Source organism: Fringilla coelebs, assembly GCF_963513975.1.
Source record: "Fringilla coelebs genome assembly, chromosome: 8".
Lineage (NCBI taxonomy): Eukaryota > Metazoa > Chordata > Aves > Passeriformes > Fringillidae > Fringilla > Fringilla coelebs.
Window position 1 is genome coordinate 7411979 of NC_140066.1, and position 72089 is coordinate 7484067.

At 38.3% G+C, this 72089-nt stretch overlaps 1 protein-coding gene across 2 annotated transcripts; it reads right to left on the minus strand.

Moving 5' to 3' along the window:
* Positions 1-724: 724 nt before the first annotated feature.
* CABCOCO1 (ciliary associated calcium binding coiled-coil 1) lies at positions 725-51822 on the minus strand (the record flags this gene model as incomplete). Of its 2 annotated transcripts, none has more annotated exons than XM_084209942.1 (8): positions 725-1554; positions 4235-4375; positions 4760-4819; positions 34418-34490; positions 38602-38746; positions 41796-41965; positions 44858-44988; positions 51805-51822. In XM_084209942.1, 8 exons carry the CDS (start codon positions 51820-51822, stop codon positions 1513-1515), a joined length of 780 nt encoding a protein of 259 aa, XP_084066068.1. In that variant the 3' UTR covers positions 725-1512. The 2 variants fall into 2 exon arrangements, with proteins under 2 accessions (XP_084066068.1, XP_084066069.1); XM_084209943.1 differs by having other exon boundaries at positions 51736-51813.
* Between the last annotated feature and the right edge of the window lie 20267 nt (positions 51823-72089).

Below are 72089 nucleotides of genomic sequence, written 5' to 3' on the forward strand. Positions count from 1 at the left end.
TAATGCCTTCATTGCTCAAAGCAGAACAGTCAGCTTTTAATAGCTGAAAGGAAGCTCTCACTAGTTTTCTGGCCAGCACTGCAAACAGCAATCAAGAGAACTTGCAAGTGCATAATTACAGGTCTTACTTCTCCTTATCACATACCAGGGGAAGAACTTTTCTCAGTGCATGAGACCAAGTAAAATGCTCTGTCCCTTCAACCAGTGAACCATCGGTTTGCAGGAGCTCTGTGCCCACACTGGACATGCACTCTGCAGAGCACACCCAGGCTCCTGGTGCCCAGGCACAGCTACTGGGTGTTGTCTTCAGCTGTGGGACCACATCCTGTGGGGCACAGGGGAATGACCCTTCCAGCTGCACACTCAACACTGTGCCCACCACCCTTGAAAGACAGGCAGCATCAAATCAGACCTTTTAGGAGAACTGCTACAAGCTGTTTTCTTCTTTGGACTGGCTGAGTCAGGCTTGCAAATTTTTTTCATTTACCACCACCAAAAAATGAGGATGAAATTAAACAAAACCTAAGTTTCTACTTAGTGGTAAATAAATATGAAAATGCAATGAATAAAATACTCTGTTTCTCATGTATTCCACTAAACATAACATCCAATCCAGCCTTTATGCTCCAAAGCATGACTTGTATTTCACATGCTTTCTAGGGCACAGAGTTCTGTGACACAACAAATACAGGCTGCAAGTTTGAAACATAGATGTTCAACTGGTTCTTCTGAGGTCATTTATTTGGTTGGATTCCTTTTGAGCATGAAACATTTCTATGATGTCTGACAAAATATGGAAACATTCTCAGATGAAAGGATACATGCATTCCAGAAAAGAATCCACTGAAATCTAAAGAAACTCTTCTTAGAATACTTAAGTGCAAACTCTTCAGTTACGCAATTTTAATATGTGGAAAGAAAGAAGTGTAAACTATAAAATTTTTTTAAAGCTTAGGAAGCAAATTAAAACAAAATAACATACATATTAATAATGAATAGCTACAGTGCAAGGTGTGTAATTACATGTTAATTAAATTCTCTCCTTATTATATCAACAGTGCCTCAAAATAATATTTTCCCTCTATGTATTTTCCTTGTGGCAACATAACCTGAAAAAAACCATAGGTGTAAAGCAGAAACTGTTAAGTATTTCACAACTGGGAGAATGAAACAGCAGCTTTTTTTTGTTTTTTAAAGTTAGAATTTAGAACTGTACTCGGAAATAAACTGAACTTCAACGTGTTTTAATTATGTGTCCTTCTGTTTATAATCTTCAACTTAAGTCTAAACTAAACAACAACGCTGGAAGAACACTGTAAAATTGAGAAACTGGGATGAAATACTTCCAGGTAAGTGTTAACAGAACCATTTTCCTCTCTACAAAAATAATTTGGTTCAGATAGTGAGCCAGCATCTGTATGTGCCATCCCCTACTGCACAATTCCTGCAAAACCCAGCATCACCTTTCTTATATGGTTGTTTAGGACTTTTCAATTTTTCTCTTCTCCAAGTCTAAGCTTCTTCCTGTAGTTGCAGCTTTTCATTTAAGTCTGCCTGTAAAGAAAATCAGAAGAAAGAAGAGGTTATGATGGAGCTATCTTATGCTGCAATTGTCTTTGTGGTTTTGACACAGTGTGGAGCAGCAAGGCAGACATCATCCTCCACATCTTCCTGTTTTGCAGACAGAACACTGTTCCCGCCTGTCCCTTCATGATAGCGCATTATCACATTGCTGTGCACAATTCCAATGGATGGCACGGCTGCTGTGAGCAGGAAGTGATCTGGGACAGCCATTCCTCACCTAACTTTGTCTTGGCAGATAGGCTAATTTTTCTCTATTCTCATACAGCCTTTACCAATAGACACCAAATCGGAAAAATTGCTTTGGGACCTGGTTGTTCCTACTGTTTGCCTTTACTGCAGATGTTTGTTCTCTAGTGTAACGTGTTTTATTGAAACAGTGCTGGAATTAAAAAGCATTACTGAAAATGAACAATAAACCGTATTTCTGTGATGCTGCTTGTCTGTCTTAATTACAAACACAATTATGAATATGCATCTCATTCTGGAAATCCAAACTGCTGTAGACATTGAGTGTTTAATTTGCAATGTAACATTTGTGGGGAAGGTACAGGAGTTGTGATGTATTCTAATGAAATCTTTGGCAGTGATAATGCATAGCAATCTCTGATTGTATAGCACTTGGAAATGTGGGATCACTGGAAAAAGGGCCACAAATACTGGTGTTTTATGGGTAATTTGTATATTTTTCAGTATGAACATTGATCACTGCAAAAATACAAGAGAAATGGAAAGAGTCCAATGACAGTATTTCTAAGAGTCAAAGTTTTGTTCAAACAACTGGGACAGGCTAACAGGTCTTTTAAAGACTCTACATAAACTGTTCCAAAACTCAGGAGTTACATTCTTAATGGAATTCAGGTAATTTTGATAAAGCAAATGGATTTGTACTACAAGTACTTGCAGTAACTTGACATTTTAGGAACTTTGTGGCTTGCCAGTCCTAGAAATCCCTATTAGTGCTATTCTGCAATATATCAATGGGTAACCACAGCTGAAATGTTTTCAAAGTTCTCAGTAGCTCAGATTAGAACTAAAAGGTTGGAATTTCTCTCTCAACTTTTAATCTTTGGAAATGGCCTTCACCATATTAAATTCAAGAATCAACAAATATGTCTTCACCCCTTTATGTGATGTGTATACTTGGTTGCTGGAACAGTGATCCTCTAGGCTAATAAACTCCCAGCCACTCCAGATGGCTTTTCTTCTCCAGTTTTTACACATCCCTGTCTCTGGTCCTACCTCCACTGAAAATCATCTGCCACCACACTTTGCTATGGCTGCTGCTGAGACCACTGAGTGTCAGCACTGTGATACCTGACTAAAAGTTATTTTCTAGACTCAATTAAAGCAACAGTTGCCTTGTTAATGCATATGCTGAGACATAACGCAGATTGTGAAACCATATTTCACACGTAACAAAAAACGGTATGAGTTTGATCATGAATCAGGTAAAAATCTAATTATAAGACTTCTTCAGAGGTCAAGAAATTGAGAAAACAGGTGAAAATGATACACTGGTGAAAGAATTAAAACCCGAGGGGAAATTATTTTCTTTGCATACAACCAGAGTTGCAAAAAAAAAAAAAAAAAAAAGAAAAAGAAAAAGACAAAAAGTAAGCATTTTTCTCATCCGTGCAGTCTTGTAAAGAAAAAAACTCTTAGCACTGATGTTAATGGCATGAAGGCCAAATGAAAACCAGGTATTTACTCTTTTCTATTGATAGGGACAGGAATGAGATAACACGGGCCAGAGATTCCCTCCCATTTCTAAAGACATGTTGAAATGGAACATGAACTCAAATAGGTTGATCTAATAATCTAATCTAGTCTAATTAATATAATAATTAATATAATAATTCTAATTCATATTCCCCACTGATGCATAGTTCAAATAAAGCCATTTACCGATACCACAGTATTTTCAGATAATATTAGGTATTTATTAAACTGCTGCTTAGTCAATAGTGTCTGATGTGCTGTATCCGAAGTTCAAAGTGCCTAATGCCACCTGGTTGTTGCCAGTAGGACCAAATTCCAGCAGCTCCTTGGTGCAAATCTATCCTAGCAAATCTGTTCTTTGGCTTTCAATCATTTCCTGTTAATTCTAGTGACAGTAGCTTCCTTCCCCCTCCATGAACCTCACAGAAAGAAATCATGGACCCCTCAGAGTCTGAAGACCACATACTGACAGCTGATCTGCTTCATTAAGGCAGCTCTTGTGAAGTCACACACCTACCAGATAAAGCCTAAAATTGGCGTGAGTCATTTCTTACACAAATTGAAGGATGTGTGACATAGATGCATCTAACAATTTATATTAAGCACACATTGCATATACTCCAGCACAGCAGCTGGTCCTGAACCCCTAAGAAGGAATTTTATCACTGACATCACTGAGAGCAGGATGTGGCCTGTGTTTTTGACACATAGTAAGGCTGAAGATATATGTTGTCATATTACTGAGTATTTTTTATCTTATCATATGTAAGCTGACTAAACTAGGAGTTATTTATAGAGCCTAATTCGCATTTTTACAGCATATGGATGTGCTTTTTGCCAGCTTTAGCACAAACACAGTTTATATTCATTAAGACTGAGCTAGCTAATTAACCATAGACAGAATTAGTGAATAGCTTTCTAGTAATAGTACCTCAAGGTTGCCAATAATTTCATTTGGGATTTCACAGACAGCAGACTTCTTATCTTCAGCAGTGACTCCAGCTACAGCATCCACCTCAGAAGACACTGCCTCTGGACAGGACTCTTGCAGGTAATCCCCCTGGTCAGGCCCCTAGCAGCAACCAGCCAGAGGAAACACTGAGTTAGAACATCCCCTGCCCTCTCTGAGACCCAGCAACACCTGCACAAAGAGAGGCAACAACACACAAAGCTGCTTTTGGGAAGAGTTGCCTTGACAGAGACCATCGTGGCTGTCTCACACTGCCCAGGCCAGGCAGAAATCCTCCCACAGGGCAAGAGCCCAGATGGGCTCACTCAAATAAATGTCCTCTGCTGACTCATTATTGCATTAAAAGTCTTTTCATTCAATCTTAGAAGAGAATGCATGCTATGTTCTAGAGAATAAATGCCATCAGTGACTGGGATCCAATGGAAATTCTTAGAAAAAACAGCTTAAACCCCGCCCCTCAATAAACTAAAAGGAACAAAACTGTACCTGAGATTCTGTCGCTGAAGCTGAGGGGGAAACTGGAGGTTGGTCAAGTTCCATCTCATTCTGGTAGTATTAAATAGGAAAAAAAAAAAAAAGAAGAAAGTAATTTATGTTTAATTATTGCTCAGAGGTTTCTTGCAGTTTTTTTAAATGGAAATGAAATGGCTGGCATGCAGCAAAAAACAATACCTTTTCTGTTACTATCCAGGTGCTCAGAACTGGAAAGCATTCTGAAAATGATTATAGATCAGCTTTAATTTCTAGTTGCATCTCAAAGGGCCCTCTTTATAATGCTTGGAGAAGAACAGATGATTTTCATAATTTCATAACACTACAGCTTCTTACTCATGTGGATAATTACGTTTAGAAAACACAGTGCTTAGGTAACATTCTGTCTTCCCACTGCAAATTTGTCACTTCTGAACGGGGACACTCTTGCAGTTTGGTGCAGAGGAGTATCAAAGGAGTCAGTTGGAGTGAAGTTGCAGTGACACTAAATCAAATAAGGCCCTAAGGAAACTATTTTAATATGTAACTATAATTTAAGAGTTGCTAATGATCCAAGTTTTGCTGCTTGTTCCTTTGCTGTGACCATGGGAACCTCACTGCAGAGAGGGGGACCATGGGACCTGCAGCTCCAGGAATGCTCTGACAAGGGCATGGCTTTTCTCAGCTGGAGCAGCTGGATGAAGCACCCAGTCCATGCTCGGGTTCTCAGGAGTGAGGCAGAAGGCAGCCCCGTGTCCTCTAAAGAACAAGGTTTTGTGTCCTACTTTAAAAAAATGGATGACAGAAAACATATGTGCCAAATAGGGCGAAAAAAGGCATTTGAGACCAAGCAAGGAGCAGGGTACAGCACTGAAATGGTGTGTCTGGGGCCTCTGCAGGGGAAGTGCCCATCGAGAATATGAGGCAGATGTTCCAGTTCTGAGTCAGCGATTACAAACAGGATTTTGCTTGGATGGTGTAAGTAAACGACATTAATTCACATCAGGGTAATTGCAATTCCCATAAATTAATTTCCTCATACTTCTGAAATTCTAGCTAGGTTGATATTTGGGTCATTTAGTTACTTGCTAGAGCTAACATGCTGAAAATATTAAAGCTTCCACATAGCTGCAGAAATTATAGCAACAACTGAAAATACAAAGTTAGACCTGGCCACTTCATTACAATAAAAATCTCTTTTGTAGTCCTAAAACCTTTTCAGAACTTCTGTTTGGACTCTGTCACTACCTCCAAGGTTCCCTGTTATGTGTGAGCTCAGTAAAGTAGGTAGATAGCATTAGCCCATGTTTGTAAGAACCTAACAGGCTGACAGAAAGATTTGCAGATTATAACTGAGGAGAAAAACAGAGTTATAGAAGCACTTTCTTTTATCACTTGTAATTTAAATTTTCAGCACTTTGTCAATGTCTACATACTCACAAAAGAAATAATCAGAAAGTTTGCATTTGGAATCAAAATGAAAAAACTGACTCAAATTATATTTCTTTCAAAAACAAAGACACTTTGTTTTCAAATTCTATTTTTTAAAAAATTAGAGTTTTTTTAATTTAGCAACTATCTCAATTTTCTTACCTTATATTTTCTTATTAAAAATATTAGCTGAAGTGGATGACAATTCAAAATTACTTTCTGCTTCCTTAAAATAATATTTTTTGCTTAGTAACCTATTCACTAAAAATATATTTTTAAATTTAGATTAAATTATCATTCAATTTATTTTCTCCAGTTCAAATTAAAAAAAAAAAGTCCAATTATGTAATAAAAATAGACCATGTTTTTAGAATCAATTCCAAACCAATCTAATACACTTTTTTTGCATGGGTAAGATTTTTCAGAGGTTCTGTTTTTCTGAATAATATTTTTACTTCACTGCGTCTTTTTACAGAGAGCCATTCTTTACTCATCTGTTCCATGTCTAATAATAACCCTTGGATCATTAAGAAATAACTAAATTACAGCAGAACTAGTCTCTTTAATGAGACATAATAGTCCCAACATTCAGCCAAAAGTTTTTTTTAAAGACTGTGAAACTTCAATGTAGAATATGAAGCTTTTTGTTTAGTAATAACAAGTTTATGAGCAGGACTACAGTTTACAGCCAAAATATAGTGACCTAAAAATGCCATTCTGCATTGCTCCTTTCTATACATTGTGTCCTTAACAAGTCCGGGGGAAAATTAGAACGAATGAATTGTGGTGAGAGCCCGAAGCCAACAAACGTATTTAAATGAATCCTTCTGATGCAATACTTTCCTTCAAAAAATACAATTAAGTCTTTGTGTTTCCTTTGAACAAAACCTCATGTTTAATAGCACCAATGGCTCTGTAGTAAAACCTATTTAAAAACAGAGAAGGAGACACAGTAAGTTTTATACAGTTACAGAGGCTTTAAAAGAATGTTGCTAGTTTCTGAAGACTGAGTAAATTTATGGTGAATTACTTCCACTGACCTACATTAAAAACTTCACTCTCCTTTTTTTAATTCCTGAAGATTTGTCATTATGTGAGCATTATTCACTATGACAAAGATGTATTACTCAAAGTGTCCTCTTGAATCAATATAACTATCGAAATGTGAGAAACAGTTTGGCAAGATGATAATGCCTTAAAAATTAATTGGCAATATTTTCCTGCACACTGCGGCCCAGCGGGTCCACGGGAATTCAAACATAAAGACATTGTGAGGCAGTTGCACAAATGTAGCTGGCATATCAGTGTCAGCTGCTCTGAAAGAGACTGAAGTGACAATTAGGTGCACTATCCTTACCAGTTCTGAGGTGAGGTGAGGTGCCAGGAGGCCGCTTGGCCGGGGAAGTCAGCACAGCTTGACATGGGACTGATGGGCGAGCACCACCTCCCCAGCCCAGTGGCAACAGCCCGGCTGAGAACTGCGGCTGGAGCTGACACTGCTCTCAGAGCACAGCCCTGCTCTGGAATTCTTACTGGTATGAGTCTGCATAAAGTCAGGTTTGTATAAAAAGCCCTATGTTGTTCTGTACATAAATTCATACACCTTTCTTGTTGTTGAGAGGTAGCAAATTGCCTTTTTACAAATGTAGGCAGAGAAAAGACAGTAAAATGGTACAGAGGAACATTTCTAAAACAGAATAATAACAGGAAAGAAGATCAGTAAAGCATTCTAATAAATGAGTTCCACAGATGTGGTAGTTATTATAGAATTAGCTTTGCATAACTTACCAATATACTATTGCATTTTCTCCCAGATGCTATCTGTTACTTAAATTAATTTTGCTTAAGTTACTATTATTGCAGATTTTATCCATGCTGTATTTTATTATTTAAAGTTTCTGTGGCATATAACAAGCCCTGGCTGATAGTATTACTTTTAATAATAGATATAAGAGGTTTCAGTATTATAGAAATGGCTGCTGGGAATATCTTAATAGTCATAGCACAGAACGTCTGCTCTCAAAATATTATGTAGATTAAAACTAGCTATTTACTTACATTCTAATTCAAGGCACTGGAAAGGTTTGCAGTATTAATGTATGTGGTATGATGGGGAACAATCTACTCCAGGAATAAATATCAGAGTTTGGGAATTAGCAAAGCTAAGGTCAAGGTCAGTTTGGCTTTACTAACATACTTACTGAAAATGAGAATTCAGCGTTTACGTTTACTTATTTCATAAATGAGAAAAAACACTGAGGGGGTGATGCATTTGCCTCTTTGATAGAAGACTTTTGTATCACAGAAATATTTTAAAACCACCTTCTCAGCTTGATATTACCTGAAATTCTGTACTCCTTTCTACAGTCTTAACATAAATTCTCTGCAGCTAAACTTACAAAACACAGGAAAATAATTATTTATAAGGATTGGAAAAAAGATCCCATGTTCAACATGGACCATTTCTAAAGCCTTGTAACATCTTTCTGAGCCTTTCAATGGATATAGGTTTGATTTATACAAAAGGTAGCTGAGCTTCAAAAAGGGAGTTCTTTGTGCATTATTCTCTGTATTCATATCACCTGTGCAGTTTTTACTTGTATGCCATGGGACCTTATCCTACCAGAGGCCTGCACAGATTTCTCTCATATATATGTGAGCTTTGCTATCAAACAAACTCTGTAATACAGGATTTACATTAGTTTGCTATTCATGCTAAGCATGGCAGGCCACACACCTACAAATGTGCTGAATTTCAGCTGCTGCAATAAAAGGCACTTACAAGAGGTGGTTTCTTGGATGCCTGTATTTCATGTGGTTGGATTTGAATGAATACTTAATGGACAGAGATGCACTGACTCAAACCAGCCTGCTTTTTTTAATCCCTCCCCTTTTACCTGCCGGCATATGCAAACACAACAAATCCACCCCACCTGCCTGCAGAGGCATCGCCCACGAGAGTTCCCACAGGAGCTTCCTGGGAGCTGCTGATAGCTCTACAAACACATCTGCCATCCTCTTAAGCAGCAATTGAATACATGAGGTCCAAAGGACCAAAGCACTCAAAAACCAAATCCAGATACCTGATCTCTGTGGTGTGACTGAGGTGGCAAGAGCTTCCTCCTGCACACCCTCGCTACACGCATTTGTATTAATATTAAAAGTAGAATTAAGATCAATGAGGGCCAAAAACTCTGCCTCTGAAGGATGCGCCCTGGTTGCTAATGATGCCTATGGAAATTCTGTGCACATGTTCCTGGGCAGGAGTTTTCAAACCACTATTCCTAAAAGAGACAGAAGTTCAGTCAAAGGTAAGCTTTATGCTCCTTTTCCTGCATTTCAAAATCCAAGTCAATATGTGGTAAAAGAGTTTTCCATGTTTCTGATCTGTGATGTGGATCGACTTTGCTGACAATATGTTAGTAAGGAATCTAGTCTAAAACAGCTATTTGAAGCAATTTGGTGCCTACATTGACAAAACAGGATCTCCTCCTCCCCCCAGGAAGCTGTAAATCAGTCAGTGACATCTGGCCTCAAGGACATCAGAGTCATCTGAAATGTGGTAATTTATATTAATGAACATCAATATTAATTTTTAAATAAAAAGAATTTGCTACTGCCATTATGTTTACATAAGAAATATTATTTATAGCTTGTGTTCCTCCTTTCCTACATTTTGTCCATAAATTACTGTAAGGAAACATAATGTCACAGTTATAAATATTTTTCCTCGGAGTTAAAGCTTTTACATATCCTCTTACTGTTTTCAGTAACTACATGAGGACAACCAGGATTTTCTTGCTACTCCAGGAGCTGCTGCCAATTTTAATGCTTGACTGAGTAGAAAAGGGTGCTTCTACAAAAACAACCAAAGCCTTCCTCTCTGGAGATATCTTAATGCAGAGTGCCCTTAATACCTAGATTCTATAAGAATCTATCTTAACATACCAGGAAAAAAACCCAACAATAAAACCCCCTGATTTTACTAGGCTGCAGTTGTCTTCTACTGCTTTCACCAAGCTTCCAATTATTCCTGCCAATTTGCAGATTACTTAGAAAGACAAAAAAAAAAGACATTAAAAAAAAAATCCCCAGTTGGCTTTAATGCTGAGGACACATCACTAAATGATTCACCTTGGAATGATCACTCTAAATTCACATTACATTTAGCACTGCTAAATCTCCTAGAGTTATGGGATTACAAGAGAATCTCAGCTTTCATTTTAAAATAAAGTTAGCTCTTATGGTTGCAGAGGAAAGATTGAAAACATGAATCTTGAAAGCTCAAAATCTAGACTGCAAGGAAAAAGAACCAAACAATTCTTTTTAAGCAATTCATTATTTTTTGGGATATGTCTCATCATTTTAAATACTCAAGGCTAACATAACCCTTCAAAAAATACATACAGATTCTCAGGAGGGGTGAACAACTTTGGTTCTTTTGTTCTTTAAAATGCAACTCGTGCATGTCTGGACTCTTCAAACTATCAACTGCCCCCTTTCCACTTCAAGGGGCTATGGAACAAGCCATGGAACAAGCCAAGAACAGCCAGCTCCTATATTGGCCATACAATCATAATCAACAGGGATCTAAAGTAATTTTAAAAAATAAACAAAAAAAAAAAAAACACCACAAGCACCTTTCTCACAGTAACCACCTATCTAGAGCTACAAATGTTTTTTAAAAATGAAGGCCCTTTTATTACTCATATGATCACATCTGAAAACCATACAAGTTCTGTTGAACCCAATGAATTACAGGCAGTGGCATCCACCTTTATCAGGTTGGATCTTTACACCTGTTGTGCATCTCTTCTACCACATTATTTTATCAGTAAAGAACCAATATGAATGCTGAAAACATTATGATAAAAATGTGAAACAAAACTTGGCCAGGTGCATCTTTGTACCTCCTTCTGGGACCAGGCTTCAAACATTTTACAAATACTTACTGCAATTCCATACTCTCAGAAAACCAATTTGCATGAGAGCATGTGCCTTTGGCAACAAAGTGGCCCATAAGAATGAAATTGCTTCGGGGGCTGGTATTCATCACACCTGCTTTAGGGGCTCTGTCAACCCCCTAAACCCCTGCCTGCAGGAAGTGCAAAGACAATTGCCTCTCCTGAGAGACAGTCAACGAAGATAAATCAAGAACCTGAAAACTCCTTAATGTACCTGCCCTGGACTGCAGCAAGCACAGCCTGCTCTCTGGCCTTTTCCCAAGTGGAACCTAGGAAAGCTGGCTTCCTCACTCAGGGTCCCTGGCTTTCCTGGGGCTGAGAAGTATGAAATATTCCCTATTTTATTCAAATGGTCACTGTAGGAACTTAGAGATGATTACCAGCATCACATGTTCCTGCTGCACCCCTGAGGGTCTAGGGGAAGAGTCAGACAGCTGTTGGCACTATCCTGGACTGTTTTTTCCAGGTGTTACATCCGAGATGCAGCAATATCTCACCAACTCCTACTGTTTCACAGGGCTTTAGGTTAGCTCTAAGACTTGCAAAAAAAGCCTGCTAATGTAGACATGGCTGTTTCCATCATGTGTGAATCTCCAGTGTGTCTCGTGCTCTGCACACACCAGTTCAGAGCCTCTGTGCCCCTGGAGCTGAACCCCACCAAACTTCTCTTAGTTCAGCAAGCACAGACTTCAGGCTTTACCTAAACAGAAAAGGCACCAAGATTGCAAAAAACAAGGAAAACTTAATCCCTCCACCTTTTAGAACAAAAGGGGCTTGAGAAGAGCCGGGGGCGCCTGCAGAGAAAGTCTGACAGCAGAAAAATAGCATTTTTGCTGTTGGTACAGTAAAGGGCAGTCACAGCCTGATGCTGGAAAGAGGTCCCACCTCCTGCCTTTGTCTGCCACTGCTCTTGGGACAGCCTTCCCTTCCTACCCACTTCCTCTGATATCAGCGTTTTCTCCACACAAGACTGGTCACGGACAAGCCCCTCACACAAGTGCCCTGTGCTCTGCAAGCTCTCTCAGCACCAAATGCCAGATGAACAAGCTCTCTCCAAACTCCTCTCAGTCATTAGGTGCATTAGATGCGGATAGGCTTGTCTGTATTGATTCACCCCCAGCTGATGCTACAGAAAATAGCTGCACTAACATTTAAAAGGTTCCTTTAAAAAAACCCCAAACCAACACAACCTAAGGAATATTGATCCAGAGCTAAAAGGGGGAAAAAACTGCTCACATAATTTAAAAAATACAATATAGATTTTTTTTTAAGGAAAAAATGCCACATTAGAAAACTGCAGAATATATGGCCACATAAAAATGGGGAGCTTGTGTTCTTTGTTATTAGACCTAAAACACAAGGTCTTTGCCTGAGTGTGTAAGTTTCTGTTAAAACAACAATTTGTCCTGTGGACTGTAAATTCAATTACTGTTTTTATTGGAATCACATTTTGCTTTGGAAACAATCATGCAGAAAAACAACCAGTAACTTAGACATCTTAAAAACATCTCAGAACAGGCATGGCTCTGCGAACAGATCAGTTATGGTAATTCTTCCACTGTGAACTGCAAGGTTTTTAAAATCCATTTCCATATTTTTAATTAACACCTAGTTTGGAAAAAAAAAAATCTTACTGTAGGTCATTTTAATCACAAATGGGAAAACAAATTTGTTTTATCAGAAAATGGATTCAACACTATTTTAGGAACTTATTTTTCATGGTTTTATCATAAAAATTAAGCCATTAGCATACATTTCCCAATGTGGGAATGCAGAAGCAAGCCAGCTCTCTGAAATTTCAGAGTTACAGTTTTCAGTCACCTCTTTATGTGAAACTAGTCTATTTTAACACCCTATTTTAACACCAGAATATTTGATCAGCACACACAAACCCTCCACATAAGTCTAAGGTATCGGTGCTTCTTTACAACTCCATTTCTATGGAATCTGAATCTGCAGAGTTATAACCATGGCCTGTTAGTCTAAAGAAACCCCCCCTTCCTTATGTGACACTTGGATTTCGTGCCCCAATGTAAAGAGGCTCTCTCATTACGTACGTGTTCATATATCTGTTTATGCTGCATCTCAGCGTGAGTGCCTGTGTTTGTTTTAACTCTCCCTCATAATCCTGTCATTCACGTCAGATAAAAACGCAGCTGTGGGTAGGGGCAGGGTTGGTCTGGTGAATGCAGGAGTTAAACAAAGCCTTGCCTCAGCACAGCTTGGCTAGGTGGGTGATTTGAAATCTAGTAAAGCTTCCCCTTGGTAAACTGCCAAAGCCAACCACACCTTGGATGATGTGAGGTTGTTTTTGAGAAGGTAACATCTCCTTGCAGATTATCTCCTCCCACTTCATCTTGGAAGGTTTCTGAGAACAGTCATTTCCATTTCTGTTGGGGCATGAAATGGTTTCTGCTGAAAAATAGCATAAATCTCATTCTGCTTTGACTTGTTAGGAAGCTCATGACAAATCACATAATCCAATGTGGATTTTTAGAATTTGTTTCAACAATGCATGGGAAGAAACAAACATTTCTACTGAATAATTTCTCTTCAATTAAAAAAAACTAAAAACAGTCTCGTAACTCCTTATCCCTTATAAACTTTGTTAACTACATCGTATAGAAAATTACCATACTCACAAGTAACAGAACCAACAAAAATCTAACATTTGCCCAAAGATTTCCACAATGATACAGAATTGAATCACAACTCAGAATACAGAGCGAACACTTCCAACTCCGGAGCGAAAATCATGAGCTAGCAATAGAATAAGTGAAGCTAAAGGGTACTGCATTGAGTTGTATACTGCAGCCTTTCCTCTCCTCCCCTTGTGCTTTGTCTCTCTGAGAAACTCTGTTCTACAAAAATAGGCAAAGAACACGTGATCACTAAGTTTGCACGGAGTTTGCCTGATGAGATAAAGACAATGTGTCAGCTTTTGATGGGAAAAAATGAAGCAATGATGCCAAAGGGTTTTATTTATTCCTTTCAGCAGCACCTTTTCCTTGGCAGCTTTCCTAAATAGCAATGTCATAAATACCTAGAGGGAGCAAGCACCCAATGGCAGCATCTTCTCTTGAGAATGCAGAGCCATACCCAGAAACACGACATCGCCTACTCTGAAGTTGCTGTCTTTTGATCTAACCCTTAGAAGAAAGCACTCAGCAGGAAAATCCAATGTGTCCGGATTGCCAAGGAGAGAAGTGGAGGAGAAGATAGGAAAATCATTAATCGCTGGGAAGCTTGGCTGGCAGCACAGAGAAAGGCAGGCTGGATGAGGACACAGGACTTCATTTGGTGCCATGGAAGAAAAGACCAAGAGTGATGGGAAGCAGCAACCACATCTCTTGGGTGGAGGAGAGGCAGTAAGGCTGAGCATAACCCAGAGATCAGATCAAAGGTCTCACTCTGAAGACTCCTGGAGGTGTACCCTATGCACTTCCTTATCTACATTAAGCTTCTTCCCTCCAATAGTCCCTTGCTCCATTGAGACAAAATGTCACATATCCCAGGTCCTTCTATGATGTCATTTTCCATTTTGGTTTTAAAAACTGGCAGAATGTGAAGCAATTCTCACCACGGTCACTGGGTTTGTGCTTTTATGTTGGCTAGAAATATTTACCCCTGCATGGAAACACAGTCCATACACACACACACACACACATACATATATATATATATATGCAACTGCTAATTGTTTTTTAAGCCTGAAAGGACTGAAAAAAAAAATTACAAAAAGGCTTTTAAAGAAGTCGATACCAAGAGGTGAAAACAAAAATGACTTAACTAGAGACCCTAAAGAGAAAAGACCTTATCAAGTATAACAGACAAATTTTCACTAAAGTCCCTCTATACAAAGTATCTTCACATTCATAGGACTGACTGGTTTAAGAGCTCTTTACATGTGTCCATTGTATCACATATACACCCTTATAAATCATACTGGATGCACAGCTCCATATGGAAGAAACAGAGTTGATAGGAGTTACCTTTGAAAAACTTGGCCCCAGAAACAGAGACAGGTTATTTTTCCATGACAACAAGTAATAGATATATTTCTCTCTCCGTGGTAAATTAGTCTCAAAGCAACACCCTCCATCAGAGACAGACCTTGAGGTGCTCTTATAATACAAGTGAATGACAAATGGAGCACTTTAACTGGATTTTTTAACAGCCCTAAAATTATTAAAATTGTGAACTTTAAATAATTATATTTCAACCAGTGTTTTACTAGTTCTCTCCCTACCTTCTCTGATTTTAATTTTCTCACTTGTCAGCGTGCCTTGGCAGTGAGAACAAGAAAGACCTCAAACCTTTGCTGATTGCTTTCCATGCAATCTGATTTCTATAAATTAGAAGTTGCTGATGGGAAAGCAGACAGCAGTACCCTTTGATCAAGATACACATCTTGATCTCTTTTATCATTTTTAAAAAAAACAATAATATTACAACAAAAAAAAAATCATCATACAAGCTTTTCGATCAAAGTGTGTCACTGTCTGCTTCCCAGTCGACATACTGCCAGTAAATTGGCGCGGTGCCCAGAATGCGAAGGCAGCAGCTGGTGGGTTTGATTACCATCTGTATAGCCACTAGTGTAGAAAATGTTATGTCTCCATCTAGTGGGCATCTGCAGTTTATAGGAAATTTCAAAATGGGTTGGAGCAGATTTCCATGGGTGGCAGGAGCTTCACTCGACTCCCCACCAGCAGATCTGGGCTATCTGAAACAAGGAGGGCTTTGGAGACAGGCCCCGCCCCAGTTCCATCCCTGTGCTGGCACTTGTCCTTGAAATAATGTTTTCTGCAGAAGCATTCATAGAACAACTATTTCTGCTCTCACAACAAATCACCCTTCCAGTGCTCTGCAGCACCCTGGAAGCCTTTTGGCCAAAATCTGAAATGTAAAAGAGGTAACAGGAAAAGGAAGGTGAGAGGAAGGATGCCATTAATGACCAGAACTCCTGAAATAAACGAATGAGAGGAATATGCCAAGACAATGTTTCCCCTTATATTAATATATTACAAACTGCCCCCTCTACTTAATGGCAGGACATGCAAAATGTCTGTTAACTCTCTCATATAGTTTCTGGTAATATCCTTGACTGAAGAGCAACAGGTGTAACACAAGATACACAAACCTGTTTATCAGGAGAGTGCTAAGGAACCAGTCCTTAGAACACTGATTTTAGAATCCATGTGGCCACCCAAAGGAAAAACTGAAACATGAGCCAGAACTATGACAGCTCTCTCACAACAGTCACAGGACTAGAACAAATAGTTAATAAAGATGAATTCTACTCCATTCATTACACCTCACTTCTTTTCATCGATTTCCATCCTTTCTGACAACTACTCCACCAGCAATGTACTGACTGGGCATATTTTATGCACAGCCATCTACTGTGAAAACTGCATCCTAATGAAGAATATCAGTACAGCAAAATGAAATAAAAACCAACAAGATCATACTATTGATTTTCTCGATCCACACAGACCAGACCTAAATTCCCTTAGCTTGAGAAATCTGTTGAGATAATTCTCCAACATAGCATGATTACATTTCATTTAATGACTTTTCTGAATGCACGATAGGTCCTGAAACAACTCCTCCTGTTTTTCTGAGTATCTTTTTATAAAGTTGTTCTAAATAGGTTTTGATTTGACACCTAAACTGGTTACAGTAAGGCATTTTTTATTTTTATCATACATTTTGTTACATTAGAGGTAAGTGTATTACTCTATAAATAATTCATTCAAAGGAGCTTCAGTTTAACAGCACCTAATAGACACAGTCACTTAAGGCAGCACGCTGGCAAATTCCAGCTTAAAATCAGAAGCTGATCTTTCTTCCCATAAAAAAAATGGAAACTTCTCAGAAGAAAGCATCAGTTTTAAGAAACTCAGGAATGAGCACTTAAAAATGAAGTCAGTATGTGCCAACCACTGACTTTTGTACTCATTTATTATATTGCTTGTTTGTGCAGGAAGGGGATGAGATTTGTTTCAACAGAAACTAGAAGAATTAGAAATGACTGTTGCTCCCTCAACAATTTGCTGTGATAGAAGCTTTATTTTTCAGGTCAGCGCTCACCATTTTTGATTGCTCAATGGGAGTGCCACAATGGCTAAAAAAAGAAAGCTCTGAAACTTCAGGAAATAGAAACTGCTGACTACCTGGCGAAGGAATAATGATTTATAATATATGAATAGGGGCAATAATTGGATAGCAGGCTGTACTCAAAAAAGCCTTAATTCACAGATCTGACATCAGAAAGTCATAATCCATCGATCTAGCATCAGAATGATGGATTATGACTTTTTGAGAACATGTAGATATGTCAGCTTCCTGAGTATTCCGGGAACCATAGTCCAAATTGTTTTACTGAGATCATTTGAACTATTTCAGCTTTTTCCAATAAAGCTGATGCACTAATATTTTGAAATATAAAACTTCTGTTGTCTTTCTTCGAAATTCTAAAAATCCTCCAATTAAATATCACAGGTTGCCATGACTTGAGATTGAAGATTTTTTTTTAATTACATAGAAGTTGTGTAATTTTCTAACAGAGGTGACAAGAAGTTTAAAAACTAACTGCTTTTTCGTTAAAAAAGTTTTCCACTTGAGTTTGGAGGCAAAATAAACAATGTGTTCTCTTTCAGGAGAGAAATGACATATCCTATGCATACTTCCCCCAGCTGATTTAAAAAAAAAAAAAAGTTATGTGGATTTAGGTAGAATACTTTATGAAAATAAATAATACTCTAGCAATGCTTGAATATGTAGAGGTTGAAATATATTTTTCATACAGAAGCTTTTGACATTTTAAATTTAAAAAAAGACACTTGGAACTTCACTTTCCTCATTAAAAAAAAGGGCTAAGGTTATTGAATAAAATATTGACGAAAGTTCCAGAGATCATTTCATTGAGCACTGCATATTACTCAAAAGTAAACCAGAATTTCATTCATAAAATTCCAATGCAAAATCTTCCACTGGCTTTTCCCCATTACAATTAAGTGAAACCACCTCTCAATTAACAACTGCAACATTAGACTAATTCAGGGGCTCAGATGGGTAAGAGCTCTTCCAAAAATGCTTTCTGCTTCAGTGAAGTGTTGAGAATAAAAACAAAGTCCCATATTAAATGTAAAATATTAATAAGTATTTTCAATGTATACTCATATCAAAACTATAAAAAACGTGTGACTAAAACATCTTCCAAAGGTATAGGAACTTTATGTTATACAAGTAACTAGTGCTAAAGGGCAAAAGAAACAAACCAAACCAAGCCAGGGTTGCATATGCCCATATTTTTTTCTAGAAATTGATTTGTCTAGGAGGCTGAGTTTCTCCTTCTCTGGTTTTTCTCAGCTTATTTTCCTTCTTACTCACAAAATGTTCTAAAGGGGGCTTATTAATAAAGGAACTACTTAGGTGAAGTTTTTTTGTTTGACCCCCTGCCACCCAACCCCCCCACCCCCGCCCCCTTTCCCCACCCTTTGGTCTGTTCCTGAATAAAGGTACCACAGAGGAAATGTCACAGGGCTCTTTTATAATGGATGAAATAATTTCTTTCACTAAGTCCTATGTATACTTTAAGTAAAGACATCCTGGGTCCAGTGTCAACCCAGATTTCAAAGCAAACAATAACATCAACAAGACCAAAGGAAGGGAAAAAGCTGCAGGAAAAAGAATGCACTTTTTAGAGCAGACAGAAGCTATTTACTTCATTTTGACAACTAAATATTAAAAGGCTAATAAAAAAATCACTGCCATGTTCCACAAACTCCTTCCTCTAAACTCACATAATGTTCATAAAGGTCTCACATAAAGGAATCACATCACTGAAAAGCAACTACTTCTTTAAAAGAGCCTTAAGCAACAATCACACTGCACAACTGATCAAAAGAGAGAGCACCTCATGCCATAAACTTTTCCTGGGGAACTACCACTGGCAGGCTGTAATTACTCACTTGAAGTCAATCATGAGGACACCATGCCCAACTGTTCTCTGCCTGTGATTTATATGCCTGAGGTAATGACCAGTGGCCAGAGTATCAGTGTGGCAGCTCCCTTCAAAGAGCCTGTTGTGCAGCACCAAACCAGGTTCACTATTACTTCATCACCAAACCATCTTCTACCTGCATTTTCCTTGGATCCTTTTCCACCCAAGTATTTACTCAGCTCAACTCAATTAAGCTCATGCCATCAAATGAGAACAAGCAGGGTGGCTACAACCTTTCTAGACTGAAGAAAGTCTAAAGGCCTTGGGACCGCATGCAGGGGAACACAGGAGCACACTGGGCATCTCCTTATTCCTCCCCCTTTTTAGAGGTGCGCATTAATCCTACCATTTTCTTGTAACTGAACTGGTTGTTTCCTTCTGTGTCTCCACTGACACCACTAACTCATTTAATGTATGTTAGGAAGCACCAGTCAGATGTTAAGTTTCTGCCTTTAATGATGTGCGCTTGAACCAATGACCTTGAAGTGCAAGGCACAATAGATCTTTCCCATTCACACAACAGCCAGGCCTTTATTCATCAAGTTTATAAGGAAAACCTGTGCGCAAAAGGAACACTTACTCACAATTACTGTTATGGTTGTTCTGCTGGGGCTGTACATTGCACTGAAAGAATATGAGTTATAAAGTGCATGGGTTAATAAAATTTAAATCAAGCAAATGTTTAATACTGAGCCATTTCATCTTTTTCCAAAGTTCAGCAAATTTAATACAAAGCACTGAAATTGCACTTCAAGCCCTAAGGCTTGCAATGTTGGAGCCTGTCTGATTAACATAATTAAAAGAATAGCATAACTCAAAATTTAGTAAATAATTAAATATATGCAGACCTATTGTTTACTTCCAACTGATAGCATGATTCTAGCTAAAAATTTGCACTGCTTCATAGCTGACAAGTTGCTAGAGGACATCCCCTTTTTCTTGCTGTGCATATGATTAAAAAAGCAGAGGTTAAACACAGAATTTAAAAAATAAAATTGGGGAATTCTATTTTTGGTCACAGTGGTGCTTAGTTCTTTCCTCTCTTTTTTACAATAAGCAGGTGTTGCTGAAGAGGTGAAAAGACTCATGGTAGGTGGACACTGAGCTTGAAAAGGGTAGGAAAATACTTCCTTGGAAAGAATTGTCCTCCCCTTCCACAGTCACTACATAGCTTGTATTGCATTTTCCTACCTTAGCCAAGATCCAGCTTGCAGGAGAAGCCAAGCTATAGCCATTAGATTACTGGACATACATAGCTTGTGAGACCTGAACCAGAGGATTGCTCAACAAGGGCAAAGCTGACAGTTTTATGTGGCATAAAAATCCTGCCTTACACAGTGCTTGTGTGCCACTCACACTTGCATGGCCACAGAGGGGTCATAGAGGTCACAGAGACAGGTTTTATAGGATAGAAATCTTATTTTCTTGACCCTGAAGCTACAGAAAAAGTGGCTACTTTTTCTGCAAATGTTGCCTGCATATCTTCATTCTCTCCTGCAACAATTCTGCCTTCTTCAGCCACTGCACTGATCAGCAGCCCCTCCCAACATATGAGGTGGAAAGCTAACGACAGAATTAAAACAAGTTGGCAAATGTACCTATATATACATATTTCATGTTAGCACAGTTATGCTTCAGAAATTATGGCAACAGCAATAGAATTCTGCTGCTGTGATCATGGATAATCAAAGCAAGTGAAAAAAAAAGCCAGCGCTGAAATATTTTCAAAGGTATGAAAGTCTTTACTGTTGTGTAATTTAAATTTACTTGCCATCACTTGAAATTTCCTTTCGTCTGCGTGATTAGAATTTAAATGCTCCCAAAGTACATTAACAAATATAATTCCCGTTATATTGCAGATATACTGCAGCAACCTCCTCTTAATGCTGGAAACTAACTAGGTTCCTTAATTCACTACAAAAAACACAAAGCACAATTAGTTAAAATGTCTTCAAATGAAGTCTCTTTTGGAAATGACCCACAAGATGAACCAACACAGCACTTTCTACTCTACTTACACATACACCCACACATCACAAAGTTGTAGCAGTATTTTCTACAGCTGTAAATATAGGATGTTTGCATTGTAGAGAGAGTGTTTTTAATGTAATAGTTCTCAGTTTGAGGCCAAATTTTGCACATTACACACCACAGTAATATACTGTTTATTTTCTAGACAATCCTAGCAGTTCTCTTGAAATTACTTGGGGAGCAGTTGATTGAGGAAACTTGAATTGAATGGTAAATCTTAGCAGCTCACTCAAAATTTATACCTGACAACAGTAACAGAAGGACAGACATCACAAGCCTTCTCATACACTACTGGATGAAAAATTTGTCTAGAAGTCACCACCCCAAAATCTTTAATTTTCAAATTCAAGATGTTTTTGATGAATAAAAATTACTGTTCCCTGAAGAGAGAGTTCTGGAGCACATTAGTGTCACATCAAAGATTTTATGCAGCCTGAGTAAATTGGATCTTACCTGGGAAATAGTTGACAGAGTCAACCTGAAAGCCAGGTAAATATGAAGCTGCAACACCCTGCGGAAACACAACTATTTATTGTAGCATTGGTCAAGTTTAGTGTACTCTTCATGAGCTGCTTTAATTTTTCCCCACCATACTGATCTTATCAGATTTGACAGGCAGAATCCTCTAAGTAGCACAAATCTATAAAAATGACCTTTTATGTAACTGAATTCCACAGAGCAGGGTTTAGTTTGTTAAGTCGTGCTACCTTTTCTTTACACTTCATCCATTTTTCTCCAATTGATTTGGTTGAAGGAGAAAATGAAAACCTAAAATCAAATTCTGTATGTCTGTATAGGTTAGAGTTATTGGTACCTATCTGATTAAGCAATTTATTTTGCTACTAGAATTGCTAGTATGTTAACAGATAAATGTTAAGGAAGAAAACAGATTTGTCTTCTTAATTGTATTGGTCCACTACAAAATGAAACAAAACCAACTCACGTTATGGTTTGCAAAGCCATAAATGTATTAAAATGGCAATCAAGCTCTGAAAAACTTTAGGGCTTAATTCCCAATTCCCAGAGCAACTCAGTCCCCTGTGTAACACACAATGCTCTGTTGATAATTTAATGTATAACCTTTAAACTTTGCCATTGCCCAAATAAGCTTCCTTAACACAGACTTCCACATTTTACTTTAATGCATATGGTTTGCTGCTTATTAGTTTTTGTAATGTTTCCACTACTATGAAAGAAAGAAAAAACCCCAGCAATGCAGGAGACAAAGTTTCATTTTACTTACACTTGTCAAATATTAAGATTCTCCTAGTCTGTCAGATTTCTAAGCTTGTCTAATGTCTTTCATTTGTATCCAAAATTAATAAAGTCTATCCATGCTGTATGATTTTCCAGTTGCTCTGGTTCTGATTATGCACAATAATTTGTAATTTAAATTCACAAAGATGTGCCAATGTAGCAATATATTTATGTTGTCAGTTTAAAAGGCTTGGCCTTTTTGACTCTGATACCAAAGCCCTGTTCTTTCCGCCCACTATAAAGTTCCAGTAATGCTTGGACTGACCAATTACTGCTGGTAATTTGATTATGTACCTTCTTTCTTTTATTATTTACACATTTAACTGAGGATTGATCAGAACAAAGAGACAAATATACTGTAATAAAACCAGTATGAATAACAAGAGTAGGAAGTGCAGACAAACCAGCAGTAGTTCAGAAACACAGAGATAAGACTGAAATCCTGTCTTTAACTACTCCTATTGTGTTTGGCCATGTTAGGGTTGCAAAGCAAAGGATATTAATTTTACATACCGTAATTCAGAGAGCTCTACTTGCAAGCAAGGAGGAAGGAGAAAAGATAAAATCTGTCATGGCAAAATAAGTAACATTTGGCTCCTTACTTCCACCTTGACAATTTCTTGATTTCTCAAACAAAACATGATTATTAAACAGAAATTAATGGTTCAGTGCACAGTTCTATGCGTGCAGTATCATAGACTCAAGGGGTCATTCTCAAAATCGACAGCAACATAATGACATTTTTAGAAATTCCACTGCAGGGCACCACAGTGGACCAACGGTAGGATTATTAAAAAGAAAAAAAAAAGTAAAAAAAAAAAAGCTACACAAAAACCACCATCCTCTCCTGCCCCCTCCCACCACAAAGTCAGCTACCTAGGCTCTAGCCCTCACTTTCTTTTAATCTAGACCTATCAGGACAACAGTATGCTAAAAACTGAAAACAGTCTATTGTGAGAGTAAAATTTTTCAATACTTGATTGAAAAACTGACCATTACAGGTAATTTAACAATTCTCCAAATAGTCTTCAACTACATCCTAATTCCTGAGGAATACAAAAAGCTGGAACAGTATCTTTCTTAGAACAAAAGAAAATCATTAAGATCCTAAATGTATAACAGATAGAGACAAAAATGATAAATGGGTACCATGAATACAAAATGAATGCTAAGAAAAACACTGAGAGAATGTAAAGCAGATATTCTAAGTAGAATTATCTCTAAGGAACGTCCCCAGCACTCTTTCGTTTTATTATATAAGAGTACTATATACGTTGGTTGCAATGTATTGCAATTTTTTCACAACACATAATGTCCAGTAAATCTAGAAATAAACCTGAATTCCAACCTGTTAATGCCTGAAACTTGTCCACAGACTTGATCAATGCAAAATTCAAGACATGTCAAGCACAAGATGTTCTCACAACTCTGAGACCATATTTGGATGGCCTTCCTATAAATGAAGCATGCAACATTCATCTTTATCACTTACAATCTATGCCATTTCCTTAGATTGTGTTCACAAGCCAAATTTGATATGCAGAGTCAAAATAAATGACAGTGCAAGTGCACAGGAGATATTTTTCCTTACCTAGCATTATTTCCTTACCTAGCATTATTATAGAACAGAAACAACACATCAAGCACAGGAATCCAAATACTAAAAAAAATAGTCATATGTGTATCAGCATGTAATTAATGAAGAAAAACCTGTTCTGTGGGAGTAGTAATAATATTATCTGCAATATGTATTTATAATATTGTGGGATTCTTGTAGAACCAACCAAAAAGTCAAAAGGACCACTTGTCATAACAGCAGAAAGCAGAATGTTGAGGCATTTCAGCCAAAAAGAGCAGCATTTGTTTAGGTATTATCCTGGACACACCACCATTTTCAATGTAACCCTGCAGAACCAACATGGGCTCTGACATAGGCTTATCAGTCAGCCTAAAAAAAAAAAAAAAAGCTGAACACTCACCATGTAAGCATCTTAAGGTCAGCCAAACAGTCTGCCCACTCTAACAAGTGGGGAAAAGCAAACATTAACAATTAAGTATTTCTTCTCTTTGCTTTAAGTTAGCCAAGAGGAGATTCAGGATGAGTTCACTACGAAATTTTTAACAGCGCACATAGAAAGGCAAACAAAAAAATATTTTAGATAATAATCTTAACTGTGAAGAAAACCAAACAGGCTGTGTTTTCAAGCCTGCCCTGAGGAGATACTCTACCTATTGGATGTTTCTGAGTTCTCGAAACACATAATGAAGCTCAACTTCCACAGAAACACAGGAGATTTGTGGGAGACTCAGGCAGCACATGGTTAGCTGAGGCTGATGGAAGAGGCAGATGGGAGCCTATTTCCCAAATCAGAAGAGGAGAGAATGAGGCTCAGTGGGCTGGAGCTGGTGGGAGGTGGCCATCAGCCCACACTGAAGAAGGGATTGGAAAGACAGAATTTCCACCTTGCTCTGTCACTAGCAGCCTGCAAATGACTCCAGCCTCAGGATCAAATGGTGAATGAAACTGTGCAGACAAGAGAGATAGGGGCCAGAACTCGGCACTGCCACATCTGGGCTACCTCAGCCTGATCTCTTTGCTCACCAGGTGCAAGGGAAGGAGGGCATGGAGAGCACACTACACCCAAGATACTGGGTATGTATTTGGCTCTCCTTCCAGTACCATTTGGCAGCTTACTCCCATATTTCTGGTGCCTTACAATAACGTTGCAGTGTAGTCAGACTCTTGTGAAAGAATCAAACATTATGCTTTGGATAAACTCCATCCCTTTGCCAAATGTTTTCCTCATTTAAGCCCTAATAAAAACATTTTGAATGATTACAGTGAACCTAACTGGTCCTGAAGTCTTCCAAAAGTCTAGCAAGCTTCAAAGAACAAATAATACAAATGCTGAAGAAAACAGTTATTTTGTTAATATTCTATTTACACAGCTGGATCCCTAGGAATTTTATCCATGTGTATATTTAGTAAGCAAGGCAAATTAATGCTTAGAATTGCCATTTCCTCAGTGAAAAACAAACCAGTAAAATGAAAAGGCTCCCCCACAATCTGTCTCTCTCTGCCCTATTCCAGATAGACATGCACACCTCCCCCGTAGCCATGAACCACGAAGTAACTGGAGAGGATTCTTCACAGACAGATGTAATTTATAACAAAGGCAGGAAAAGGCAACCCTAACACAGAGCTTGCTGCCCTTCCTATAAAGTTCACCTCCTTACCAAGAAAAAGCAGAGAATAATTTGTTTGGTTTCTGTACTCAACTCCTTTTTCTTTTATTGTGAAAAGTTTCCATTGTCCTTTTATGTTTTGATTATTGAGTAAGTTTAGAGACTTGCCAAATAGCCTTAGATTGTTAACAGACCACCACTATTTAACTTTGAATGCTTTAACAAAATAAAGGCACAGTTCACATTAATATTCGATGCCCTCATTTTATTTATTATCTTTCCTTTGAAATTTAAACAATTTTCTTAGCTAAGGTTTATTAAATGTAAACCTAAGTAGCAATATAAGTTACCTCAAATACCAACCAGACATCCTATAAAATCTAGCTTTCTAATGAGTAACACTACATTTTGCTGAGCTTAGCATATTTATAGGAAATCAAAATAATGTTTTATGAATTAATATTCAAATGCATCAGATTCAATGTTCAGTAAAAATACTTTATGTTCTATCTTATGACAAGCTGTAAAATTCAAGGTGGAATTAGAAGACACAAACTTTCTGGTGCATTTTAAAAAGGAAGTTTAAAGGATTGTAAAACTTGTCTGTTATTTAGACTTGGATTACATTTGTCCTCATAACATCAACTAAATGGATGAAAATTTATTAAAATGTATATTGATTATAAATCATCATGGTAAAGAAATGTCGTGCTTTTTATTTATATGAATAAGGTCAACATGTTATTCATAACATAAGGTCACAAGATGTATGAATTTGATACTTAAATATTCACCCGTGGGGATACATTCCCATGAAATATTACATCACTTGCCAATTCCACCAATACTTTTATGAAAACAATTTAATTTTCAAGATGACGAAAAGCTGCATATAAAAGGTAATGGGTACAAAACAGTTGTTAATCGTACTTTAAGGTCATGGATCACTGTCTGCCAATTACCAAAAATTATGCAGGAAATCTTGGAAATAGGGCAACTGAAACCAGTCTCTAGTAAGTCAAAATGTACAGGCATGAAAATGGTACCTTCTGGCAAACAACTTAAAAAAAGGGCAGCTAAATTTGAACCACCAAAATATGAACAAATGTGGCACATTCTTGAATAGCCCTTGATAATCCTTGATCCCTGCTACATTATATGGAAGAGTTTAACACTGAAAATAGCACTGTACTGCAGCAGACATAATGCATTGGGCTCAAAATAAAACATGTCTCTATTTTTTTTCAGCAGATTCCTTTCAAGTTACGTTCTTTGAACTTCCTAAAGTTGAGTTATTGTGCGAATAACTTTCTGCCAATGTGCCAGCAGTGACCTACCTGGCTCTCACCTTCATATGTACAAAGTCCTTCCAATGCTTTCCCACACTGGCTGATAAAGAATCCTGTTTTCTAGATTCCTGTCTCCCCAGCAACATGCCCTATGGCAAGCTGAGGACCCCTAGATTGTGTGGGTCTTGCTCCAGCAGAGCCAACTACGCTGTATGGCACCATGATAGAGCTGGGGCTTTGAAATGATCTTCAAAAGCACTGCTTTTGTGTCAGGGAGTTTAAACACAGACATGTAAGAATAGGAATTCTCTTAAATGTTTGGGATTTTTTTTTTTTTTGTTTTAAACTGGAATTAAATCAAACTGCAAAATTCTCAGATTCTCCTATGAAACAACACTACTGATCTTTGCTCAGCTCCAAGTACTTTCTGTCATGCTGGTCAAGTTAACCAAGTAGAATTTGCAAAGGGCATCAACAGAGTGAGCTATTCTGGAATACTAGAAAAGTAAAACAAAGTTAATACCCTGATAGTCTGTCTTCAGCTACTTTGTTTAACCACTTAAAAATTTCACCAAGTCAATACATTTCTGCCAATCTCAATGTCTTCTATTAAAATTTACATTTTGATTGATAACCATTTTAAAATGTGCTGTAGTCTTCTGATAGAGCATTTCATCTTTTGGGTGATAGAACATTCTGATGAATAGCAGAAACAGACTGTCCTTACTCTACTGACTATCCTTCCATCAAAGCCTACAATTCCTAGCTGACCTGCATTCCAGCAAATAAACAAGTCATTACTGCTCTTATCACAACTATGTATGCTTACATACATTCAAACACATACACACAAACAACACACACATGATTCCATACATATGGAAATCAAGTCACTTTCTAAATAAATAATTTAAAAATTCATAGAGCACATCTGTGTATATATTAATTCCTGCATAGTTTCAGAATTGTTTTCCTGCCAAGAATTCAAGTTTTTTTTCCCCTCTCTTTCTAACATCATACAGTCAAAAAATGTGATGCTTTGTCAGTTGAAAACTGAACTAAAAAGTGATCATGAACCTTAATTTTTTTTTTTCTCTAGTATCTTTAGTTTTTCATCCTCCAGGGTGCTGAACAGTGTGACCCCAGTCACTTCTCAGTTTAATTCTGTGTATATGAATAGGTCCATTGAAATTAAAGCTCCCCATTTGTTAAGAAGAGGAGCTTGTTGAAATGCTGGCTGGGTCAGAAACATGGTGCTCAGCACACTGAAGGCACAGCCCATGTCAGCTATTTGGCACTTGTCCTGCCTGAATTCTTTTCTTTCGTGACTTCATGCATGTTACTGAGTTAAGAAGCAGGCTTGTTTTGTATTTGATGTTTCCTAAAAAATAACTTAAAAAACGTTTTGTTAATCAGTCTCTAAAGCCTTGTAAAAGTACTCAGCACTGGCTTATGAATTTCACCAGCTCTTCGGGCAGAGCAGTTCAGCTACCAAAACTGGATGTCAAAAGTTCATTAGAAGACCATCAGCATGTGAACTATATGGAAATGTAACTGCTAGTCAGGAATGTTAAAAGTTCATTAAAAGACCATCAGCATGTGACAGACATGGAAATGTAACTGCTAAGCATCAGTGTAGCTCCCCTACTGACTAACAAGTATACCAACACAATCTTTGGAAAACAAAGGCTGTTTCTACCACACAACAGATGCTTAAATATTTGAAGTAGCACTGCATACAATTCCAACAGATTCCACTTTTCATTCAGACTAATCACAAGTCCTTCAAGATCTCTGGTTACAGCCAAAGCAAGCCTCAAGATCAAAGGGCTGGATATCTGTGAATTTTGTCAAAAACCCACTGGCTCTCCAGCTGCTTACTTTAGTAATCTGGACTTGGGTATGGCACAATTCTGTAACGGACATCAAAATTTCCCCTCAGACATCAAAAGACCGAGTACCAGTTTTAAACATCCACAATCAGAAAATAATGAACCTACTCCTGAAGCTGTAGTTTTGATCTTCACAGCAGCAAAGACTTGAGGAACATGTTTTGAAGGAAAACTAAATAAGAGCATGGAAATTAAGAGAAATGGAATGTAATACAACATCAATTTATCAAAGACACATGATGCCAGACTAATTTCATAGTAAATTAAATAAATAATTTTCTAGACAAAAGCAATGTGAGAGACACGATCAATTTATGAGTAGGCAGGAATACCACACAGATGGGACTGAATGCCTTTGAAGTCTATTCACTCTTGTATTCAATGACAAACTGGGAGGTGACATTGTAGGGACATCTTTTTTTTTAAAGCCTATAGTGCACTGGGAGTACCTCAGTTAGAAAATACAGTAACAAAGGAGAACTAGAATAGCAGATGTACAATGAGATAGGCACATGATACAGGTATAAAATGCTTCTAGGACCTATCATGTAGGCTATTCCCAGCAGAGGAAAAGAAAGCACTACTGATATTTTACAAGGCCTTGCTTTTATCTCAGCAACAATATTATGTCAGTTTGGTCACTTATGTTCTAACAAAACTGATTTAAAGTGAAACAATTATAGAAGAAGGCCAACAAGATGACAAGAAGCTGGTATGGATGTAAGCACATGTGTATCAAAGTCTACCTTTAAAGCAAAGATTAGAGAAGGTTGGTTTTTCTAGTCTAGCTGAATGAAGGCTGACAATAAGACTGCTGTCTCTTTATGCATTAGAAAAATAAACACTGGGGATGGAGCTAGAGCTAAAGGTCAATAGCAGCACAAATTGTCACAAGGACAAATGCACATAAACCTCTCATGAATACACCCAGACCAGAAAATGAAGTTCTATAACAATAACAGAAACCAGGCATCAGGGCACTTCCTAACTGAAGGAGCAAAGACAAAAAAAAAGTTAACTTTTTAAACTGGAGTTTGACAAGTTTCTGAAGAGGATTATGAATGATTCTCTAAGAGAAAGCAGCATGAGAGTTGACAATTGAAGACATCCCTTCCAATCCCATGTTCTTCTTGATCATGGTCTTTACCATGGTGATATTTAGAAAACAAAGCGCAAAACATCAACTCACTGGTTTTTAGGCACTAAAAATATCTGAAACCTCCAAAAAATATCTGAAAGCCCTCCATTAGCTGGGGAATGAGTTTCTGTAGTGTGAACTGATATGCTTATGGAAATGTTCTGGTTTCACACATCTCTAAAATGCTGTTCTCAAGAGGTCATGGAGCAAATTCATTTAAACAATGATTGATTAACCAATCTAAATATGCAACACCTAATGAGGATTACGTATCAAAGTAAAGTCCCAGACTTTAGGGCTTTTGCCATCAGAAGAAAAAAAGCTTTATTAGCTTTCAAAAAGCATATTCTTCCTATCCCTCTCCTTAAATTCAAACAAAGAAGGGATTTTGTTCAAACTTAAAAAAACCCAACCCATAACTGGACAAGGACCAGACACAGCCCAAATGCTACAGAAAGTAGGGAGTACATAGAACGAAAGCGCTAATGGAAACTAGTTTGGAACTCTAAGCACAGAGGATGATACCTAGTGACTGCTGTAATACTGAATCTGCACTGCCATTAAATTTCATCTTTGATATTTTTATTGCAACCTGACCCACTATGACGTCTCTAAAGAAAATTACATTGTACACTACTATTTCAAGAAGTCAAACTTAGCTAGTCATCTGGGCCATAAAATAGCAGGTTACTCCATCAGGCTGGCTAAAGCAACTAGGAATAAAACTAGATTTACCAACCACATTATTTTTATTAGGAAATGTTTCAAAGCAGACATAATTCCAAAAGGCCTTAGCCTCATACCATCCAAAAATAGACAACAGAGAGCAGCAAAAACCATGTACTGCAGTATAAGGTACAATTTGTAAATGAGAGAGAAAAATTTGTAAGACATTGTGTAATATATACTCCTACCAAAGCAAAATAAATTAACTAAATATAGAAATGGGAAAGAATAAGAACTTCTACACAAATCATATATTAACAATTTAAACCTTTGTTCTAAGATCTGACGTGTTAATAGGAATTGCTCCATTGACTCCCTGAACATCAATATTTAGTCTGTACTCCTTTTGCTTTCCTTGAAATTGCGAGCTAATATAGGTGTACTAAATCACAGCTAGAGAGCAAAATGTCCAGAACAGGCAGAAGGGAAAAAAACAGTATCTTTAACAGCAATATTGCTGAAGAACTCCGGTGTGGTAGCACTGCTTGCATTTTATTTTGGATCACAGCCACAGAACAGCTAAAGCACAGCTTCTTCTGTAATCATTCTAAATGGGAGAAACTGCTCATAATAGTAACAGGGAAAAAAAGCAATGAATTTACTTGGCAATCTTAACACTTCTCAGCAATTCCTTGTACCGTCATGTTTTCTAACAGGTATTCATGCATACATAATATATAGGTCTTTGTAGATCTGGAATGAAGGAGAAGTAAGGGATGTGATAGCTAGAAAGGCAAGTTTTAAATTTTAAATACTGTCAAAGTAGGTTAGAAGTGTGATGTGTGTTTTATCATCTAACCGAGCATTCATGTCTTTCTGTTTAACCTTTTTTTTCCTAGGCAATATGATCACCTTAGGCAGTTTGAGGTTTAAAGGCTTTAGCCCATGTAAAATTTTATATATATATATATATATATATATATATATATATATATATATATATATATATATATATATATATATTTAAATTAGCCTGGCATTTGTTATCTTTTTTTTAAGACCCAAACACCGTCTGTGTTTTACAGAGGTGGCTTTATTATGCTAGCTGCATCAAATGCAGAATATTAATCAGACTGTGAAGCTCCACTAATTATGTGCTACATTTAAATAACTTACATTTTGTTAAGTGGCACGACCACAGATATTGTATGCATAATCTGAGTTTTGAGTCATTTCCCTTTTCTTGTCTGATTTTATTCTACACAGGAAATGACAGGGTCATTTGAAAATAACTGCAGTGAAAGATCAAAAAGGAAACTTGATTGAGAACACTGTATAATTGCCTGTGCTAGAGAAAAAAAAATTCCAATGACTTTACAACGCATCGCTATAAGATTTCTCTGGAAAACACACAGTGGTTTCCCTAAAAGGATATCCATTGCAACACTGAGTACAGCTTTCATTTGTTGTAGCTGTATCGCTTTTAAAGAAGCAGATCTTTTCCTGAGGGTGCTGTGCTTTTATTCTGTAGGTAATTTTTTCGGCACACATACTCACTGAGCTAAAGCCATTTCAGTGGAAGCAAATCAATTCTGTTGAAGCAAGTCATTTCACTGACTCGTCTCAAAGTGTTCATTTGCAAAAGGAGATAATGCTGTAATTAAGCTCTTGGAACACTGTGGTTCTTGTTATTTGGGCAAATCTGGCCGTTACAATTTAGAGTGTCCTGTTCCAAAAGAACAGGCTTTTATTGCTGGAGCCATAGAAAAACTTCTTAGACATTAGCTGTACTCAGCTTAGAGTCAGGATCCAGCTTTGAGCTGTGGTGTGTCTGCAATGGCCTTTTTTTTTTTTTTAGTAAGACACTGCTCTACATAACAGGACAGCAGCCAAACTTGAAGCACAAATTTACTATCTACTTTTAGCACATGGATTTCAGTTGATCTCCCGTTCCCTGAGCAGATACACTGCAGAGCAAGTGACCCCAGGCGTGTCCCTGCCACAGCCCCACACACCAAACCATGGCAGCCCAAAAAACTGTTCATCTAAGGGACTGCAAAATAGAACTAATAATCTCTTTTATGCATAAGAATTACTAAATAAAACAAAGTTACAGCAAAAGAACTTGAAGTCTATGCTGAGTTCACCTCTCCTCACATTTTAACACATAAAGCAAGTGCAAATAATGCCATAAATTTGTATGTGCAGCTTCAATACCTTAAACTTTTACTTATCGAAGAACAATGCATCACCCTATCAAAATGAACTCTAACAGAATATAAGTATTGATTTTCTTGGGTGTTGGAGTGTAGTTGGACAAATTAAAAGCTCTCTGCCATGTAGCTCAGAATACAAAACAGATGGATTGAAGTGGCACCATAGGTAAGAAAAGGCCATAAAGGAGTTACAGCTAAGGATTGTCATGGAAGGTTTTGTGACAGCTGTAGCTGCAGATAGCACTTGTTGCTTGGATGGATCATCACCAAAGTCCTTTCCTGAAATCCATTCCTACCATTGCCCAGAGATGCTGGTACACTCAGCAGAGGTGCTGCTCCTCCCAGAGCCTGCCTATGGCTGGGACAGTGCATGATGGTCTCACCCACCCAGAAAGGAGACTTCAGGATACACAAACAAATTTCCTTTAAGCTAGTCTGAAACCTTCTAAGATTCATGTTTCAAGTTTACACAATATTTACTTAATCAAAGCCTCATTAAAATCGATTTTACCAATTAAGAAGTGCTAACCACCCACTGATCTGCTTACCTAACACAAAACCCCCACCCTAACATAGTAATCAAGTTCCACTCTATCTTTGTATTGACAGTTTTGTCACCTATTTCATCACAGTTGGAATTTTAACCCACCTTGTAAATGACAAGAATAATTTCCGAATATTTGCATCCATGTCAAGAAAAGTAATTTTATAATATGGCTACTTAAAAGCAACATGGAAAGCAATTATCCCACATCACTAGAGTCAAAATACCACCTGAAAGTGTAAAGGAGCTTTTCCAGTGAGCTAATTTTAACTTCATTGTGTACTGAGAAGTAAAATATAAGTACCATCAAAAATAACACATTACTGTGCCCCCCTGGGCCATCAGTTGCCTCCTAATACAAACTTTAAATGGAAATATTTTTTTAACATATAGTAAGAAATATCCTCAAAAAGCACAGTCAGGCTAAAGGAAGGTTTATTTGATTAATTGAACCTGTCCATTTGATTAAAGGTTTTGCATCAACACATTTTCTTATGTAGTTTTTCACATGTAAGTTAGAACACATGACAAAGCTCATTGTGACGCCAACTCAATATTGTTAACTTAATTCTTTCAAAATGCTCTGTTTCTAGCTTGTTCTTTCCTTATAGTCAGTACAAGTACTCTTGGTGGCTACAGTAGAAACAGAACTCTGTACATGCACATGCATACACGTCTATTAGGGCTGTGGTCAGACTAGCATGGCACACAACATTTTCTGATTTTGATTGCTGATTTTAAAGCAGAGACAGACTCACATTGCTAATTCAAATTACATGCATCAACTTACAAATACCTACACAAAAGTGTTCCTGATTTAACACAACTAACGACTTAACCAAGCAATGCATTTACACTTTCTTGAGATCCCAAATTAATTTCGAATATGAGGATCAAAACATCTTAACTTGCGCTCTTTAATCAGCCGTTTTACGTTAGTAATGCAGGGATGTTGACATGAAGTTGCTTTGAGCAATATAAAACATATGTCATGGTGCACTCATTAAGGAACTCTGCATAATGAGTTCCATCTATATAAATGACTCACCTCATTACTTATCACAGGCTCCTCTCTACGAATGTGGAAGAGGTATTCAAATGCTTTATAGTGTTGAAATAAGCTGAAAAACAACATAACAGACTATCACAGCTGTAAGTTTTTGGAAAGGTAACAATATTACAAGTTTTCTTAAACTAAGAGGTACCCTCCAGCATGGTAACAGTCCAAATTTTAAAAAGAAACAGTTGTTTAATTTCAGAAACAACAAGCACCATATTTAGTTTACAGGATTTATTATCAGATGGCTGTAGAAAATACAGCATGATATGTAAAAATACATGCACTTAGTACCTATGAAATTGAACTCTGAGGAGACAAAGTTCTCCTCTGAAAAAAGTAATTCCTGAAACACTTATCACCAGGATACTTATGCCTTTATTATCAGCAATAGCAGGCAAGAAGGAAACAAAGCCAAATCAGCTTTCAGATTCTGGGATGGGCTGCCAGTACAGGGAGAAAGTTTGATCTTGGAACACCAAAACAATAAAGAATAGAAGCATTTATTCTCTCAAGGTCACTTCGCAAAATCAGTGTAGTATTTCCTCGAAGAAAAACTAAAAAACTAGATTAACACACAGCAGTTTTGTGTACAACAAAAGCAAAGTCTTTAAATAGATTTTGTCAATGGACTAAAATAGTTATCTTCCTTAAACACATATGGCTTTCCATTTCACATGTTTCAAATAATTTTCTTTGTTTCCTTTTCTAATGATCAATGATATAGCATTTGTTTAACCAAAAGTTTTGTGTGTCACAGCCTGTTACAATTAGTTCTTCTCTTACAATCATGATACAGAACTCCTGGCTTCTGTCACATCATTTTGACATATGATTGAAAACATTGCTCCGTGATTTCATAGCAAGTCCAGGCTGAAGAATGATTCAAGAATTTATCGCTGTCCTGCCTGCTGTACCTGTGAAAGGTACAGCAATATTTGCATGGAACATCTGTACCTGGTTCCTGTGCTTTCTGCCTAGGGACAGAACCCACGTTCTTTTCTTGGGAGACCCATCAGCTGGGTCAGCAATACCTTTGGCTTGGTACTGGCAAGACCCATGTAAGAAGTCTGGCTGCCATCAGCTAGAGCCTGACTTCCCCCAAACCCAAAGCACACAGGCAATTAAGTTGTTACAGTATTTGCAATTTCATTTAAGTACATTTTTATTGCAGCACTTCACCAAAGAATTCCTGACATGTTTCAGTGGAAACACAGAAATTATGTTTGAAGAGAGTTTAGGGCTTAACCTGGAAGTGACTCACACTGATTTATGTAAATATATGTCCCTTTTCATACACATCTGTAATTTGGTAAAATTCTAACAAGGATTATTTGAAAAAAGACAAAAATATTTTATGAACATCACAGACACACAGGAAATAAGACATAAATCCTTCCAAGTGGATTGGCAGAAATTAATATTTCAAATCTGTTCTTTTATCCTAGTGCTTTTGAAATAAGCCAGATTTACAGCACCTAAAAGTCAGGTCTTTTCTTTCCCCTCCCCTCCAAATGTGTTATGATATTCTTCATGGACTATGTGACAGGTACGTATAATTTAAAATATATAACCAAAAATATAAGTAATTATTTTTGACATTTCTGAATTTTATGTCTATATTTTTAAAAATATCTCTGTTCAGCCTGGCACCCCTAATCCTGAATGAAGGAAAAAATTTCTCCATTTAATGCTCTTGAAATCAAATTACATAAATCAGACATCAGCATTTATTTAGAAAAACAGTGTCATTTTCTTTCTATCAGGCATTACACAAAACGCCCCTTTTTGTTTCAATTTAATGTGAACAATTTAAAAATTCCATACCAGTGTTTCTAGCAATTACACAGAAATAACTTTACTTGCTTAAGTAATATTGTTAATAATAGGCCCTCTTATGATGTCATATGAGAATCTGAAGGTGATTAACAATGACATATTTCCCCAGCTCCACTGCTTCCTGAAAAGAAAATGTCAGGAGCTATGTTGATGTGTGTTTGCCCAAGGAGACAAGATAAAAAGATGATAACTGTCACCTTCCACCAAACCTGAAGATGTCATTATAGTTGCTGCACAGTTTGTGCCAATGTGGTTAAGCATTTGTCCCTGTTTCCATTATAAATCCCGTGGGTTTACAGCTCATCTGTAAAAATATGATCTGAACTACAACATGCCATACTGTCTTGACTAGGAAAAAAGCTACAGGCTTATCATTTAAAATTAAACAAGAAAAAATGTATTGAACTAATACATTAATTTGAATTGTAATAAAACTCAAACTATTTCTGAGCTCATGAAGTTTAAAGTACACCCATTTAAGTGTGCCAATTCCATTCTTATTTAGAAAAAAAAAGTCCAGCGACTGAAGTAACGGGTTGCATAAACTGCACACATAGGATGCATTTGAGTGTATGTGTGCACTTCCACGACATTGCCACAGCACCCATTTGTAAAAAAACTGAGCAGTTTGGACATACAACCACATATCTGGTGGCCAAAATACCATTCTGCTGCAAATGTTTTGCAGCTTGATTGTATTCCTGCCCAGCTAATACTTTGGTTTGAAGTAGGATGGAGCACCTAATCTCTTGGATGAAATTCTTCTGACTGTGAAGGAATTACTTCATGGACAAGATATCTCTCAATGGATAATTTACACAAGAGTTATAGACATGCTATTTGGAAAGAACATTTGTTCCATATAAATATACAAAAGACAGACAGGAAGGCAGAAGTAAAAGGAGTTGAGACATCTTAAATGCCAAGTTTCCTTTTAGTTTAGGGCTAGTACTTGGCAGGACATTATTTCGCCTTGACTACAGAAATTTGAGATTTAAAGAGATGTTCCCATTTCTTATGGGAAGAATCTTAAGTGTTTTATATTTTCCATGAAAAAGAAACAAAAGAAAAAAATCAGAGAGTAGAAGAGACATATTTTATAGCCTGATCATAAGAGAAATTGCCTGCAATGGGTTTAAATCCCCATTTGAATCCAAGTACTCTGGAAGGCTAATAGCTACCTTGGTATTTTGCCTTTCCTCAAGAGAAAATACTTTTCTGCATTCAGGAAAACACTCTAAAAACTCCCACTTTGCTGTGTTACACTTTTCCTACAGAAAAGTCAGAAAATTCCCAGCAAATCTATATATGGATCAGCCATGACCTTACTCAATTTTTATGCCCATCTGGCACAAATCCCCCCACGTCCATTTGGGTCAGAAAATGGGCTGAAGGGCTACAGTGGCAGTATAGTGGAAGAGCATATACTACAGGAGTATTTTATTAATTTTCCATCTCCTTGGCCCTGACATTCATGGATGGTTAAACAGTTTAAGAACCATTCTGTCCATCATGTACTGCAAACAGGGGTATGTCAGTACAGCCACTGCCTTAACCACAGCCGTTCAGTGGAAATGGGGTGTACACATGATTATACAGTCAGAACTTTATACAGGGGCATTACTGTTGCTATCAGACTCAGTATTTTTCTCAAAAAAATAATGAATGTACAGCTGTTTGCATCTCTTTCTGTGTCTCTGTTTAAAAGCTGAGACCTGCCACAAAACCTTTTCACATACATACTGGACTTCTGCTGATTTTGAAATGCAATGGTTTTATGACTCCAGAACTTAATTCTGTAAATACAAAACTTTAAATCACTTCAGTCCACAATAACTGTCAAGGCCACACAAATACTTAGAGTAACAGAGTCAAGGTAAGATCTAAATAAGATAAATAAGATCTACAATTTTATTCAGATGGAATCTAAAAGTAGCTTTTAAAGGCAAAACAAGATTATTACCCATGCATCACTCTCTTCTCTTTTATCACTTCAAACAAAACCCAAAAGGAATATTTTCAGCATAGTCTTATATGTTTATAAACTTCCAGTCCAAATTTCTTTTTTGGGCTTTCACATCTGAGGGCAGATCTTTACTGCTCCTTGCATATTGTCTCTTCTTTTTCATGATTTAAAGTCTGGTGTTTGCAGTATGTTGGCCCAGTAGCACGGTATCCAGTAAAATAACAGCAAAATACTAGTAGTAGTAGTAGTGTAAAAATGGTAATTTTTAAATTGTTTATGCTGTTGTTCTTATTGTTGCTGTTATTCTATCAGTCATTTTCCCACTATATCAGATTAATGAAATAAAAACAGATTCTGTAGAAATAAATACCTGGTAAACAAGAAATCAATGATTGCTTTGCCTTGGTCAATGCTGAATAATCTCAGGTCACCTCCTTCTTCTGACTCAGTTTCTCTTGTTCCAGTCACTGCTCTTTCAAGTTCTTTTAAATTATCTCCCAAGGTCATACGTCTGACTGCAAAGTAATGCCAAACAAGAATAAACCATGTATAAACATGACAAGGTGGGATGGGGGGGTTTGGCTCATTTTAATTATAAGACTTCTTGAAGTTTTAGTTATGACCTGCCACTTGAAAACTTAAAAGCCACCAGCAGTTAAATGCTTCTATTGCCATTATTCTCATCACTAAAGTGTCCATTAAAATTCCACTACAAAACCACCACTCTGCCTTCACAATGGAAGGATCATAATAATGGGTGCTCAAGATACTACAGCTTCACGTCTTACCTATGCTGAGAGAACCACAGGCAAAATAATATGCAAATGGGAGAGGCAGAGTATGTTCTTCTTTAAAATAGCCTACTTATGAATTGTAAAACATTATTCTTCTGACCATGCTCCTTGCAACATCATCTTTAAAATAGCCTACTTATGAATTGTAAAACATTATTCTTCTGACCATGCTCCTTGCAACATAAGCCATTAATACAGGAACAGATATTATAAAGGGCGAAGACTATTGTAAAATGCTTACAGTCATAATAGATTAATCATGAATATGCATAAGACCCTGCATGTATCATCAAACTTGGAGACATTTTTGCATCCTTCCAAACCAGATAATTACTTGACATTTTTACCCTGGAAATCAAAACCAAATGCTATAACAGGTAGGAATTAGAATTTAAACTCTGTTTGATAACTGTCCTTACAAAGAGGACAATCTGAAATGTATCAGTGCTTGCTGAACCTATAAAAAGAAAGGATTCATCTTTATGATTTGCACACAGTGTCTGCCATCACTAGTACCATGGGAAGTTTAGAAAAAAAAGCTTCAAATACAATTTTTTTTTTTTTATGTCTAAAAACATCTACAGAAAAAAAATGGGGAAGTATCCACCATTCCTCATTGGTTTATGTCTCTACTGATACACTCCTTGGGTTTTTTTGTACAGAAAATAAAATACTTAGAAGACTTCTTTTCTTTTATAGTTTCGCTATTTAGTACAATAATCAAAGGCTTGAAAATTCTACCTCACTTTTCAGTAAGAGAGGCAGCACAATATAAATAACCATATGGGAAGGGACTAGGAAGAAACACAGAGAATGCAGAGGAAATAGAAGCCATAGGAAATAAGGAAAAGCAACAGAACCAGAAATATCACCCTTTGTAGGGAAGTGAAGGCACAGAACAGGATCACCCAGGCCCTGAGTCCATTGCCAACTCATCTGAATTTTCTCTTCCCTCTGCACACCTGATTTTTAGTCCCAACCACCTGTCTCAGGAAAACTCATGCAGCACTGCTGTGAGGTAAGGAGTACTTTACCCTCAATGGATAGAAGAGAAGCAAATCATGTAACTCATTCTGACTCCCCATCAAGCAAGGCCTCCAGTTTTCCTTGCTGCTTTACCTCCTTTAAATGCATTTCCACTACCCTCCTTCTCTAAATCCATTCTTCCTGCTCAATACTACTCTTTCTATTATGCCCAAGTCAGCTTAATTCCCCAGGCTGACTGGGTCCAGCGCAGGGAAAGGAAAAGAAAGGGTCATTAATATAGAAGACATTAGAATTTTGCTTTTAGTTGAACTGTTTGGTAAGTAGAAGAAAATTCACCTCAGCCCTGGGCTGTGAAGCAAATATAAGAAGTTTTCTGCAAGAACTTACAACCTACATTTTCTTTCTCTAAAAACCATGTATATCTCAGCCAAATCTAAATGGATTTTCACAGGACAGCAAAAAGCAAATTCACAACATTTGCTTGCCAAATTTTATCTTTACTGCAAAGCACTAGGACGTTCAACCTGTTAAAAAAAAAAGACACAAAATAGTTTTCTTTCCCACAGCCTCTCTCTGCAAGCCCACCGAACTGGTTCACTTGCAATTTTATATTTAAAAATTCACCAAAAGCAGACAGGGCCACGGAAAATTTCTTATGCTTAAAGAGTTAAAAGTTTGGCAAAGCTTAATGTAACTAAGATGACATTCCTGAAAAACATCGGTCAGTTTTAATGATGGTTGTGCTACCAGCCTGTTCTGTACACATGTATTACATGGTCTCATAAAGCTAATTTCTGACAGGTTTCCATTATGCTCCATTGTTATAGTAATATAGTTAGCATATGTTAAGATACTTTCTCGCTGGAGACAGGAAGGACAACTGGAATTCCAGTGATCATAAAGCACGTACATATTCTGTCAAAATTCCAAGTCAGAAAGGCCCTTGAACTAAATTACAGTGAAAGAGTATAATAACTGTTATGAGTTTGATTTTAAAATATTCACCTTCCCTTTTGAATGAAACTGCTGAGTCCTTTCACTCTTCCTCTGGGATGGACTTTTCTCAACATAATCACCTTCAAAGTGAACGCTAAACAAGCATTAGAATCTCTGACAAAGGTTTTAGAGGACAGTGCTCCCATTTTTTTCTGGCTATTTCATTCCCACTAGACCAAGCTTCATTCTTTGTGGCAAATTTCCTCATAGCCACAAGAGCTATAGTCCTTCCATTGTCATTTTTCATCTTCAGCAGCAATGCCAGTTTACCTTCCCTCACCAGTCCTTAGTTAACATAGATTCTGTGCCAGAAGTGAAGCATTTGCCATATTGGAAGCGGAGAGTTAACCTCTGAGGACAAAAAAAATGTAATTCACCTGCTGTAATGCTACAGGATGTACTGAATATCTCAAACAGCAGAGAAATGTGCCCAAGGCTACAGTGAGTCAGTCACTGAGAAAGCTGGAATAGGAATTTAGGAGCTCCTTGCTCTCACTCTAATGTAATTATTATTTATTTTACCATAGCAAAGAAAAGGTCTCTTCAGGACTTGGGCCATTTGTACAACATATTATACAAACAAAGAATGAAGGCTATTCTACTCAAAAGATTTGAAATCTGCCACTAAGAATTATTTTCCAGCACAAGGTCTAACATAGCAACATTCAAGAGGAAAATAAATAATTTCACAATTACAGGTAATTAAATATCACTTTATTAAAATGACTGGGAAACATTCTTGCCTTCCACTTCAGATATTTATTTTACAATTCTTAATTATACTTACTGCTGAGGTTCTCCAAGGCGAAATTTAATAGACCCATGAATCCTGAGATCTGGACAAGACTGAAGTTCATTTCTTTAGCCCACCAAAATCCTGCAGTATAATAATCGAATAAAATAGTTTCTTTCAAAGATGTGTTTAGTTGTGTAAGATTCAGAAATTCTGCCATCTTCCTAAAAAAGTTGCAGAGTAAAACAATGAAATTAAAAAAATTAATTAGAGATTCCATAGTCTTTGCCTGCATGCAATTATATCCATAACATTTGTTTAGTTGCTATATTATTCATATGTGCATATGTACATAATTTCTTGAATTTAGCTACATCAATTCCTAGATTGCATTTATGATCAGAGGCTATATCAAGAAGTAAACAATTACTTGCAGGTTTCACCAAAAACAATTCAAGTGTTAAGATATGACTGACAAAAGAACAAAAATTAGAGCATACAAAACCAAAGAGAAATACATTGAAAATTCCAGAGAAAAAAAGGTGTTTGATCAGGAATTGGTTTGTGGGATGAAATGACACAACTAGCCTCCACTTTCCACTATCATGCTTTCACTCTGATTTAGATAGTTTTGCAGTAGTAATAAGGTCTTGTTTACAATTCAAGATTATTTTTCATGTGTCCTCTGATGAAAAATTACATTTGAAAATTAATGTTAATAATATAATACATAATTACTGAAAGTAGCTAAAATATTTAGAAGCTTAAATTGCACTTCCATAATGGTCAAAACATTTAAAAAGAGCCTTATCCCATTTTACTGGCACACCATGAAAATTTTTCCACTTTAACTTGCAAAATTTATGAAAAAATACACTCCCTTGTAGGAGGCCATCCTGCTGCTGACACATTTATGTCTACTCTATCCAAACACAGAATTAGTTACATCTTTTATAATAACTGTGTGCTTTTTTCCACATGAAGAGAGGGGACTAGGGCTAGGACTTGGTTTCAATTCTTCCAGAGTAACTTTGGCCATGTCTCAGGTAGTTAAGTTTTACATTAAAGCAATCCTTGGCTTCTTAACTTCAGCTGAGGACACAGGTGCCAGTCATCAGAGTTTCTACTCTCCTGTGCGAAAAAGTTTCTACTCTCCTGTGCAGCAAGCCCTGCTGCCTCCTCATTCCTTCCTAAGAAGGACATTAATCCCAGACCTACTGATTGCAGCCATTAGAGTTTCAGGGCTTTACCCGACACAGTACAGATACGCTCTCAAAAGAGATGAGTTTCTTTCTTTAATTAAAGCTTCAATAGCTAACAGAGTAAAGCATATAATCCAATCAGTTTTGTTTAAAACATGTATTCTTTTGTTCTGCATGACAAATTTGTACGGCTGCACACATGCAAGTCGGTTAAAAACACTTAACTTGTGTCCTGGAATAGAAGTGGAACGTGGCCAGCTGAACTTTCCAAGGTTTGAAACAGTCCATATCCTCTCCCTCTGAAGCTTCTGCCAATTCTGTGTTTTCATAATCAGAGCTTCTCAGGGATTTAGATTTTCTCTGATTTTCTCTGATTCTGCTAACAATGCCAGTGCTCATCTTTCCAATATTCTGTAAGGCATGTCACTGACAACAGTATCTGTACATGTTTGCGAAATGATGGGGCAGTTAGATTCCATGGTTACTCTCCCTGCTTTTTCTTTCTTCATAGGGCTCAAGTGTCACCAAGATGGACAGCAGTACAAAACTTCCTAATAGATGGGAATGCAGGACATCAAAACTCTCAGACTCAGTCACATCTATTCTGATTTTCTAACCCTAGCTATGGCCTTCAAACTGCTCTTGTAAATAGATACAATGCACTGTGGTAAACAAAATTTTAATGCTGCTGTTAAACTGCTTAGTGTGCATAAAATACCCTGTAACTATGCTCCTTCCAGTCAAATGCAGTATATACTTCACATTCCCGTTGTACGGCATGTATATATAAATACATATGTGATCAGCTGAGACTAAAAGAGCATATGATCTTTCAGCGCTTTTCTTTTTAATCTTGATGAGAAAGTTGCACAAAGAATTGTGCACATTAAGCACATTTTAGTCTCCATGGGTTGTACACTTCAGTCTCCTCTAAATTTAAAGAGGCTTATTGTGCAAAAGAAAACAGGAAAGGAAAGAATTTTTTTTATGCATTACTTGATGGTGGCAAATTTTCTTTCCAGTTTTGTTTTTTTTTAAAAATCCCAGAATAACCTTTTCTCCCTAGAACAGTGACAAATAGGAAGAACAGAATATGTTTCAGGAATATTTTAATCTCTATTAAAGGGTTACCTATTCAGAGGAACAAAGCTGGATTTTATACACCCCCCACCTCTTCCTTCCCAAACTAGACCAGCAGCCCAGCCCTTTGGCTTTCAATTCCCTAAGAACATGCTAGCAGACACAAACGCTCCTAAATAGTTCTTGCACTTCTGAAAAGTCCCATCTTTCAAATAAAAATCTGGAGTCGCAGGTCGAACTTCTGGCCTCCTAAATTTAGCTGCTATTAAACACTAATAACAAGGGAGAGTGTTGGTACAGGAAAGACAAAGGCAGCCTGACATCAGAAGTCTTTGGCTGCCTCCTGTTTTCCCAGAGAACCATAATGGCGACCTACTAATGCCTTCTTAAGCTTTCCATCCCTTGCTGAACTTTCAAGACCTTTTTTCATTTCTTGGTAACTCATGTTACAGTACAGAATCTTGAACGTTTTAGCAAAAGAAGTTAACCAGTGAGATTCACCAAAAAAAGCTCAGTATCAGCCTGTTCTTATTTTGTGTTTTGTTTACAGCATATTTAAAGCAATTGTAAATTCAGAAACCATGACAAGGTGAAATTCAAGTGGAAAAAAAAGAGTCTAAGCAAAATTAAAAGTTATAGGAAAAACTGTAAACCAGACTGGATCTGAGATCAAAAGTGTTTCTTCCACCATTTGTGAATAATATTAAATATCAATGATTTAACTGAACAATTAAAGACTAATGACATAACCATCACAAAAGAAATCTAACAAACAGTCTGCAATTTTTATTTCATTATTATATGGGTTCCAGCCTTGCTGTCACTGCTACTTACTTTTCGACTCCTTCCAGATCTTCTTCTGACAAGGCAGTTATTTGGGAAAGAGAAAGGAATGTCCTACTAATTATCTTTTCTCCACCTACATCACCCTGATCTCGAACTTCATCCTGATCTCGGACTTCATCCTGCATACACGTACATAGGAATGTAATTTAAAAAATGTTTATTTTATTATGTCAGTAACTTATCTAAATAGCATTTTTATATTGAGGAGGTATGCAAGGGATTAATTCAACAAACGCCAAAAATACAAGACAGCTGTAATTATACAACAGTAACACAATACCTTAACACATTCTCACTAGAGAAAAGCTGGGCAGATACATGGAACATAGTATTTTTATCATAAATTCATATGGGAACACACTGACATATTATGTGCTGCACAAGATTAAATTAACTTGCAAGTAAAAACAACAGAGATTTAAAGGTGCAAAAGAATCCATGAATCTAAATTTGACCAACATGATACTGCATTGCATAATAATTAAATTTTAAAATCAACTTTCTCCTAAACATATTATGAGAATACACAAATATTACTATGTTATTTGCTCTCCACCATGTACTCGATTGCATTTTCAAATTTACTGCCTACATCCTCTCCTTCCCCTAGCCAAACAAAGTCCAAGACGTTTGCTGCAATAGAGTAATAAGGATCTGACACTACTGTTCCTAGGAAGGATGGACACATTTTAGGGAAGAACTAACAATGCAGTGGTCTTCGACAAAAATATGAATATTTGATGCTATTTTGTGTTGTCATTGACAAAAAAATAAATTTCAGTAAGAAATCAATGAAATGCAAAAAACAGTAGAAAAAAAATCCCCTAAAACTGTTTCACAATAGAATATGTAGATGACAAAGTAAGGTGTGAGATGAAGGAGCCCCTTCAGAGAGGTGCACTGCAGGGGGAAAACAGACAATGGCCATGGGACTGTGCTCCAGTTGAAAGGGGTCTACAATGGGGCAGCATAAGGAAAAATATTTTAGTATGAAAATACCTAAGCATTAGAATAGATAATCCAGAAAGGCAGAGGAATCTCCATCCTCGCACGCTTTCAAGCCCAAACTGGAGAAAGTCCTGCTGGGCACTGGGTGCTGGCCCAGCTCTGATCAAGCAGCTGAACCAGTCCCAAAATGCCTTCCAGCCTCCTGCTGGGAGTCTGCCCAGCCTGACCACACAAACCCCTGCCACAATTTGCTTGTAGCAGGTACACTTGTACATCTGCAGGATCTGGGGTTTAGAGAAGTGAAGCAAGGCAAAGCCTGCAGAATCCTGCTTCCAGCTCATACAGGGAGAGCAAAGCAGAATTCCTGACACACACTGATTTTTGAGCCTAACCAGAACTGCTCTAAGCTGATACCAACTCACTCCAGTGCCGGTCAAGGAGAGCCCCCAAATAAAGCTACACAACTCCCCCTGCTGCTGCTGAGCTACAAGATGTACTGAAATCCTGCGACTAGCTGAAGAACCATCACAGACAGGAGGGACAAAACAAGACTGAGAGCAACAACGAACATTCATTCAGTGGACAAACTATTTTCTCCTCTCTAATTGAGTACTTTCACATATACTTCAATAAGAAAAATTATTGTTCCCAACTGTAAACAAGTGCATCTCAGATACACTATCTCATAAGAACAGAAATGAAATAAATGAAGGCTTCCTTCACATAGTTAAAAGCATGATGTTAGTTTGCTTTTATTAGCAGTAATTTAAACAGCATAAAAAATACTCCTACAGTCTGTAATGCTGCTATAATTGAAGCTGCAGGGGAAAAAACAATAGCACTAACTGTTAATATACAATTATTTAAAGACATATTTCAGTAAGAAGAAAAAATATAAACGCTTTCCTGCAGTGGTGTTAGAAACCTGTTGAACATGAGATTCTTCAGAAGCTGTGGGGGCTGAATTAAATGAATAACTGATATTAATGTTTTGGAAACTGAATTAATGCTCCTCCCTCACTTTCTCTTAGAATGTTCAGTACATAGAATACTTTAGTATTTACAGTAACCACCACTATATAAATTACATATGACTGGTCAGTCAGTCAACATTGTACTGAGCATAATTGTTAATAAGGCAAAACACGAATATTTTACAAACTGCAGTTTAAACTGAAGAAAGTGGCAGCTGCTGTAACTAACTCAGCACTGCAGATAAGGCTCTCTAATCTGCACATCAAACCACAACAGTTTACACGGCAAGGTGAATGCTTCCCAAGATCCATTTCATCACCTGGAGGCTGGAACAACATTCCCAGCAGCAACATCCTCACCAATGTATTACTGGTTTTGTTAATGCTCAGGATATGGATGGGGTTTGGGCACCACTGTCCACTATAACAAGCACAGGTATCAGATAAGAAGAAATACTGTTACAAATGACAGATGAGGAACTATGGGACAGAAAGCACATGATTTAAATTTTTTTAAAATCAGCAATGTTTCTGTAATTTAAGAAAGTATTGAAGGTCCATAAATCATTTAAACAATACTGTGTTTATAGATAGTTCCTGTTTGGGCTGAACCTACACACACACCTGACTAAAAGCTTACAATTATTTTGACTGATTACTTTTGTGTCTTTAACCACTACTAAAAATACCGGGAGATGATTTTTATAGGTGTTCACTGGTGCCAAAGAATTTACTGTTCATTTTAGTGTTAACTGCAGTGACTGGCTGAGGTAATCCAAGGTGAGTTAATTCTACTAAGGCTGTCTTCATGTGTCAGGAAAAAAACTCCTGAAACCAATCCTACCAATGCCCATTCCCAGCAGTAGACTGCCTATTTAAATACAGGCTGCTAGAAGAGAATTATTTGTTATGGTTTTATTTTCCTTTGAAGGATTTTTAGCTGTTCTGAATGCATAACATGCTTCTGGCTGTTCAATACATTACTCCAAATGCTGGGGGCATCCCTTGTTAACAGCATCAAATCAAAATACCAAACCAGACATTCTGAAACAAAAAAGTAAGATCTTTCTAAATCTCTCAGTCTCTCTTCACTATCATGAAGCAGGAAATAGCAGCAGCAGACTGATAAAGTTAAACAGCAAATTGCAAAAAACCTCTCTGTTTACAGGGGTGGGAAAGAACTCTCAAAACCTCAAACCTGTACTGAGTCACCCCTGGCTAGGAAAAATGCCCCACTACCTGCAGTTTTGGTGAGGGCCTTTCCAGAGTGGCCAAACCCTGTAACACAACAATTGAAATGAGCACCAGCATTCCTGAAGAAAAATAAGCTTGTCCTTCGGGATGAGCCTTCTGCAGTGGTTGAAGATTGCATTTGCATTTGTTTGACAATACACCACCACACTCTGCAAAATCATGGTGTCCAAAAACATAACACAGAGGGAACAGCAAATCTCGTCAAGTGTAGCAAACACTCAAAGTGTAAGGAACCCAAGATCCTGCTTTCCTCACCCTACCAGGGAAATCAGACTGGACTCAACTTTCCAGTAGCTCATGTAAAGCAAGCTCAGCTGCTCCGCCTGGGCTGACAGCAGAGCAGATGTACCCTGGAAGAGCGTTGTATATCAGTTACAACTTTAATCAAAATGGGAATGAAAAAAACCCAACCAAACTACACCAGCAACACAGGCTGTTATTTGTATTATTATACACATTTTGTTATCAAGCTGTCAAATGCTTCAGTAGCAGCAGAAAATCCTGAAGCTTTCTACACAAATAGTTAAGGCAGAAACAGAAACACATTCACTGTTCCTGTTTGTTTTTCAAAGGCTCCACTTGTCCACTCCCACAATGGGAATTTAAGATCAATAGTTGCTATTTTTATTCATAAACATTTCTTTTGTCATCAAACAAATGAGGAAATAAAAATAGCAGCACTCATTTCAACTATCTTCAAAAGGGAAATATGCAGATGTGCCAAATGCAAAACACAAAACCTATAGGCAAAGAAAGCTTTCAAGGAACACTATAATCATGATAACGTCCTTTTAATAACAAAATATGTTTCAAAAATGTCACAGTCCATATATCATGATTTATGGTTGACCAAATGTACGATGACAATAAATTTTACTGATGTTTTCACAGCTGCAGACCACTTACGAGAAAAATGTGGTTAAAAATAAAGCAGCAACAAGATCAGTATTCAGATTTTCTAACAGACCTTCTGCTGAAAGTCATTACAAGCTGTAAAATTATAAAAATACTCAATTTAAATAAAAAGGAATTGTCTCCAAATGTAAGAAATAACAAAGAAACAGTATCAGAATACAGTGTTTCCTACATCTTATATATGGACTATGCTAAGCTACCTTCAGCAAAACTAGAGACTATAGAACACGATTCATAAAAACACACAATTCCACATGGTTTCCAATAAAAATAAATCATAAAAGATAGACAGAAATATCACAAAGGTAAGCTACTCTGTGTAGAACAAACTTCAATACCTAAGGAACAGAAAACACATGGAAAAAAAAGTTCATTGAATTCCTCTAAAGATTCTTTTTATAAAGCCATGAAGTAAAATCTACAAAAATTTCAATGGTACATTTCAAACAGATGTACAATATATTTCTGACAGCCTGTCGTGTCCCATAGAGCACACCCTGGATCCTTTTACTGTGATCTGACTGCATTACCCCAGTGTTACGCTGCTCCAACTGCCAAAATATTTACAGAGAGTGTTAATGGAGTGCACTGTGAAAGATGCATATATTTTTCATAAAGCATTTAGAATACTTAGTAACACATTTCACTTGGAAGAGGGTTTATTTATTTAAGGAAATCTAAATGGTAAGCTATTGTACTGACAAAGACACAACCATGACGCTGGCTGAAGGCACTTAATCACTCCCACAACAGTCACAGCGACTTCTTGGCCAGAGAAGAGCAAAGTAGAGACAGCAAAGCAGTTCAAGCAGAAGAAAATTATCTTACAGTAGCTACAACTACATAGGCTTGAGGGAGAAATTCTGAGTTGATGCAATACCCCATACATTCTTGGGAAGAACGAATTCTATTCTTATATCTCTTGACAAGCAGCATGAAATGAGTTGCCTGTCAGAAACCACACCTCTGTCAACTAAGTCAAAAAGGAAAACAGGAAAAAAACGGGGAGGAGGCCAAAAACAAGGAAACAAAGCAAATATTAATGCAAACACTGTGGATTTGTAAAATCCTCCAGAGCACTTCAGCTACTTAAAGCAATGAAAGGTGAGAAATACAACTGTGATATTGCTGGAAGGAAAGCGTAAGCTTGCTTCTACTGCCCCAATGCTCTTTAAAAGGAAACCACAAGTCTTTTCCTCAACAACCAAAAACTAGGAGACTCCTACCACCAAAAAAAAGCCCGCTACAGTGGTTTGACCAGGCTGGATGCCCAAGAGCTGACCACAGCCTGTCAGCCCCTTCCTCAGCTGAATAGGGGAGAGGAAAAATAGCAAAAGCCTTGTAGGAAAAGGTCACTGACAAATTACTGTCACGAGCAAAAGGGTCTCAGTTTAGGCAGAAAAATAATTCGTTACCAATGAAATCAGAGAATAATGCAAAATAAATACTACATTTCAAAACACCCCTCCTCTCTTCCCCGGCTCAACTTCACTCCCAATATTCTCTACCAACTTCCTCCAGGAGTACAGGGGGACCGCAAGCGTAGAGGGCTTGCAGTCATTTCATCACATGCTGCATCTGACCCTACTGCCTCCTCATTCCCTTCCCTTCCTCAGGGAAGACTCCTCACACTTTAACCCTGCTGCAGCATGGGGTGCCCTCCCACCAGGGAGTCTTCCGTGAACTGCTCTAACATGGGTGTCTCCTCCACCATGACCTCCATAGGCCCCAGAAGCAACATCATGGGCTGCAGGGGAATCTGCTCTGGCACCTGGAGCATATCCTGCCTCTCCTTCTCTGCTGGCCTTGGTGTTTGCAGGACTCTCACTCTCCTATATTTGCATCCCCCTCTTCCAGCTGCTGTTGTATGGCTTCCTTCCTCTCCCTCCTAAATCTGTTACCCCAGATCCCTGCGAGGTCAGCCTTGGCTGGCCATGGGTGTGTCCTGGAGCTGGCTCGCATTGGCTCTAGTGGACATGGGAAAGCTTCCAGCAGCTTCTTACAGAAACCACTCCTGCAGCTCCCTACGACTGAAGCCACACAAAGCCAACATACCAAGAAATAACCATATATTTATAAAGGAGGGTCCATAACTGAGTGAAACCTGGCAAGGCAGTGGGAGGCCAGAGGTGGAGGACGCACACACCAGCAGCAGGTCCGGGTGAGGTAAGAGGGCTGAGGGACAGACCCGGCTGGGCTTTGCTAGCCCAGGCTCTGCAGTCTCTGTTGGAGAAGCTGCCAGGGCAAGCAGTGTCTCTCCACTGAACTGACTGGGTGCCAACAGTGACATAGGTGTATTTTTATATGTACATATGCATATTTACAGACTCACACAGCTTTTTTAACACCACACCCTTTTCTACACAAAATCACAGATTCTTAAGGGTTGGCAGGGACCTGTGGTGGTAATAACAGTCCATCCCCCAGCCGAGATAGGGTCACCCAGAGCAGGTGACAAAGGAACGCGTCCAGATGGGTTTGCTGTGTCTCCAATGCCTCTCTCCAGAGTTGGAGACTCCACAAGCTCCTTGGGCAGCCCGTTCCAGTGCTCGGCAACCCTCCACATGAAGAAGTTCTTCCTCATATTGAGGTGGAAATTTCTCTGTTGTGGTTTATGGCCATTACTCCTCCTGTCACTGGGCACTACTGGAAAAGACTGGCCTAACCTTTGAGACATTTCAATATATTGATAAGACCCCTCTCAATCTCCTCCAGACTAAACAAGCCCAGCTGCCGCAGTCTCTCGTCACAAGCGAGATGCTCCAGACCCCTCACCATCCTTGCGGCCCTCGGTGCAGCTCAGCACGGACAATTTACCACAAACCGCTCCCGTCCCGGCGGTACCTGCACGCCCTCCGCCATGGCCGCCGGCACGGCCGCCCCGCCCCTCACGGCGCCCCGCCCGCGCTCCCCTCAGAGCCCGGCCCGCCCCTCAGGGCCGCGCGGACACCGCGGCCCGGCCCAACGCCGGCTGCTTTTCATTTAATAAACTCGCAACAGTAGCGAACTAAAACTACGTCGGAACGTTTTCTCTGTCAGGTTTGTATTGCATGCCGCAGCAGTAACTCAGAGTAACAGCAATTACCCGCAATATCAAATAAAATGCAAGCATTCGGTAGGTGAACATTAATAAGAACAAAGAGCAAAATAACTTACTTTGCAAAGTTTATGGATGTCCTGAGGGAGGTGGTACGAAAAAACAACTTCTTTGCAGTGCCCCACATAAAGCAAAGGCCTCCCGGGATTTTCTGCAGCTGTTTCAGGCTGTGCTGCTGCTTTGGAGCAGTTTGCCACCTTCAGAAGGTTGTCATCCTGAGTTTCTTAAAATGTGCAAACCACAAAGTACAGTATCTGAGTCCTGGCTGGGGCACAGGAGACAAGAACATGCCCATTACCCACTATGATTGTGATGTATAGCATGAGATTCAACTCATCTGTAGCTCCTGTTCCTGCTCAAACACCCTGACCCTCGCTGACACAGGTAGACCAATCGCGCTTCCAAAAGGAGTCAGAAATCTTTGAGGTTCAGAGAGTTGGATCCTGCAGTGTTTTGTAGAATTATTCATAGTATTTTAAAGAAATAGAGCCCACACTGTGAATTCCTACAATTTGTGCTGTGCTCTGTGGCTGATAGCTGCACAGCTGTGTTACTGACCCTTTTACAGTGTATATAAATCTAACCAAATAAGAACATTATTCCGAGCTGCAAGCACTGCACATAGTAAGCTGTTAAAACTGGGGAATTAGGAGTGATATTTGGATGCAATATAAGATTGCATACATTCATTAATATGTTATCTAGTTGGTAACAGGTAGATTCTAGACTTAACCCTACATTCCTCTGGAACTGAAAGTGCCCATTGACTTCCATGAATATTTTCAATGTAAAAGACTTGGGGGCTTAGAGCCTTTAGAAAGAGCTAATTCTGTTTCTCTTGCTCAGCATAAAAGGACTGAATTCTCTCTTACACAAAACCTGAACTGAGCAGGCGATTGAAGCTGAGCACTGATTGAAGCTCAAACCACATTTCCAGTTGTGAGCTCCTAAACTTCCTACTTTTCAATTTAGATTTTTAGATAGTTGGTGTCAGAAGGCTTAGAAATAGAAAAAAAAGGATTCAAGACTCGCATCAAGCTATGCCATCTAATTTCATGTGGATCCTTCATGTTTACAAAACCATATTCATGTGTACGTGAATATTTAAGGTGGCTTTTTGATTTCCTTCAAATGCAAAGCTTCTAAGTGTAACACAGAAATATTAAACTTAAAACGCTGACGTAGTCCTTTCCTACTGCAAGTAACCATGGTAGATTTCCTATGATTTCTAATCGTCAAAGAGACCCCAGGTTAGAGAACAGCAGAGCTCTTTCTCCACCGGTGAAGTTCTGTTAGATGCAAAGGTTTCCTGAAAGTGTCTGTTATTTACTATGTCAAATATGTCATTTAAGCAGAACATATTTAAAAGTCTGCCTTGACACTGTAAGTGCTCTTCTATTTGTCTGAGAAGCAACCAGAGCTAAGGTTTGGGAGATGCTCTGCCAAGACTAATATCACTCGGTGCATGAGGATCGTGGAAGGAACACTTTATCATCTCTCTTTGATTAAAGCTCTTTAGCTCATGGTGCCTGGGCCACCTATACCCTGTACAAGATAACTACCACACAGCTCACTAACACTCAGCCCTGGCAGGAGCTGGACAAAGAGCTGGTTGTTCCCCTTAATTTTCTTCAAGTTTCCAAATTTTCATTTTGCTAATTATCCACTGAACAATCACCAATATAGCAATACCACAATGCTCTCTGCACAATGAACTACACAGCTGTCTTTGTAAAAAGATTTTCCTCTCCATCACAATACTCCGTCTTTTGGGCAAGGTGCAAGTTCTCCTGCATCACACAAGTCCATGTCAAAAGGGGAATAAAGGTCACAGCTGCAAACAAAGCTTTGATAGTGCAGGCCACCTGCAATTGTAACATGTCCAGCAGCTGCAAGTGCTCCAAAATATTCCAACAAGTCTTCCAAAGTTTTAGTAACCAAGGTGATTTCGTCTGATTTTTTTAATCATTGCAGAGATACTGGCATTTCAGGAGTAAATGAAACATATTCATTTAAGAAAAGGAATGAATTTTCAGAAGTTGCCTTTTACAAAGCAAAGGTTTTGTAACACAAAACAGACCCACAGAAATACCCTCCTCTTGACAGAGATCCTATAAAAATGTTCAATTGCAAACATGTTTCCAGTCACTTTTAGTTAAGCATCACCAAGTAATTAGCCATAAGCAAATTCAGGATGAAAAGCAGACAGAAATTCCTAGCAGAGCCTTGCTTGTTACATCGACATCAGATGGACATACAGCTCTCCTGGCTGCCAGCCCTCATGACAACAAATTGCTTATACTCGTGCCCTGTGGTACAAGAATTGAGAAAAAACGATATGGGCATATGTGGAGGACTTGCACACAGTATTTGCGTTTGACCCTCCTACTAACAAATGGATAATTTGTGAAAGCAACAGGACATTAGTGCTACGTAACTCTTAATAAAGAGCCCTGCATTACTGTACATGAGTGCATTAACACCGTAATTAATCATCCCCTCCTGGCTCCTTTATAACAGTCTTTGCAGATACTCTATCCAGAGAACAGCATTCCCTCTAGGTAATGTTCTTCTGTTTTACATATATAGATACACACCTTCAGAAAAAAATTCTGGGCCTGATTATGTACTAGGAAAAGAAAAATATAAATCCCAGGTTGTCAGGGAAACTTGTTTTTAAAACAAAAAGATAATTCTGCCATTTCTCAGGCAGTATCCAATTAAAATGAGATACAGAGAGGATAACTGCTTTGGTCTATCAGCAGCAGGATAGACAGAGTTCTGAGTTACTTGGGGAGAGATGCTGCTTCTTTTTTGCTCACTGTCAACGCAATCTAGCTCACTATCTCTCTCTGGCTGTTTAATTAATAGGTAGGCAAAGGTTCCATGTGATTTGACAGTGATTTTGAGAGACTTGCAATGTTAGTACTCTGCCCAGCAATAACAAAGTCCAAGTTAAATGGAGCAAATCATAACTTTTCAATTATTCAAAACAATATGCAAATGAAGAAATGAAAGTAGTAAAATGTGGATTCTATCAACGATTCCATTATCTTCTCACCATAAAAAGAAATGGCTCAACGTAGGATAAAAGCAAATTTTAGATTGATTCTCTCTTGATCATAGCCAGAAGACTACTATATCTATTGCCAAGGAATTGAATTGAGGTTCATAGAAATCCTAAAAATTAGATAGAAAAGACTCAAAAGAGCATGTAACACATCTCCAGGGGACCCGTACTTTTTTCTGCCAACAAGAACTTCAAGCAGAAATAGGAATTTATTTAATCCAGTAGTTCAAGACAGCTCCTTACTGTGTATTAAATTGTTGGAATAATGTACATGTGTGTATAACATTGCAGTACACTATGAGTATGAACTAAGAAAGCTTAAGTTTTTCTCCCCTCCAAATACCTCTTAGTACAAAAACCTAAACTATGAGACCTGATGCATAAGATAAAGCAATACAGATAATTTAGAGTACAGCTGTTTGCAACTACCTACTCTCAAAGTCACCAATTGATAAAACAAAACCCAAAATCTCAACAGAACTCAAGGACTCCTCTTAGTTATTATTCAAACCAGAACAATCCATTCAGAAGTCCCAAATTCAAGACAAGAGACAAAAAGAAGGGCAAATTGAGTGACTAAGTCCCCTAAGTCATATACAGCCATGAGTAGATGGGTGACAATGGACAAATAATTTAACATAAGGTTAGTGTAGAGTTTTGGATTTGTTGAGAGAATTGTTTCATTGGCAGAGCGCTGCATTCTTCAGGAGGACATGGTGTGCAGTACAGAATTTGCCAATTAATGTAGTGATGAAAATCACCAGAAAGAATTATTTGACAAGTTATAATTGCAAATAGAAATAAAACTTGTAAAATACAGGAGTATGTATATTCATATTCTATATAAAATGTTACATACTAAACAAATACTTTAGTATTGGTTCTAAATAGTACACATGTATCTATTCTCTCTTCAGACAGCCACTTGAGCTCAGATTCCCATCCACTCTGTATCTTTTCTAAAGACATAAACTACAGTTAAACTTGGCAAGTTTGCAGGAACTGGAGTATATTTTACTCGATGAGAAAGATGAGACATTAATCTTCTGGGAAAACTCTCTTGAAATTTCATTTTGATAGACAAAACTTGACTTTTCCATTTGAACTACTGTTTCATTCTGTTGGCAGACCAAAGAAGATAGAAAGACACAACTGTGTGAAGTATTACATCTTAGTAACACAGCAAAGTCTACAGAAAAAATATAAATTCACGGATTCCATTGTCCTTGCCCTTTTGCCCCCAAATTGGAACATAATTTCTTTCATAGGTTTCATATTTTACTCCTTTCATGCCTTTGTTGTGAAGCTCTATTGATTTTTTGCCATCTTCTCCATGTGATGTTAACCAGCTTTTAGAATAACATAACAATTAAGGGCAGCAAGTGAAAAAATACATCCAGCTGAAATTACAGGGGGATTTTTAATAGACAGACTATAGTTACTCAAGAAAAAAGTTGTCTTGCATACTAAAGCTGACTGTATTTTTTGTTTATTTGTGAATTGTTTGTTTGTTGGACTACACAAACAGCCTCCAAATTGTCTTTAGTTATTTAATAAGGACTGGCAAGCCTGAATTACTGGGACATAACATCATGTTTAAGTGATGTCTTGGAGTAGGATTCCAACTACAGCAGCAACACCTGGAGAGTCAGTATGGCAAGAGAATCTCCATTTTACAGAAAGAAGTCTATCAATGAGAGTGAAATGTGTCAATCTACAGTCTGGCAATACATCCTAATACATCTGGTGTCCCTGCCACCAGATCCATGTAATAAAATGGGATCAGTGTCATGTGTCTTCTCCTTGTGTACTTGGAATCACAGAGTACAAATCCCAAGGAGTGGATGAGTACATTCAGGAAGAATGCGCCCATGCGGTCTCCTTAAAGATGTAAGCAGAAAGGTTATTTTGTGATCACTAGGCAATAGGGTTAAAATTTCGATGAAGCTGTTTGTTATTGCCCTTCCCCTTTATTTCCCTGACTCATTTGAGGTTATGGTCTCATCTTGGCAAAGTACATTAAAATAAAATGGTATATAACTCAGTAGTCAGTCCTGGGAGCACTTTCCTTCCTGGATTCTGAATATGAAATATCTGCTGTGCAAGCATATGTTTACAGAGAGCTGCAAGGAGGAGTTAATGTCCAAATTCACTCCAAAAAGATTATGTAGTTCCATGTAAAAAATGAATTTGCAGAGCTCTAGAGAGCTTAAGTATATTACTTCTTGTAAAAATAAAAACTCATTGAGCAGAGGACCCAGGGCCAGCACATATATTTGTGCTAAGAATATCACTTTAACTGCACATGAGTTCTGCATGTGATGTCATATGGAATATTATGGGTTTCTTCTAGAACAGGGGTCAAATACTTCCATGAGGTATTTATTAATGTAATTTATTGATTTAGATGAGGCAGAATTAGGCTGTTTTAGAGTAGAAATCTGATTAGTCTAACCCATTCTTGAGCTCCTCAGTATCTTGGAACTCAAAATTCAAAGGAAGAGAAAGATGGGGCACAGCTCACATATACTCTGCTGACACTTGTGACTTGAGTTATGGAGAATAGGGCTACTTCAGTGCACCGGGAGCAGAGTTACGCACAAATTTATCCTAGGAAATTTAGAAGGAGAATGAAAAAACTGAGTGCACTGTTTGACAGTGTTCCTTGAACTGGAGCTTATGCTTTTCTCATTTACTTGAAATTTGAAAGAAGATGATAGAAGTTAATGGAGTTTCATTATGGTAAAGCAATGTAAAAGGAATCATCTTCCTTGTTTTAACATCTGTGAATGCCGTCTTCCTCTTCCTCGCAAACAAAACATATGAGATTCTGCTCAGTTTTAATGCTGTTTGGCATCTGTGCCTATACTGCCAGGGACATTCAGAACCATTTACATTAACAGCAAATATTTTTACTCTAAAGAAGGAAACATATCCTTATTGATATTCAGCAAGTGGTGCGTTGTTGCAACCAAGATATAATTTACTCACTTGTCTGACTAGATTACATTACTCCATGCATTTTGTAGTTTCATCTGTGAAAAATTGAACTTTAGTTCTACAGCTGTCATTTCCCATAATCCTTTTAAAACAATCTGTGGCAAAAGGATAAAAAATAGCTCCCATAGAAACTGCTTCTGGGGATGGCATTTGAAAGGACATTATTTAGAGTTAATGAATTAGACTAAGAAGTTTGTCATATTCTTTACATGAGCTGTGAGTCAGACTTTGTATACAAGTATTCCTGCCACTTGTGTACTTTGTAAAGGCCACGACTCCCTTTGTTCCCTAGGAACCCTGCAGTGAAAACATTTGTCTTCAGAAGCACACGGCTTTGTTAGGCTGTCTGGGTAATATTTCCAGTTGTTCTGTTCAACCCTTGCGTGTGCTCAGAAGTAGCGATGCACCCGCCCACTGCCATCCTTGTAAGGGCTCCCCTACCTCAGCACTGCGGCCACCTGAGCAGGGCAGCAGCTCAGCAGTCCACGGGCAAAGCCACAGGAGTTCAGCCAGAGCAAGGATGGGAGGACTAAGCCATTACTTATTTACAACATTAGCAGTTAAAACTCAACTGCAGCAAAAATGGAAAGTCCCCAAAATGGAGGATTGGGATGCTTTTTCAGCTCTGATTTCTGCCTCTCTACTTACGCTGATGTAAATTTTCAAACTCCCTTTGATGAAAAGAAGATCCAGACTAAGCTTCAAAAGATGATTATAGGCTTTCCAACACAAAACTGACTCTAAGTTTTATTTCCTAGGTTTATCACACACAATGTAATTTTTCTCCTACCTCTTGCTTTTACACTAGCACATGGATCACACGTTCCTTCTTGGTAACTACCTTTTGCAGGGTACCCAAGCCAGACATTACTCTTGATAAATGACTATTTAAATTTTCACTGCTTCTGCTGCATTTCAAAATATTAACTGTAACTAGATGTTTTATACACATACCAGAGAAATATTTTTCTCACAGCCACAGTGAAAAGTTTTGTTGAAAATACAGAGAAATTAAATAAATCCAAATAAAGCATTTTTTAAGTTGAACTCAACCATGTAAATTTTTAGTGCCAAATAAAACTTAAAATCAGAGACTGCAGGTAAGGAATTATAATGGAAAACCATTTTTTCCAGTGCTACCTATACCTTTTGCTGCTATGCATAAATCCTGTTCTCACTCATATAATAATGATAGAGCAACCATAATTATTTCTGTATTAGAGCAAAAAAATTCCCTGTATGACTTCATTTGCTGGTAATACATAAAATATTATACTAAATAGACACTTTTTGTCTACTTACAGAAAAAAATGAACTCAATCTTCTTTCTCTCCACCCTATATAATTAAAAAAAAAATCAGACACCAATTTTTAGCCAAGCATTCATCAGAGTATGTATTGTTAACAGGTGTTGTGTATTACATTTCCCATACACACAGTGTTGGAATGTAAAACTGTAATAGTGCTCGTAGGAACAAGTAGCGTAATTAAAATTCTTTGTGAGTTTGATTTACTGGGTATTTTCTTCCTTTAAAATAACTACATTGCAAACAAGAGCCAATTTCTTCGATTTGATCTATGGGTTGTGCAGCTTATACTTCAGGTTCAAAATGGTGATTTAGACAATAACACATAACAGCTGAATAGTTATTTATAATGGCACAGCACCTGCGGCAGATTGTCAGCTGAAAAGGCAAATCTAAATGCTTTCAAATTCTCTTGTGTATTATAATGGCAGTAGTAGTGGCCACTATAGATACAATAGTTAGGCATGTAATCTAACTTTTGTTTCTGATTGCCTGCCATTTTCTCAGTTTTATTCCTTTAAGACTGAAAATGTTCATACTTAGTGTCAGTCCATATGCATTTTTAAAAGCTCAGGCACAGTTTAGCTTTCTGTTAATTTTGGGGGCGGGAGGTGTCAATGAACTTAAATATTAAATAGGACATCAAGCTCTTTTCTCATCACTTGAAGATTTTTCACATTTCCCAGACTATTACACATGCATAATTAACACAACTTAGGCATTTTTTAAGAATCTTGATTAATGCTGCTAAGAACTCTGGAAAAATTTGATCTGAAATTTTAAAACTGTAAAGGCATTTTTCTTACCTCAATACGTGCCAGCATTTTTCTATGAGCCTTTTAGAAGCAGCTCCCATTTAAAAATCTGAACTCGTGCATATGCAGTTCCCTTTTAAATTTGGTTCCTTCCTGGACTGAACTCAGCATTGATCATTTGTGTGATGATGTGCTAATTCTGCATTGATGTGAAACACATGTTAGGGAGAAATATAACAGCTTGTTGCAGCAGGCCCCGGCCCATACAAAATCATCACTGCACTGATGTAACCTCCACCCACAACAGAAAGTCCATTTAGATGCACAGTCCACCAAGCAACGCTCAGGTTTCCACCAGAAGGAACATCTGGGATGTGAATATGCAAGGATCATTCCCAAAAGGCAAGCACTCTAAACCAACTAGAATTTTCCAGGCAAGACAGAATTTGAAATCCTCTTCCTTGAAATCATCTATTAAATATCTATAAAATTACCTATATACTTTGAGTGTTGGAAGGCATAAGATGGAGCATGTGCTTTGGGATCGTTAGTTGGAAGGTGACAGTCCAAGTTCAACAGTACATTTCTACCAGAATGACCAAAGTCATATCAGGTAATAACTATAAAAACATATGCAGAAATAGCATTTGTCTCCAGATGAAAGGAAAAATAGTTTCCAAGGAGCTAATTGCTTTAGAACACAAACAATAGATAGAAAAAGAAAATAAAGAAATGACTTGTCTGTAATAGAGTCTAGGAATAATCCGTTTGCTCTGGGGTTGATGGGATGATGCCATTGCTAATTAGCAAGAGCACATTGTTTTATAACATCCATTTACTCACTGTATGACCTATTTCAGTGTACACCTCAAAATCATCTTTGGAGTACTTCCACTGGAGCCAAGGGAGTTAATCCATGAATTAGCTTGGTCAGTGAAGTGATTCATATGCAACAGAACAAGTTACAGAAACTTAGTCAGAAAAGAGTAATGGAGAGATTCATGCATGCTATAAATCTTCTTGGCTTTGTGCTAATGTTATTTATCTATTTGAGATAGTAAGGAGGTTCTATAATGTGTGCAATATGGGACAGTGACTTTGCAATATAAACTGTCCATTAGTAATGCAAAGTAACTTATTTTCATCTGCTAGATCATTACTGCCAATTTTTCTCCCTAGTTTTGAGATGTTATAAATCTTCATGAAGTCCACATTTGTTCTCTTTATCTTTTACTTCCATTTGATTCATTCTATTTTAAATGTGTGTAAACACACTGTAAGACCACCAAGCTTTTTGTAATTTCAGGAGGGCAATGCTTCCACTCCTAGGAAGAAACTGATGCTCCACATTTCGGCCTGCTGGCCCAGCTGGGGCAACTCAGACATTCCTCCGAGCATCCCTGCCTTCACAGTGCCTGTACCACCATAAGACACAAAGGATCTAAATGGACTGAAGCACAGTTTGAGAGAGTCGAGCAGAGCTGTGGCACCAGCAGATGCCAGGGAACAAGGTGTAAGAGCTCCTCCAGCATCCCTCCCCAGCACTAAGCAGTGTCCCTGTAGAGCTGTGTGCACTCCTCAAGTGCCTTGGCAGCAGCACTGAAGCAGCTTTGGCTGCTCGGAGGGCACCTGGCTCGGGGCTGACTCACATCCCCTTCATCCTCCCAGCCTTCAGCTGCGTGAGCCCCCATGGCATCGCTTCTGTCATTGTACCACTCCAGGATCACTCGCAGGACATGCAGCCCCACGCCAGCCAGTGACACCAGACAAGATGTGACCCCTTCCACCAGCTCCCACAACTGACCTCCCAAACAAGCTGCCACGTGGTCCATTTAGTACACCTGGGTTTATTTCATGCAGTCACAGTATTTCCCATACTCTCCATCTGCCAATACAGAAAAGATGGAATGCAAGAAGCAGTAGGCTGCTACTCACTCTGGAATGACTTCAGGTCTGCTGAGAGCTGTCGGGATTTTTTTAACTCTTGCCTTCACTGCCGATGTAGCAGAGACATGTGCTCATCAAGAGTCCTCCAATTGCTTCTCATCAGTAAACCGGTCTCACCTTGGTGCAGCAGAATCCACACTGTTGCACCCAAATCATTCCCTAGAAGAGCAGTTGTATGCTAAAGGAATTCCAAGGTGTTCCAATACCAGAATTATTTGCATACCTTTTATTATTCTGACTGCCTTACAATAGAACATTTGAAGAAGTGATTGGACTTTTGTAGGACACCTGTCCCATTCCACTTCCCCCTGCAGATCTGCAGCCACAGCCACGGCCAACTCTTCCATGCTACTGCGGTTTCTCTATAGTTTCATGTTGTTTTTATCTAGGAGCTACTGTAGCCTCTATCCCCAAACATTCAAAGCAGGAGCAGGAGACATGAGCTTGCTGCTGGAGTTGGCTTTTCAGCTAACTTGGTTACATAAAATCTGTGATGTCTCATCATCATCCACCCCGTACTGCAATTTCACTGAATATTCCAAGGTAGACCTACTGGCATATCACCACATTTGTAGATTTTTGGAGTAAATAAAGCTGGAGCAAAGTCAGTCCAATGAGCACAGGTTGGCTACAGCAGAGTAATTTAAAAAATGAAAAAAAACTTTCATTTCAAGCTCTTGACTTAAATTCTCACTACTTTTTGTGAGAAAACCACTAATGTTTTTTTAAATTATTTTCATATAAAACTAGGCACTCAAGATTTTCACTATCATCAAGACACTAATGTAACTTAGAACTCAAAATGTTTTTTAAAATCACTGAAGATATGTACTGAAACCTTCCAAACAAACAAATTTTATTTCAGGATTTGTCTCCACTTGCTTCAAACCCTTGATTTCATTATGCAATAATTGTACAAGCTTTCTAAATATTTTTTAAGTTCGCAAGATTCTAATAAAAATTATTTCATTAATATTTATAAACTACAAGTAAAGCTGTAAAGCTTTTTTTCCTGCAAGAAGAATTGTACTTTTAGCATTGCATATACGTATTTTTTTAGGAGGTTTAGGAGGTATTTATTGGATTTAATAATCGCTACTCTGTGGGAAACCAGCAAAAATTAAGATTTAGCTGACATTCCTTTATCCAGGAAATCCTGATTAGTGGAATCTTACATAAGAAATACAGAAAAGTAATGCAGTTTTATATTCTCTTTAGGAAGGAGCTCTGGGGATCTGGATTTTCCTTCTTTGGACAAACACCTCCAGCGAATTTCAAACCAGGAATTAGAGACTTTTGCTTATTCCTTTCATTCTTTTTTGTGCCCATAACCCATGTCTACTCTTCGAAGACTATCAAATAGCTGGCAAGGAAATGTCCTGTATTGTTAAATAGCGCTTAGCTCTTGAAATAGTTCACTGACTAATAGCCACAGGTTAATAATATAAAAGCACTAAACACATTATCTGTGTGCACTTCACCTGAAATGAATTCCCAAACACTTCCTGCCATACATGAATACTGCAGTTTACAGAATAACCAAACCAGAGCCATTGGGAACTGAGCTGAAATCCCCTTGTTGCAGCTCCCAGTGATTATAAAGGCTGTGCATATATGCCAGCCATGCCTGTGCTAGACACACTAAAATGAATCAGGGCTCTGTGTGCTCTAGTTCTGTTCACACTGGCTCCCAGACAGACACAGCTGGGCTGCCTTGAGCCCAGGATGCTTCTGTGCTCCTTACTGTGACCACATGGACACAGAGCAGGCACTCTTTCAATGCTTTCCTAGTTATCAACATCACTCCTTCTTGGCAGGAACTAGTGACACACCACAGCAGAACAGCCAGCAGCCACGACCAGTTGCCAGGCTAACAAGAATGCAATTTTTGGCTTCAAGCTCCAAAAAATGTTAAACCCATCCCTTGCATCTTCCCCCTTACTCCGACAACCAGGAAATGCCTCTGCCCACATCTATGAGGGAAGGTTTGATAAAGATGACCCTATACTATCAAGTATTTACCTTAGAGTGGCAGAAGGACATTGAGCTGCTACCCTGCACCACGTGATGGCAGCCCCTGTGCCACAAATACCCTCTCTCAGGCCATCAATGTGAGCTTGACAAGCTGCCTGACAGCAAACCAGATATTCCAACAGCCTTATTCACAGGGTATAAATTAAAGCAATACTGGCCCATGGGTTGTCTTTGACTATTGGAGATAAATAGTTTGCTAGCAACAATCCATCATATTTCAACCCATTTGGCAAAAGGCAGAGAAATTCTTAAATGATGCTGTAATTATAAAGCTGAGTAATTTCTTTATATTTATTTTACCAGTATGGATTTTTAAGTGCCCTCTGGGAGCAAAAAGATGTTTGTAGAGATAAAGCTGTAGGGAGCAATACATTCGTGCCAATACATGTAGCTGAACCACCAATTTTGCTTTATTAATTTAGTTGCTGGATTTGTTCCTGATATCTACAGAGGTATTATCAGCTCCTAGAGGTGGATGAGTGGGCGGAATGAGGTTGATTACAATTGATTTAGTAACCAAAGAGTAATTTTTTCCATTGTTTGTTCAGCACATTACTAAACATATGGCTTAATTACAGTTACCTTGTGTTCTTTTCAGTGTGGTGTTACTAATTTTATGGAGACACCCATTAATGCAAAATATTAATTGAAATAGAAAGCAGACTTACTATGACAGCTGACATCCATAAAAATATTAGCTGCTTATATTTTGCACTGAGCCTATTGGACTTCTCAGGGGAATCAGTCTTTACAGTTTAATTTGGAGCAGCATGGGCTCCCTCCCTTCAGAAACAGTGGTAGAATATGTACCACAGTCTGGAGCATGGGCAAAAAGAGATTTACTTTTACCAGCAGCTGCAAAGGGAAATCCTCAGAGTTCTTGAGCCAAAGTCTCAAAAATGTGCTGAAGTAGCTGTTCCCTTTCAGTGTGATTGCAATAATTGTATGCAAATGTCTCATTAAAAGTAATTCAACTTTATATAGCTATAAATAAACTACTATGCTGTTGTAATGTGTTTCCAGGCCATTAAGTAGTATAATAAAGATACATGGATTCTCACAATAGATTAGATAATCAAAAAACCAGCCACCCCCACAATCAAGTAACTATACGTTGGGAAATCTTGGGGTTTTTTTCAGTCATATTTATAATTAATCTATTTGGAATAAATAATTCACTAAATATAAATATAAAATAATGTTCAGTCACAGAACTTGTAACTCAAAATATCCAGGAGGAATGCTTTTATATTTCCTATTCAAGATTTTAATTCAATGCATTGAATTTTGCTATTTCATAACCCAAATCTCATATACAATCAACAGTATAACCAGATAGTCAGAATACAAAATTAAATAGTTTTGCAGAGGCACTCATAAAATCCTCCTAAACATTTTAAGGATAGAGTATGAGAATTTCATAACCTTCACTACCCACTAATAGGATTCAGATATCCACTGTGAAATGTTCCAAACATTTCCTGGGTAACAGCCTCTACACTTATAATATTAATTTCAAAGAAAAAAAAACACCAAAACTATTACACATATCTCTATACTGCTGTACAGAGATAGTTCTAGGAAACAAGACTAGACAATGAGGGAAAGAAAAAGTGAGCCACAATACCAAAGTCAGCAGGACTGGCAAAGAGAAGGGTTTGGATATCATCACTGAGACCACATCCAAGGACTGAAAAGAACAGAAAACCTAGTGCAAACCCAAATTAAAGATTGGCCTAGGAGGAGGTGGAGATACTCAATCTCTCAGTGGGGTCATGAGCTAGAACACCCACACACAGCCAGTACACAGAGTGTTTATCCACAGTTACCGCCCCGCACAGGCCCCTCTGCCCACTGCAGGCTGTGCCCAGATAGATTTCTTTTGTTTGGTCCTAAAAACTAAGAAAATTTAGATTGCCTAAGAAGAACAACAATATTAGACATTGTTGTGGAACCATAAAGAGGCATTAAAATGAATGCATAATATGTTCTTGCCTTAGTTTAACCCCCAAAGATTTTCAAGGATTGAGAAACTGAAGAAAATACATCAAGGAGAAATAAAGGAGAAGGAGGGCAGGAGAAGAGTTGAAATTTTAGTGACTTTTTGTCATGGTTTTACACTGGCCCAATGCCAGGCACTCACTAGAGTCACTCACTCACCCTCCCCTGCTACAGCTGGGCAGAGGAGAGGGGAAAAAAAATAACACTGACCAAAACCCCACACCCTGTCTCCTGCACTGTCAGTGGGAAGCAGGGAGGTGCTGGGGGGAAAAAGTGGTTTAAGGGCTTATTTTACTTCTCATTATCCTCCTTTGATTCTGCTAGCAATAAAATCCCCTTTGCAACTTAAGTTGAGCCTGGTTTGCCCCTTGAAATATTTTCTCCTGGTCCTTATCTCACTCACGAAGTGTTTTTTTTTTTCCCCCTCTCCTCTGCCCAGCTGTATCAGGGGAGGGTGAGTGAGTGACTCTAGTGGGTGCTGGCATTGGGCCAGTGTGAAACCACAACACTTTTAAACAGTAACACGGGAAAAGCTGATATTCCAAGACTGTGGGGGCATCAGGAGACAAAAGCTTGGGAGTCATGGACAATATGCGTATCTGCACTGTAGTTAGTCAGGACAGGAAATGGCCACCTTCAGTGCCAGGTACTCCTAGACATGTGGTTGCTCATAAATGAGAGCCACATGCATTCTGTCCAGTTGGCTTCTGCCCCCTCACTGCCCAGCTGGCAGAGAAACAAACCAGAGACAAGTGTTTCAAAGCCTAAATGCTTTCAGTGCGATGCCGGGAGGTGCAATGTACCCGATCCCTGCACTGGAGCCTGCAGGGGCACAGGGGGCAGGCTGTCAAGTGAGGCACTACGCTGGGAGCAGCACAAGCAGCTGCCACAGCCACCAACTCCCCCATTGCCACTCCTGGTCAGCTCCTACAGATCCCCGAGCTCTTTTACAAGAGTAGAACTGCATTTTCCCCTCACTCCTGAGCCATCCTGGAGCCTCTACTGGAGCACATCAGTTCTGGCCTTCTCTGAAACGGGCTGACTCCAGCTGCCGTGCATTCACAGCTCAGGGCTCACTGCTTCTCCTGCAGTGGGAAGGAAAATAAGGGCACAGAGCAGAAGCATTAAGGGTGGTCAGCTCAGTAAAGATGCCAGGCACAGGGGCACAAGCCACCAGGTCTCTAGAAGAGGCATCTTGTTATCCCTCAGGAAGCTCTAAGCCAAGGAGGTTCACCTGAGCAATTCCCAGTCGGTGCAGCTCCTAATGGAGCATATGGGGAGAGGGCAGCACCGACAAGCAAGTTCTGGTGTAATAAAACCTTTGAACACAGTTCAAAAACACTTCAGCAGCTAAACACTTCCCCATGATGATGTTCTTGCATCCTTCCAAGGCTTAGAACAGTCTATTAAACATAGTATTAGTATGATACAGCCCAAAACTTTTCCTCCTCCTGAAACAGAATCACAGCAGGAGGCAAGATGCAATTCAGCAACCCAACACGCATAGTGACAATTTTCTAGAATGTGATTATAGGACGAAAAATTCCAAACCCATCACAATTACTCTCACAGAGTAGCTTGGAAACCTGAACCAACAGAAGAAAAATAAAGCAACAGAGAATGAAAAAGATATAAACGACTCCAAAATAAATTGTTAACTCAAGATTGCAATATAATCTGTATAAAATATTTAAGATGTTTTTCTATTTATTCCTGAACCTAGAGTGATTAAAATGCTGCCATAGTACACTGTGTTGCTCTTTTTTTAATCACAAATGCAATTTTAAGCAAGTAGACAAACTCTAGGAAATTAAAGTGAATATTTATGTCCATATAAACTTAATAGCAACATTCTTGCTGTGAGCACAGCAGCTGAAGAGGGTGGATTAAATTATTTTGGCCAGATCCTGTTACTATTGTTTTCACTGGCAAAATTCCCACTGACTTAATGGGAGCTGGATTAGATCCTGACTTGAATTAAGTACAAATCTCAGATGCATATGTAACATAATCACTGATATTCCATGCATACACTCTAGTTTTCATGTCTGTTTTCCCTCTGTGAGTTTTACTGATGCTCTGAAAATACCAATCAGGTACGCTATATACCAGTGATTAAAGATGCACAGTCTTGTGTTTCTGGATTTGGAAAATTTGTAGTTTACTTGTATTTGAAATCAGAACCCACAGTCTGAATGACATTCAGCCTCTTGAGTACAGGGCTTCAAATCTTGGTATGTTTAGTTCCTCCTCTTGCAGACTTTGCAATGCATATGAACAGCATTTATTTAAAAGGCCAGAGAATTACAACACATTTGGCAGTCAACAGATGCTGTTGGTATGATATTTTCTCTCTCTCCTGTTTCCGTCATTTGGGAACATTCAAGAGCAACCTGGAAAAACTAGGAAGCTTCTGGACTTCATTCCTTCTGTCTTGAATAATGAGCTCATAAAAAGAGAACAAGCCTCCAGAAAGTTTAGGAGGACATATTAATGCTCAAGGGACATGGCTTCATCTAAGGTCTTACAAGAGCAGGAATTCCATCTCCCTCAGCAGGGTGCTTCAACAACCAGTTCTTGGGGCTGGCCCTGCTCAGCTCCCTGTGGAATGTGACAGGGGCAGTTCCACCCCAGGCACCTTGTTCTGGCACATGCTCCTGGCTTTGGGGCTCTCACCGAGCCTCTCTCAAAGCTCACTAAGTGCGTGCTAAGGGAGGAGTTTGCGTGGAACACTCAAGGAGTCTGAGGCCTGATTCCAGGTGTACACAGGGCTCCAAGAAAGGGAAGAACAGCCCTGCAAGGAGGCTCAGTCAAAGCGCCAAAGTGTAAGGTGTCCTTTCATGTGTCGTGTTCCAAAAAAAAAATTATTAGCTGAAGTGGTGATCCTGAAAGGTTCCCAGGGTGCCCAAAGCTAATGGGTTAGTAACTGCATGCTCCATATGCTCTGAGTCAGGCTCTGGTTTCACACACACAGAGGGGAGTGGGTTTTCTACACAAGCGCTCCAAGTCAGTGGAGATTTATCTGTGATTACTGTGGCCCATCATTGTTTCAGCTCGGGAAAGCAATGTTACTTATAAATGACAGTGTAATTTCCTATGCAGAGGCTGTTTCTCTGTATGACTCATCTGTGTACTGCATTCCAAGAGGTAAGTATGAATCATGGATAACTGATAGAAAAATGCAAATGAATCCATTAAATCTTATTTTTTTAAATTATGATCTAAACAGAGCAACTTTTAAATTTTTCTCCTGACTGTGAAACTTATTGGAAATAAATTGTATCAAATCAAATTGAGAAATCTTTGCATTCTCCAAAGCCACAGATTTTCTTATTGCTGTTTTAGTAGGGCTGGGGATGTGGGGGTGGCTGTTGATGCAGTTGATTTTCATTTCATTTTTTGCACTAAGCTTACAGCTGGAGCTTTGTGGCCAATGAAGCAGCAGCAATGAAGTTTACTTTTTGTTTGTTTTAAATGTAATAAGGGAGACAGAAAATTAACTGTTGATGGTTATTATTAGGAATCAGAGAAATGGGCTGTAGGTGAGAATCTAAATCCAGTAATTCCAAGGTTAGTACCTGACACTTACAGAATGATTGTGAAGAGGTTTGAGAAATTGACTACAGACATGTTTTAAAGAAAACAACCTGCTGTAGCAGCTCAACCCTACAGCCTAAGGGAGTAATTTAGTTAGGAGAGTGGAGAAGCCACCTCCCTTGGAGAGGAGCAGATTGTGAGCACCAGCACTTCTCAGGCACTGAGTGCAAGAACCAGGCAGCCCAAAATTGGGTGTTCTTTGCCTGGAGCCTGCAGGGAAGCAGCCAGGGGACACAGGGCCCTGCAGAAGGGTTTGGGATCATGGCTTCCATCTCCAGGGACACCTGTGCAGGAGAGGATGGTCACAGCTAAAGGAGGACGTGTGGCAGGGCTGGAACAATTAAGCTAACTCACTGATTTCTTTCCTGGACTGTGCCTACTCTTCCACAGAACAGTGAAGATGTGTCATTTTGAAGACTACATAAATCCATGATTGAAGTGCTTTGATACCCAAATCTATTTAATCTCTGCACTGTCATTTGGTCTTAAACTGTGACATTGGCATCAACTATTCAGTTACATCAACTATTCAGGACTGATTTGAACTTTAAGGAGTGCAAAACCAAATCCAAGGTGTAATGAAAACTGCCAGATAAACAGCATTAGATATAGAAACAAAGACCACCTAATTTCCAGGGCTGGAATTTTACCATAGTTTTATCTTGTCTTGGAGCTTTTGTCCATTACAAATATCCCAAATTAAAGTGCATGGATTTTTTTTCTATATACTGCAGTCTGCATGCCACTACTTTTCCTATTTGAAGCCCGTAACACCAATTCAGAAAAGAGATTATTATGCCTGGCATAATGACCAAAACTGAAAATACCTTTTCCTAGAGTCCCTGGGGCAAAAGGACATTTATGCCGTTGATGAAATTAAACTGACAATGTCAGCTTAATATTCTGCCATAAAGAGATTAGACTAGCTTGTATTTTGGGATTCAATACACATCTACCTGTCCAAACCTCTGCTTCCTGGAACTGCTAGATCTGATTTCTTACAAATAGAGGAATTTTAAAAGGAACTACCAAAGAAAGAAAATACAAAACTGAAATGCTGGCTATAATATTTACTTTATGCTTTTTGAGACAGTATGTCTTGAAATGAAAAACAAAATGTGAACTTTGTACATCTCAAAATCTATCATTAAAAACAATACCCGAAAAGAACATTTTTTTTTTCAGCTGACTAATAAATGTCACTTTGAAATGAATCTTCCACAGAGTGATAAATACAAGCAAAGGGGCAAAAACTGTTCTGTCTTCATTGGCAGAAAACATGGAGGGGGTTTTGCTAAGTACTTAAAATGACTGTGCTTTGACTTGGCAGCCACATCAAAAGTGTGACAGACTTGATTCATGTTCCTGTGCAATACAAACAATGACACAGGGCTGGATCTGAGTGGCTCTCAGCAAGTAATTGAAGGGAACACAAACACATTGTAAAGAACTAGTGGTGCACAGTGCTGCTGTTAATAAATAGAATCTGAGCTAGACATGCACCTTGTTATTTCATAGTATTCTCCAGTTATTTAATTTTAAAAAGCCTTTTTTTTTTTTGCCTTGGGTCAAGGACTTTCAGAGATTAACTGGTCCAGTTACTCTGCAGAAAGCACAAATTCCTGTCACTGGTGGGGCAGTTCTGCACTACCTGTATGTGCTTACACAGGTGATCTGCCTCCTGCTGCCACAGAAATGAAGAAGTCTTTGCATGTGAACACACATTGACCCCATGTACTTAAAGGCAGCAGAACTGAAATGCATCTTGCTTGATTAGCTATAGCTGCAGTGGTTCTTTTCTGCTTTTGGAGTACTGTTCTAAATAATATAGCACAAGCAGTTCTGGTTTTATATGCAATACTCTCTCCACTGGTACCAAGACAAATGAATATGAAGTTACCAGCATCCTAGCAAATTACAGTAGGTCAATACATAGTGCTTTCATTTGCCAGATATCTGAATCCAAGCCATTTCCTACAAAGATGTTAATGTTCACTCCAAATTAATAATGCATTTTCTTGAGACATTATGAAAACTATGCTAGTCTATCATTCATTCTGAAGTCAGAGGCAAAATACACTTAAATGCAAGAAACTCAAGAGCACAAGGAGTGGGGAGGAGGGGCTGAATCCAAGGATCCACCTTTTTTATTCAAAATTCTTAGCTTTGGCCTCTAAAGCATTATTATTTTTGTGCTCACCTTCAACATCCGTGATCATAACTAGTTTAGGTGAACTATTTTCTGCAGATGCTTGGGGAAGTAGAGGAAAGGAAGTCTTACTTGAAACAGAATATATTTGTAAGGTTAAGTGCTCTGAAGG